The 72,089-nt window shown below is 43.3% G+C and overlaps 1 long non-coding RNA gene across 1 annotated transcript; it reads left to right on the forward strand.

Annotated features, from left to right (window-relative positions):
• The first annotated feature begins 19,058 nt into the window (after window positions 1–19,058).
• On the forward strand, window positions 19,059–51,159 carry LOC137531692 (uncharacterized). Its single transcript, XR_011023710.1, has 4 exons — window positions 19,059–19,123; window positions 28,168–28,272; window positions 37,804–37,860; window positions 51,112–51,159. It is a non-coding gene; the product is annotated as an uncharacterized lncRNA (long non-coding RNA).
• The last annotated feature ends 20,930 nt before the right edge of the window (window positions 51,160–72,089 follow it).

Below are 72,089 nucleotides of genomic sequence, written 5' to 3' on the forward strand. Positions count from 1 at the left end.
ACAGTTTTCCTTTAAAGGACCACTATCACGAAAAACTGTAAAATTTAAAATGTGTGTAAACATATACAAAAAAGAAGTATTTTTATTACAGCGTAAAATGAGCCATAAATTACTTTTCTCCTACGTTGCTGTCACTTACAGTAGGTGGTAGAAATCTGACAGCATCGACAGGTTTTGGGCTAATCCATCTCGACATAGGGGAGTCTTAGTAAGGCCTTTATTCTTTATAGAGACATTCCCTGAAAAAGATTTATACAAAGATGCTGGCCAGGCTCCCTGTTCACTGCACACTTTGTTGGCAGTTGGACAGAGCAGCTGCCACTCGCTAAATGCTGTTGAAAATGAACAAAACCCTAAGAACCCCCCCATGAGGAGATGGGCTAGTCGAAAACATGTCGGTTCTGTCCGATTTCTATTGCCTACTGTAAGTGACAGCAACATAGGATAAAAGTAATTTATGGCTCATTTTACTCTGGGAGAAACGCACTTCTTATTTGCATGTGTTTATATGTATTTTAAATGTTAAGTTTTTCATGATAATGGTCCTTTAAGAAGTAAAGGAAAGACATAATGTGTGTACCCTGGAAACTAGAAGAGAAGCTACACTGCTTGTTCTGATAACTGCCCTATATTTGACCCAAAGTCCTGCATTGAAATGGTGAACGCTTGAGAACATTTACCCTGCACTTCCCTCATTGTATAGATATTGAAGGTCCACTATCACAAAAAAATTGTAAAATTTAAAATACATGAAAGCACAAATAAAAAGTACATTTTTCCAAGAGGCACTAGAAATCTGAAAGAACTGACAGGTTTATTTTTTTTTAAAGATTCTTTAGTTATCCAAGAGTTTTTTGTGTTGTCTTTTTTGTGAAATGAAGGACACAAAGAGGACACAAGCTTAAACTTTCTTAATAGGTAAGCCAGATCTTATTTGCTTGATCATTTTTATACTTTATTGGGCGTGTCTTTTTTACATCAAGGTCACTTGATCCACTCCCCATCTCAGGGATAAGGTTATCGCCAGTCGTAATACAGGGGATGAATACACAGAAATTCCAAAGGCATTATCAATACCTAGGAGCAAAACAATGTTGGAAAGTGGAAACAAAAGTGGAAAGTGTGCTATTGGTCCTTCCCAGATCAGGCCATCTTTCTAATATATATAATATATATAAGGTGCCCATACATTAGAACGATTATGGGCAGATTCGACCAAGAGACAAATTTATCTCTAATCGAATCTGATTAGAGATAAATTTGTCTGTAATCGAATCTGCTAATACACTACAGGCTGATTCCCGTCCGATTTCAGCATGAAATCATCCAGGAATCAGCTGAGCCGCCGTTGTCCGCCCCGCCGCTGCCCCCAAAATGTATAAATGTGTGTTATGTAGGGCATTTATACATTACCTATCCTGTAGCAGCTCGCCGGGTCTATCTGCCCATCTCGCTGGGTAAGCCGCATACACGCTAGTGGCGCATAGCGTCTGACGTTACATACATTGCGGCGGTGGAGGTTTCGACGTCTTGGCTTGTCGCTCGTTCGCAAATCGGCCGCCCGTACCGCCACACACCCGACCAACCAACATCGGCCCGAAATTTCTGTCCTGAAATTGGTCACTTTGTTGGTCGGGCATGCACTTGGCAGCACCATTTTTCATCCAATTCGATTATAATAATCGAATTGGATGGTCGATTGGTTGGTTGGTTGCCTAGTGTATGGCCCCCTTTAAATTAATGAAAGAGCTAGATGCTATTCAGAGAGGCTCCCCAGAGGCATGTGACAAAGCCTGCTGATTGTTTGGGTGAAACATGCATTACTGGGTAGAGTTAGGTCCATTTCCACTAGTGCCGAATGCGGTACAAATCTGCAGCATTTCCTTGCATGCAAACTGCATGGGTAAACGCTGGCTATTTCTACTATTGCTTGCCATCCAAATTGCACTGCGAAAAACTCAGGAAAAAAACGTAATTGCATATGGGCCTTAGAGTCACTGTGGTGCTCCACTGTGAATTTATTGTATCCTTTCTTTTTTTACATCTATGTTTTTGTAATGGCTTCTTGTACTTAATATTGGCTGTCTGCATACTAATGAATTCCTTATTATGAGCCACCCATCCTTAGATTTTTGAATTATATAGATATGGATATTGTTGTTGATGCTTGCTTCTGCTAGTTATAATAAGAGTCATTTTGAATGAAAACAATGCTTTGTTAAGCTTACACTGGTATGCCAGAAGCTGTTATGTCGTATGTCACACCACTGTCCCTAAGCTGTAGCCTAGCAATGTGGCAATACAGCACTAGACTCTGAAGTGTCGCCAGAGGGACCAAGTCCCGGTGTGTGTGTGTGTGCGTGTGTGTGTGTGTGTGTGTGTATGTGTGCGTGTGTGTGTGTGTGTGTGTGTGTGTGTGTGTGTGTGTGTGTGTGTGTGTGTGTGTGTGTGTGTGCGTGTGTGTGTAGTGTGTAGTGTGTCTGTGTGTGTGTGTGTGTCTGTGTGTGTGTGTGTGTGTGTGTGTGTAGTGTGTCTGTGTGTGTGTGTCTGTGTGTGTCTGTGTGTGTCTGTGTGTGTGTGTGTGTGTGCGTACACACCTTTAGAGACTTTTAAAGTTTTAATTGTTCGGCTAAGTTCATGAACTATGATAGGGATGGTAAGAAATTCAAGTTGATTTTGTGTAATTTAGGAGAAAATAAGGTAAGGTAAGAGATATCAACTATTAACTATAGTTTCATTATGTGGTTGAAACTTTCCACCAGCTAGACACCATAAAACTTTATAAAGGAGGGAGAGGGCCACTAGACACCAGGGAACTGTATAGAGGAGGGAGGGCACCGCTGGACACTAGAAAGCTGTATAGGGGGGAGAGGAAGGAACACCAGACACCAGGGAACTGTATGGGGAAGGGGCTACTAGACACCAGGCAGGGAACTGTATAGGGTAGGGAGGAGGGGGGCATCAGACCTCAGTGAACTTTATAAGGGAGGGAGCGGGCCACTAGACATTGAGGTTGGCCTGTGACTTGGTCCCAGTATTCAATTCCGGGGAAATTTCAATTCCGGGGAAAGTCTGGCAATCGCCAGAACCCCAAATTACCTGAGCATTAGCCACGGACTATAGCATTACTGCTGTAGCGGCACCCAACTCAGGCGCTACGTGGACAGAGCTCGCCGTCAAGACCACCTGCTTTGTGCTAAATAAATAATTACATTCTACTACCAGTATGTGTAATTACAGTTCTTTAAAATGCAAAAAGACTTGTGGAGCACTGATGTCTGCATTTAGCATTTTTTGCATAAAATAAGTTCAACTCTAAATTCCTGGTAAGTGGCTTCACAGTCATACATCAGCATTACTTGAGGAAGTAAAACTGGGATGTTCCAGCAAAAAAATAAAAAAATAAAATAAAAACAGAGAAGCTCTAATTCTCGCTCAAGAAGGTTTTATGTAGGTCAGGCGCTCCTATAGACATTGGATTATCCCCAGTCCAGCAGGGGATATGATCTCATGTCTGTAGGTAATTTTACTCATCCAGCTAAAGCAAAATCACCGTCTTGGCATCTTTCTGTCCATTTTACATTAATTTCTTCTGTGGATCTGTCTCCTCTTCCTGTCTGTATTAGTAATATCTCTCTGCTAGTATGTTTAGTCATATATCTTGTTTTACCTGTGTACTTGTCTATGTACCCAGTGATTTATTTCACTAAGTAAGAGTGGCACCGCAAATGCTTCTTGTTTGTCTTGCTCTGGATAAACATAGAAAAGATCCACAGAAGGTCAGGCCGTAGTACTGTGCACCATTTCCCAGGCTTCATATCTGACAGCTAATTTTTAACCCAGTTGTGATGATAGGAGGATAAACCCTGAGAAAAAAGTTGAAAGGATCATCTATAGAATAAAGTAGAATATTACACAGCCAATATAGAGGATACTGCATCTATCTATCTATCTATCTATCTATCTATCTATCTATCTATCTATCTATCTAGCTAGCTATTTATCTACACCCTGTAATAGAACGCGGAAAAGCCGCCGCGTGTACTGACAGCAAGGCGGCTGATTCCGCATCCAGCGTGGCGGTTTGCACGCAGCAGCGTGCGGCTGGTGTGGCTGGGTCTGTTAGTTCACACTGATTGAGGAATGCGCGCGCTGAGAGGCAGAACGTTTATGACAACCAAGGAGGGATCAGCTGACCAGGTTGGTCAGCTGACCTCAGAGCAAGTGACTATTGGTTGATCATTGATGGGTGTCGCCGGAGAGCGCCGCTCTATATATAGTTGCTGCTGGTCAGTCTCAGGTTGTCTGCCGTTGCGAACACTTACGTGAAAGCATTCAGACCTTAGTCAGATCCTACAGTGTGTTAGAACCAGGAGGACCTGGGAATTCACACTGAGCCAGATTACTTCTGTGTATCATTGTGTTATACTTCAGACTAGTTCCATGGTGTCGAGACCACGGACCTCACACCTAACACTAGGGATACTGTGTACCATCATATTATACTCCAGACTAGTTCCAGGGTGTTGAGACCACGGACCTCACACCCAAGACTAGGCATTGTTTTGATATATGTTATGACCTATTGCATTTCTGACTATCCCTCTGCTTTCTGATTCGGTACCTACGCATATCTGATTATCTGTTGCCAACCCTGCCTGCCTTTGGATACCGAATCAGCCTTCTGTCTCTGTACCTTGTCTGTCCGTGTGTTGCCGACCCGGCTTGCCCGACCTTGAGAGCTATCTCTCTCCATTAGAGATAGTCTCCAGACCTGCTAGTGACATCCACCTTTTAGGTGTCACTCACTCACAGGTCCTTCCTACTTTCAGCCTGGGGCTCCACCCCTTTGGAGGTCTCAGGCTGCTGGAAAGTTTTCACACTTCCCAGAGGGCGGTATCGATCATACTGCCAAAGACCACCTGCTCCTCGGGTGGTCCAACTCAGTCATTACGGTTGCACCAAACACTCACACTATATAGGTGTCCAGAGGTTAGTTATACTTGGATTATCGGTGATTCTGCAGATCATCAATAATCAGGTATATATCTGTATTCTTGGTGATACTGCAGATCACCAATAATCAGATTCTCTCTGTGTGCTGACACCGATCGTTACACACCCCCTACCATGTGACTGCAGAGTGCCGGTAACCGTTTGTTCAGAAACATTAACATGATCCTACTATCCCCCAAACCCTCCAGCCTGCAGGTGAAGAGCGTAATGCTTCTGCAGCAAAGAAAAAAACTTTGTATAAAGATATGATACATACAAGAAAGGTGGAGCAGGTGCCTAGATCAGTCTAGATCAAGGATACTAACTGGTCACTCTGAACAGCTGATCCACCAGATTTGCTTTAAATGTCCTTGACTTGGTTTTTATAAATTTAAAATATGAGCATTTCTATTTGTGTTCCTTCCCCCAAATGTTTTTTGTTTGTTTCTTTGCCTGGGTGTGCAGCCAGATCCATAAATTGTCTCATATTCATATCTTGGCTTTCATTTTTATCACCTTAACTACTTGCTGCATCTGGTGCAGTATATCTACATCCCGCAGGACTTCATCTGAAGTCCCAGGGACATAGATATGTGTCTATTGCGGCAGATGGCTGGCGCTTGCTCCTGTGCCCACCGCCGCACAGGTACTCCTTGCCGCCAGTTAGAGAGGAGATGAATGTAAGACCCACAAAAACATTTTAAATTAACACATTGGGCTCTATTCACAAAACTTCTCAGATAAAAATAGCCTTTTAGCACATTTACAAGCAAAATAATAACACAAAGTAAGTTGTTCCTGATTAACTTAATTTCAATATTACTTTTCTTACCTTAATTATATTATATTTTTTCTCTTTTTGAGCTTAAAAATTTAACATATATAAGGTCAAAACAGGTAAAAAAAAAAGCTTTGTGAATGCCCATTACCTCCCACACTATCCTATAAACCCATTTTTTTTTGTATTAAAAAAAAAAAAATACAATAAAAATAAATAAACAAATAGTTACCTTAGGGACTGAACCTTTTTAATATGTATGTCAAGAGGGTATATTATTGTTAATTTTGAAACTATGGGCTTGTAAATAGTGACGGATGCAAAAGTGAAAAAATGCACCTTTATTTCCCAAATAAAATATTGGCAACATACATTGTACTAGGGAAATATTTCAAACACTGCAATAACCGGGACAAATGGGCAAACAAAATGTGTAGGTTTTAGGCTGGTTTCACACCAGGACGTTGCGTTTTAGGGGACGTTATGGTCGCATAACGTGCCCTAAACGCAACGCCTGGTGCTCTCTAATGTGGACGTCAGTGTGAGCCGCGTTGTGCAGCTCACTCTGGCGTCCGTGATGCCATGATGCGCACTCTTGGACGCATGCGGCATCACGTGGTCCCGCCCGGCCAATCGCCGCACAGAGCGGCCGCTCCAGGAAGTAAACACTGCACCTCACTGAGTGCAGTGAATATTAATTAGCCATGTGCTTGGCCGCTCTCCGCTCCTCCCCAACATTACTGCGCATGTGCAAGCAGTAAAGTACTGCATGCAGTACGTTCGGTTATGGCGCAGCGTTACTGAGTAACGCAACGTGGGCACTGTGAACAGCCCATTGATTTTTCATTGGTGTGCGGTGGGGTGCGTTACAGGCTGCTCTAACGTGCGACTGTAACGTCCCACTGTGAAACCAGCCTTAATTATGGTAGCATGTATTATTTTAAAACTACAGGTATAATGGCCATGGAGAAAAAATCTTATTTTTCCTGTTAAAACGCAGTTTGAATAAAATAATTCTTAGAAAAAAGTACCCCCCAAAGAAAGCCTAATTGCTGGCGGAAAAAAAAACTAAATATAGATTGTTTCATTGTGATCATTAATAATACATTTATAGGGGAATGAATAGAAGGAATAGAAGGAGCACAGACAGGTGAAAATTGCTCTGTTTTTTTAAGGGGAAAGCCCCTTGAAGGTGAAGTGGGTAAGGCCCCGTTCACATTACAAACGCGGACGGGCACGCACGCGAAACGCAACGCGTACGAACGCACGCCATCCGCGTTTGTATGCGTTGTGTGGCTGATCCCATCACTGAAAAGTGAATGGGACAGCCACGCGTTTTTGCAAAAAATGCGTGCAGCATGCGTTCCCGGACCGCACAGGTCTGGAACGCATGCAGTGTGAACATCAGACATTGCACTCTATGCAATGTCTGATGTCGTGCGTGTGGGCCACCTGCACGCGTTTCCAAAACGCGGCTGGAAACGCGTGCAGTGTGAACGGGGCCTTAAACGTTGCAATGACCGGGACAAATGGCAAATAAAATGTGTGGGTTTTATCCACAGTAGAACGTTTTATTTGAAAACTATAATGGCCGAAAACTGAGAAATAATGATTTTTTTTCCATTTTTTTCCTTATTATTCCCATTAAAATGCATTTACAATAAAATAATTCTTAGCATAATGTACCACCCAAAGAAAGCCTAATTGGTGTTGAAAAAAAGCAAGATATAGATCATTTAGTTGTGATAAGTAGTTATTAAGTTATTGAAAGGGAGGAGCGCTGAAAGGTGGAAATTGCTCTGATCCTAAAGGCAAAAAAACCCTCAGTGGTCAAGTGGTTAAACACATTATATGGGAGTTCTTTGTACACATGGCAAATGTCATGCCAAAATATGAACTCACTAGATACTAAGCCTTCCACATATGTGTATACCAATAGAGTACTGATCATCCTGGCACAACCAGTTTGGCTTTGCTCATATCATCACCAGAACTGTCAGCTGAGGGCTAGAAAACTACACTTTGTTCCACTACATTAATGGCCATGAGACTATGCTACCCATGGGACCTAACCATAACCTCATCCCTCCTAGTACCTAAACATTTAATTCCAAGTATGGCTGACCCCCCCCCCCCCCCCCCCATGGGACCTAACCCTAACCTCATCCCTCCTATTACCTAAACACTTAATTCCAAGTATGGCTGACCCAATTCTTCTTATTAAAAAAGACCTACATTTTTACAGTTTAAAATCCCCCCCACCCCCAATTCGCACTACACTACATTAAATAAACTACACTATTTACACATAGACATATGCCTATGCAAGGGATTAGATTGCGAGCCCCTCCGTGGGACAGTTAAGTGACAAAGCAATACTCTGTGCAGCGCTGCGTTAGATGTTAGCACTATAAAATTACATTTATCTTTATGTATAGAAAAACAAGCCTGCAAGCGCTGATCAGCTGCTGACAGGCTGATCTCTGCACCCCACTGTGTTTACAGACGGGAGCTCACGCTTGTGTGAGATCCCGTTTAATCTGCTTCCTCAAAAGATGACGCCATATGGCAGCGCTGAGGAACAGCAGAGCCACTCTGCAGCCGCCAATCTGCGTCACAATCAGGTGGTTGCAGAGTGGTTAAGATCCTATTGAGCCTTCCCTGTTTCCTTTTGGTCCCCTTATTCCAGCGCTGTCCCCCAGTAAAGGTTCATTGACCCCAGAAGATCTTGTGCATGCTCAGTACAGAAATGCCCATCTTTGGGAGTACTTGGAGACACTAGTGCTCCTGAACTTCTGAGGATCCCGAAGGCACATTTGACCAAGGGAGGACAGGGAATGCTCTATACCAGGGGTCTCAAACTCGCGGCCCGCGGGCCATTTGCGGCCCTTGATACAATATTTTGCGGCCCGCGCCGGCAAAAGCTTTCTTATAGTTTTCTTCAGTGCTCCCAAGTAATCCGTCGCATCCCCGCCGCTAAACGAGGTCTGCAGAGCCCACAAAACGCCCGAAGGGCAATCCGCCGGCATTTCCTGGAAGGGGCAGAGCTTTCAGCTTCAGCTCTGCCCCTCCTGACGTCAATCGCGGTGCATTACCGCCTCTGCCCGCCCCTCTCACTCTTCCTTCACAGAGAGGGGTGGGGAGAGGCGGCGATGCGCCGCGATTGATGTCAGGAGGGGCAGAGCTGAAGCTGAAAGCTCTGCCCCTTCCAGGAATGCGCGCGCTGAGAGGCAGAACGTTTATGACAACCAAGGAGGGATCAGCTGACCAGGTTGGTCAGCTGACCTCAGAGCAAGTGACTATTGGTTGATCATTGATGGGTGTCGCCGGAGAGCGCCGCTCTATATATAGTTGCTGCTGGTCAGTCTAAGGTTGTCTGCCGTTGCGAACACTTACGTGAAAGCATTCAGACCTTGGGCTCCCTGCACACTGCAAATCCGTTTTCCGATTCCGATTCCGTTTCCGATTCCGTTTCCGATTCCGTTTCCGATTTTCCCTGAATACATTCAACAGAAAAACGGATCAAAAAACGCAACATGCAGTTAAGATTAAAAATCTGAATCGGAATCGGATGTAAAAACAGATTAAAAAGCGGAATCGGAATCTGAAATGCATGCAGTGTGCAAGAGGCCTAAGTCAGATCCTACAGTGTGTTAGAACCAGGAGGACCTGGGAATTCACACTGAGCCAGATTACTTCTGTGTATCATTGTGTTATACTTCAGACTAGTTCCAGGGTGTCGAGACCACGGACCTCACACCTAACACTAGGGATACTGTGTACCATCATATTATACTCCAGACTAGTTCCAGGGTGTTGAGACCACGGACCTCACACCCAAGACTAGGCATTGTTTTGATATATGTTATGACCTATTGCATTTCTGACTATCCCTCTGCTTTCTGATTCGGTACCTACGCATATCTGATTATCTGTTGCCAACCCTGCCTGCCTTTGGATACCGAATCAGCCTTCTGTCTCTGTACCTTGTCTGTCCGTGTGTTGCCGACCCGGCTTGCCCGACCTTGAGAGCTATCTCTCTCCATTAGAGATAGTCTCCAGACCTGCTAGTGACATCCACCTTTTAGGTGTCACTCACTCACAGGTCCTTCCTACTTTCAGCCTGGGGCTCCACCCCTTTGGAGGTCTCAGGCTGCTGGAAAGTTTTCACACTTCCCAGAGGGCGGTATCGATCATACTGCCAAAGACCACCTGCTCCTCGGGTGGTCCAACTCAGTCATTACGGTTGCACCAAACACTCACACTATATAGGTGTCCAGAGGTTAGTTATACTTGGATTATCGGTGATTCTGCAGATCATCAATAATCAGGTATATATCTGTATTCTTGGTGATACTGCAGATCACCAATAATCAGATTCTCTCTGTGTGCTGACACCGATCGTTACACACCCCCTACCATGTGACTGCAGAATGCCGGTAACCGTTTGTTCAGAAACATTAACATGATCCTACTATCCCCCAAACCCTCCAGCCTGCAGGTGAAGAGCGTAATGCTTCTGCAGCAAAGAAAAAAACTTTGTATAAAGATATGATACATACAAGACAGGTGGAGCAGGTGCCTAGATCAGTCTAGATCAAGGATACTAACTGGTCACTCTGAACAGCTGATCCACCAGATTTGCTTTAAATGTCCTTGACTTGGTTTTTCTTTGTGAATGCCCATTACCTCCCACACTATCCTATAAACCCATTTTTTTTTTTTGTATTAAAAAAAAAAAATACAATAAAAATAAATAAACAAATAGTTACCTTAGGGACTGAACCTTTTTAATATGTATGTCAAGAGGGTATATTATTGTTAATTTTGAAACTATGGGCTTGTAAATAGTGACGGATGCAAAAGTGAAAAAATGCACCTTTATTTCCCAAATAAAATATTGGCAACATACATTGTACTAGGGAAATATTTCAAACACTGCAATAACCGGGACAAATGGGCAAACAAAATGTGTAGGTTTTAGGCTGGTTTCACACCAGGACGTTGCGTTTTAGGGGACGTTATGGTCGCATAACGTGCCCTAAACGCAACGCCTGGTGCTCTCTAATGTGGACGTCAGAGTGAGCCGCGTTGTGCAGCTCACTCTGGCGTCCGTGATGCCATGATGCGCACTCTTGGACGCATGCGGCATCACGTGGTCCCGCCCGGCCAATCGCCGCACAGAGCGGCCGCTCCAGGAAGTAAACACTGCACCTCACTGAGTGCAGTGAATATTAATTAGCCATGTGCTTGGCCGCTCTCCGCTCCTCCCCAACATTACTGCGCATGTGCAAGCAGTAAAGTACTGCATGCAGTACGTTCGGTTATGGCGCAGCGTTACTGAGTAACGCAACGTGGGCACTGTGAACAGCCCATTGATTTTTCATTGGTGTGCGGTGGGGTGCGTTACAGGCTGCTCTAACGTGCGCCTGTAACGTCCCACTGTGAAACCAGCCTTAATTATGGTAGCATGTATTATTTTAAAACTACAGGTATAATGGCCATGGAGAAAAAATCTTATTTTTCCTGTTAAAACGCAGTTTGAATAAAATAATTCTTAGAAAAAAGTACCCCCCCAAAGAAAGCCTAATTGCTGGCGGAAAAAAAAACTAAATATAGATTGTTTCATTGTGATCATTAATAATACATTTATAGGGGAATGAATAGAAGGAATAGAAGGAGCACAGACAGGTGAAAATTGCTCTGTTTTTTTAAGGGGAAAGCCCCTTGAAGGTGAAGTGGGTAAGGCCCCGTTCACATTACAAACGCGGACGGGCACGCACGCGAAACGCAACGCGTACGAACGCACGCCATCCGCGTTTGTATGCGTTGTGTGGCTGATCCCATCACTGAAAAGTGAATGGGACAGCCACGCGTTTTTGCAAAAAATGCGTGCAGCATGCGTTCCCGGACCGCACAGGTCTGGAACGCATGCAGTGTGAACATCAGACATTGCACTCTATGCAATGTCTGATGTCGTGCGTGTGGGCCACCTGCACGCGTTTCCAAAACGCGGCTGGAAACGCGTGCAGTGTGAACGGGGCCTTAAACGTTGCAATGACCGGGACAAATGGCAAATAAAATGTGTGGGTTTTATCCACAGTAGAACGTTTTATTTGAAAACTATAATGGCCGAAAACTGAGAAATAATGATTTTTTTTCCATTTTTTTCCTTATTATTCCCATTAAAATGCATTTACAATAAAATAATTCTTAGCATAATGTACCACCCAAAGAAAGCCTAATTGGTGTTGAAAAAAAGCAAGATATAGATCATTTAGTTGTGATAAGTAGTTATTAAGTTATTGAAAGGGAGGAGCGCTGAAAGGTGGAAATTGCTCTGATCCTAAAGGCAAAAAAACCCTCAGTGGTCAAGTGGTTAAACACATTATATGGGAGTTCTTTGTACACATGGCAAATGTCATGCCAAAATATGAACTCACTAGATACTAAGCCTTCCACATATGTGTATACCTATAGAGTACTGATCATCCTGGCACAACCAGTTTGGCTTTGCTCATATCATCACCAGAACTGTCAGCTGAGGGCTAGAAAACTACACTTTGTTCCACTACATTAATGGCCATGAGACTATGCTACCCATGGAACCTGTAATCAAAGTAATACAGCGCTAAAATCACATATAGTTTGCCAATTAGAGGTGGTGCGCGCTAATCACAGTTACCAGTCCTGTTTTCAAAGTAATAGTCCAATTTTAGCTGCGCTCATTCATACGTCCTCAGGCTACTTCGCCGTTGCGGTCACCATTTGGGCATGAACACCTCAGAGAAACGATATAAAAAAACATATGGCAGATAATAGTGCAGACTGTTTTGGCCACTGACACCCCTCTGGTGCGAACATATATACGCAGGCTTACTGACACAGTGAGGTATGGGATTTTGGGAACCGTCACCAGTTACAACCAAACACTCCCCTCCAGAAACTTATGTTCTCCCTGCTCACCGTCGTGTAGCTAGATATACACTTGTCCGATAGCCTCCTTTGCTCAGCAGTCTCCAATATGTCTCATCACCACTTGTTATCCCATTCAGTTTATGGTCCTTATGCAGTACCTCAAACAGTAACAATATCGCCAATGTGTAAAACCAATTGCTTTAATATCAATTAAAATAGTAATGCGCGTACATCATCACACTTTTCCATAAGCATATCACATAATTGTTACCGATCCCTTCATCCTGGGTTACGGCACCGCTCGTCTTTCGCCGTACTAGCGTCCTCCTCGCTGCTCTCCAGCCACGCCCTACCGGTTTCGTCACGCTAGGCGACTCATCAGGGGCTAACTGAGCATGCGCTAGAGGACATGTATATATACGCATAGGGCGCCTGGCGGCAGCGTCCTGCCGCTGCCCTTCTCAACCCACTTCCGCCCAAAGCCTGATAGAAATACTTCCGAGGTCGGCTATGGTCACATGTATAGGGTCACCATGCCGGCCAATCAAACGCTTCCCAAGACATTATTATTCCCACCCCCAAACAATACGCGATTTGTTTACCCAAGCCCCATGACAACGCTGAGCACCTGTCACACAGCATAGTCTTCCCATATTACATTACCCGTTCAGGCCGCAATCTATATCAGGTGCAGCGATCGGTTTACAGTTTACTTTTACCCGCAGGGACATTGCCACTCCACTCACATGTCAACTAGCCTACCACTAACATATTCCACTGCTATTTTACTTATGTTATAATGTTACACCATATCCATACTAACTTATATTTATCATCCATATTACCACTTCATTGTGCTCATGGGTTGGATGTTACTTAAATGTGATTTCTTGCATCATAACCCCATTTGTGCTAACAATTCTTATTGGGCAGGGTCTTATCTGCCACATCTAAGTCAGGGTCCCATATTTGGATACCCACCCATCAAGCGTTATCCCTTATTTTCCTACTAGGAGTGCCACTATTACATGTCACCATATTACTTTTATTATTCAAAAAAGACCCTACATTATTTTTCCTTTTTATGTCTGGGAGCAATCATTTCATATCACCCAGCATAATTCGTATACCCAACATAATCCATATACTCTCCTGCCTCCCTCTCTGAGGGTTATCAGTCATTAGTTAAAAAGCAGTTAATGTCCAATTCGATATTAAGTCCTGCTGGATGCATAGTTCTGAGAGTATATATCCATTTTGTTTCTGTTTGGCACAAACTGCGCAATTTGTGACATCCCCTCCAGTTCGGTTGGATCTTTTCAATTGCGCACGCTCTAAGAAATTTGGGATTGCATCCGTGCTTTTCCTTAAAGTGCCTCGACACACTATGGTTCTCATGCCCCTTTGTGATTTTATACATATGTTCACCCACCCTTTCTTGTAGTGTACGCGTGGTGCGGCCCACATATCTATATCCACACGTGCACCACAACAGGTACACCACATGATTACTTCTACATGTTATACATTGCTCAATTTGATATTCCTTAAGATCATCTTTTGCCATAAATTTATTTGTTTTTATTGTAATGCCCATTTTACATGCTTTACAATCTCTGCAGGGGAAAAACCCCTTATATTTCATATTGACTCCTTCCTTCTGGGCCGGGGGATCAACACAGCTGGGAACCAGCTGGTCTCTCAGGTTCGGCGCCCTCCGGTAAATGAACCTTGGGCTGTCTGGAAGCACTCGTTTGAGCTGTGCATCACTCATGAGTATAGGCCAATTCTTTCTAAAGATTTTTTCCACCGCCCTGTATTGTATAGAGAAATCACTCACAATTGCCAATTGGAACTCTCTCTCTCTTTGGACCATACTTCCATTTTCCAATAGTCTTTCCCGATCCATGTGGCCCACCTGGCCTACCATATTTTCTATTGCCTCTCTCTCATATCCCTTTTCAATGAACCTTTCACCAAGTGTTATTGCCTGTTGCAAATAGTCGGCAACCGTTGTACAGTTGCGTCTCACTCTGGTGAATTGTCCCTTAGGGACTCCCCTTATCCAGTTGGGATGATGACAGCTATTTGTTGGAAGAAATCCATTTCTGTCTGTTTTTTTAAAAAAGCATTTCATTTCAAGTTTGTTGTCAACTTTGGAAATGTTGAGGTCCAAGAAGTGTATATTACAAGGGTCATATTCCAAAGTCAATTTAATATTAGGAGCAATTTCATTGATGTCCTCCATAAACACTTCTAGGGAGCTACTATCTCCCTTCCATAGTAATACCAGGTCGTCAATATAGCGCCTCCAAAGGGTGACTTTGTCACCCCCTTTTTCAATAGCCTTTTCCTCCCATGCTGCCATATATATGTTAGCTAGGGAAGGGGCATACGATGCTCCTATGGCGCATCCGAACCTCTGGTTGTAGAATTCTCCCTTATACCAGAAGTAATTATGCGTGAGCGTAAATCTCAAAATCTCCAGTAGAAACTGGATTTGCCTTGTGGGTAACGTTCCATCCCTCATTAGGGCATTTTCTACCGCTTTTATACCCTCCTCATGCGGTATATTCGTGTAAAGTGATGACACGTCTGCTGTTGCCAGCAACGTGTGACACGCGTACACTACAAGAAAGGGTGGGTGAACATATGTATAAAATCACAAAGGGGCATGAGAACCATAGTGTGTCGAGGCACTTTAAGGAAAAGCACGGATGCAATCCCAAATTTCTTAGAGCGTGCGCAATTGAAAAGATCCAACCGAACTGGAGGGGATGTCACAAATTGCGCAGTTTGTGCCAAACAGAAACAAAATGGATATATACTCTCAGAACTATGCATCCAGCAGGACTTAATATCGAATTGGACATTAACTGCTTTTTAACTAATGACTAATAACCCTCAGAGAGGGAGGCAGGAGAGTATATGGATTATGTTGGGTATACGAATTATGCTGGGTGATATGAAATGATTGCTCCCAGACATAAAAAGGAAAAATAATGTAGGGTCTTTTTTGAATAATAAAAGTAATAAGGTGACATGTAATAGTGGCACTCCTAGTAGGAAAATAAGGGATAACGCTTGATGGGTGGGTATCCAAATATGGGACCCTGACTTAGATGTGGCAGATAAGACCCTGTCCCATAAGAATTGTTAGCACAAATGGGGTTATGATGCAAGAAATCACATTTAAGTAACATCCAACCCATGAGCACAATGAAGTGGTAATATGGATGATAAATATAAGTTAGTATGGATATGGTGTAACATTATAACATAAGTAAAATAGCAGTGGAATATGTTAGTGGTAGGCTAGTTGACATGTGAGTGGAGTGGCAATGTCCCTGCGGGTAAAAGTAAACTGTAAACCGATCGCTGCACCTGATATAGATTGCGGCCTGAACGGGTAATGTAATATGGGAAGACTATGCTGTGTGACAGGTGCTCAGCGTTGTCATGGGGATTGGGTAAACAAATTGCGTATTGTTTGGGGGTGGGAATAATAATGTCTTGGGAAGCGTTTGATTGGCCGGCATGGTGACCCTATACATGTGACCATAGCCGACCTCGGAAGTATTTCTATCAGGCTTTGGGCGGAAGTGGGTTGAGAAGGGCAGCGGCAGGACGCTGCCGCCAGGCGCCCTATGCGTATATATACATGTCCTCTAGCGCATGCTCAGTTAGCCCCTGATGAGTCGCCTAGCGTGACGAAACCGGTAGGGCGTGGCTGGAGAGCAGCGAGGAGGACGCTAGTACGGCGAAAGACGAGCGGTGCCGTAACCCAGGATGAAGGGATCGGTAACAATTATGTGATATGCTTATGGAAAAGTGTGATGATGTACGCGCATTACTATTTTAATTGATATTAAAGCAATTGGTTTTACACATTGGCGATATTGTTACTGTTTGAGGTACTGCATAAGGACCATAAACTGAATGGGATAACAAGTGGTGATGAGACATATTGGAGACTGCTGAGCAAAGGAGGCTATCGGACAAGTGTATATCTAGCTACACGACGGTGAGCAGGGAGAACATAAGTTTCTGGAGGGGAGTGTTTGGTTGTAACTGGTGACGGTTCCCAAAATCCCATACCTCACTGTGTCAGTATGCCTGCGTATATATGTTCGCACCAGAGGGGTGTCAGTGGCCAAAACAGTCTGCACTATTATCTGCCATATGCCATATGTTTTTTATATCGTTTCTCTGAGGTGTTCATGCCCAAATGGTGACCGCAACGGCGAAGTAGCCTGAGGACGTATGAATGAGCGCAGCTAAAATTGGACTATTACCCATGGAACCTAACCATAACCTCATCCCTCCTAGTACCTAAACATTTAATTCCAAGTATGGCTGACCCCCCCCCCCCCATGGGACCTAACCCTAACCTCATCCCTCCTAGTACCTAAACACTTAATTCCAAGTATGGCTGACCCAATTCTTCTTATTAAAAAAAGACCTACATTTTTACAGTTTAAAATCCCCCCCCCCCAATTCGCACTACACTACATTAAATAAACTACACTATTTACACATAGACATATGCCTATGCAAGGGATTAGATTGCGAGCCCCTCCGTGGGACAGTTAAGTGACAAAGCAATACTCTGTGCAGCGCTGCGTTAGATGTTAGCACTATAAAATTACATTTATCTTTATGTATAGAAAAACAAGCCTGCAAGCGCTGATCAGCTGCTGACAGGCTGATCTCTGCACCCCACTGTGTTTACAGACGGGAGCTCACGCTTGTGTGAGATCCCGTTTAATCTGCTTCCTCAAAAGATGACGCCATATGGCAGCACTGAGGAACAGCAGAGCCACTCTGCAGCCGCCAATCTGCGTCACAATCAGGTGGTTGCAGAGTGGTTAAGATCCTATTGAGCCTTCCCTGTCCCCTTTTGGTCCCCTTATACCAGCGCTGTCCCCCAGTAAAGGTTCATTGACCCCAGAAGATCTTGTGCATGCTCAGTACAGAAATGCCCATCTTTGGGAGTACTTGGAGACACTAGTGCTCCTGAACTTCTGAGGATCCCGAAGGCACATTTGACCAAGGGAGGACAGGGAATGCTCTATACCAGGGGTCTCAAACTCGCGGCCCGCGGGCCATTTGCGGCCCTTGATACAATATTTTGCGGCCCGCGCCGGCAAAAGCTTTCTTATAGTTTTCTTCAGTGCTCCCAAGTAATCCGTCGCATTCCCGCCGCTAAACGAGGTCTGCAGAGCCCACAAATCGCCCGAAGGGCAATCCGCCGGCATTTCCTGGAAGGGGCAGAGCTTTCAGCTTCAGCTCTGCCCCTCCTGACGTCAATCGCGGTGCATCACCGCCTCTGCCCGCCCCTCTCACTCTTCCTTCACAGAGAGGGGTGGGGAGAGGCGGCGATGCGCCGCGATTGATGTCAGGAGGGGCAGAGCTGAAGCTGAAAGCTCTGCCCCTTCCAGGAAATGCCGGCGGATTGCCCCCCAGGCGATTTGGCGTCTCTGCAGCCCTCGTTTTGCGGCAGGGACACGGCGGATTACTTGTAATGGGAGCACTGAAGCCAACTATAAGGTAAAATAGGCAAAATAGTTCGCTTCAGTGTGAATTTGATTTTGAAATAAAAATCAATGCAAGGGAGGGAGGGGGGGTTGTGGGTGTGGGAGCTGCTGATTGACTTTTTTTGTGAAATCCCTTATGCGGCCCAGCCTCATCCTGACTTTGCCTCCTGCGGCCCCCAGGTAAATTGAGTTTGAGACCCCTGCTCTATACGATCCAGAGTCTTCCCTCTCCATAGGTATCTGGTTTTTTTTTTATTTCACTTCAATATCACTTTAAAGGGAAGGTCCAGGCTTAAAAAAAATAACAAAATCCACTTACCTGGGGCATCCTCCAGCCCCTGGCAGCCGCCCTGTTCCCTTGCCGCAGCATCGGTGGCTCCCGGTGGCCTGCGTTGCAGAAGCCGACCTTGCTAGGTCGGCTTCCTGGTCCTCTTCTTCTGTGCTCCACCGCGCGGGTCACATGGTCTGGCCGACATCATCAGTATTGTACTCACAAGTACAGTACAATCCTGATAATGTCGGCCAGACCACGTGACCCGCACGGTGGAACGCACAAGAAGCCGACCCGAAAGCCGACCTGGCGAGGTCGGCTTCTGCAGCGCAGGACACCGGGAGCCACCGGAGCTGCGGTGAGGGCACAGGACGGCTGTCAGGGGCTGGAGGAAGCCCCAGGTAAGTGGATTTTGTTTTGTTTTATTTTAGCCTGGATGTATGCTTTAAGCTCCTTTGCTAAATGCCAGTGATCTATAGTTACCTTGTATGTGACTGACCCCAGTGATGATTTAGGTGGGTCATATTAAGGCAGCCAGAAGCCTCACATAGGAAAGATCTTTTTTTATTTGGAAAGAGTCTATTTCACTACACCGTGATCCAATATTCTATGACAACAGACAAAGTAAGTGAATACTTCCTGCAAGAGATACGTATGCTTATATATTATTTTCCTCTGCACAGCTATTTATACTTCATACACCTACATGCCGGCTTTCCACAGACAATGTAATGCACAGAAGACTTGTTTGTCGGTACAGAACACAGGCGGGATCAGAGCGTCCTTCCTTATATTTCCCAGGATCACAGCCCTACTTGGAGTGAATCAATGTTCTTTGCGAGTTCCTTCCTTCCTCTAACACCTAGGTGATTAATCATCAGAAATTATATCACTTTCTGATGAATAATACATGAAGTGCAAACGCCCCTTGCCCTGGCACTGCTCAGGCTGAGTGCCAGATGGGCATGGCAAGGAGAGGACAATGTGGATGAAACACTATATGTATAGTCAAAGACTAACAAGCATAGTTAAAAAGTTGAGAGCAATGTGAATGTGCACAAAGCAGCAACCCACAGTAAACTGGAGTGGAAATTCATGTGTTTATATTTCTTTCTCTTTTTTTAATCATTTCTTATGTTAGTTTAAGGATACAACTACCTTTTATACCAGTTCTTTTGTGTTATTAACTCTTTAGCAGCCAATTTATTTAGAGGCTTGCAAGTGCTCCAGGCCAATTTTTTTAGCACTTTTTTTATTTCTTATTTGTTACATTTACCTGCATCTAATTAGTACTGTTCTAATGTGCCACTTGCCACTAGGGAGCAGTGTGAGGCAATAAGGCTACGTTCACATCTATCTAGTGCAGATGGCCGTGCGATCCAAACGCAGCGCATACTATTGCACGCATCTGCGTCGCTGCCCGCTGCGCTGCTGATCCTATCCATTGACAGTGGTGGGATCAGCTCTGCGCTTCCGGGCAAAATGCAGGCAGCAGTATGCCAGCGCTTCCTAGTGCATCGTACTGCTGCGCAGCGCAGCGCAGTAGATGTGAACGGTAGAAGGGCTGTCTATGCCCTTCTGCCGTTCCTGCGTTTCAACACATCATACGCGCTTCCAAATGCGCACGGAAGCACGCATGATGTGAATGAAGCCTGACAGAGGACTTCTGCTTACAGATTCAATATTTTCTACTAGCAGAGAGACATCCAGGGGCATAACAATAGACCCTGCAAGGGATGCAGTCGCAGGGGGGCCCAGAAGCCACAGGAGGCCCTGTGTGGGGAGAAGTTTCTTTTCCCTGTCCCGAGAGACTGACAACTAAGGGCATGGAGAGAAAAAAAAAACTTTCTGCTCTCTGCACAATTGTTCTAATGACTGCATCTGCTCAGCCACTGATATGGAATTATACAAAGTTTTACAGACAAAGATTTGTAGACAGTCCCTATTAAATGTGCAGCAGGGTCTTGTATTCAAGCGCCCAGACCTCTTTAGCCCTCCCCGAGTTCTCTGTACTGTAGTGGTGGCTGAGGAGTCTGCAGAGACAGTTCTGCTCCATCAGAGATGGACAGAGTGAGTGTAATAAGCTAAGGTTGGGAGCAAACTCATCTGTGGGTTTTTTGGATGCGTTTTCTGCACACCTTGGGCTTGATTCACAAAGACAAATAGCATGCCTTATCAGAGATAACACGCCTTATCAAAGTTAACACGCCTTATCAGAGTAGCATAGCGAACTTATGCCTGCTAAATGGCAATGACGAGAGCTCCACTCGTCCTGCCCTGAGTCCCTGCGGGTTCGTAGTGTTTGCTATGCTACTCTGATAAGGCATGTTAACTTTAATAAGGCATGATAACTTTGATAAGGCATGATATTTGTCTTAGTGAATAAAGCTCATGTGTGTCTGTATGTGTGAAAATATGCACATTTTAGCACAGGAGCTAATGTAATTGATGAAAAAAATGTGTGCGGTGCTTCACTGCTGTCTGTTTTTGTCTGCATGTGAAAAACACATTCAAGTGTGAACTAGCCAACTGAATAACATTGAATCTGAGTTTCCTTGTGCAGAAAGTGAGGTGGTGTGTGTGTGTGGGGGGGGGGGCATCCAAAGTTATGCAGGGAAGCCCAGTGATTTCTAGTTATGCCCCTGGAGACATCAAAGCATTCTAAGAATTTACAGCACATTGAGGTCTGCTGACTGAGGTCAAAAGCAGAGCGTCTATCTCAAACAAGATAACCCTATTGAAGTTGCTAATGGGTTAAATATATTAGGTGAGCGGAACATGAAAGCTGTCATCTTGTATTACCTTTTAAAAAGTTCATTTGTCTAGATGTCATAATGACCTATTGACTTCACTAGGGTCTGAGTCACACATCTGTAGCTATCATAAGTTAGTGGAGTCTGGATGAATGCAGATCAATGGATCTGCATACTATCCGGGCCGGTGATTAAGAAAGCACAAGAGGCACATTATCAGCACAACAGTCAGGCAAGTATTGTTTTTAAATAAAGTCAGTAATGACACCTACCGTATCCAGGCTCCCCTTTAAGTAGGTAGTACAGTGACTGCTGAATAGTTAATACTTTAACCTGAAATTGCTAGTGCCAAGGTTACAACATCCATTTGGTGGCATACATATGTTCCAGGCAGTGGTCATTTGGGCGCTGGGAGAAGCCAAGAGACAGCTCTCCCTGTGCTAGGTAATCTATTGAAATATAGCAAATGTATTAGCCTACTGATTACCTAATTGAATCTTTTGGCCATGTAATTCAGAGTCCGGCTATTGCCAGCAACCGAATTTACCAAAACTGCCCCTATAGATATGAGCTAATTGGGCAAGTTATATTTCTCATGAGATCTACACTGCATATAGGGGACAAAACCATAGGATGTAGGAACACAAAAAAGTTAAAGTGAACCTGAACTCTTGCAAAGGACAGAAGGAAAACATAGACAAATGCACTGTGTATGTATCTAGAGAGTTTAACCTGTCTAATTCCCCCAATCTGTGACTAATCCCCACTATAATTTGATATCTCAGCTGTGTCAGCTCAGAAATCTCCTCTGCCACGGCAGAGCAGCTAATATGTAAAAACAGGATGTTAACTCTATGTCTGCTTCCATGAAACCAGCAATAGACACACTGCACATTTATTGCAGGATTTGTATCAGCTGTAACAAAGAAAAGTTTTTCTTTAAAAGGTGATTATGCTGTTGCGTATCTTTTCCATCAGAGAGGAAGTTCTGAGTTCAAGTCTGCTTTAATGGTGAATACATCAAGTACCACCTGGGCCCCCTCTGCACCAGGGCCCCATAGCAGCTGCTATGGCCATTGCTACGCCCTGGGTACTGACTTGTGCCTTGCAATTGAACCACCTAAATCTGGAGGGATATCTCTGTCCGCAATGTATAAAGGTTTCCTCTGACAACCATTTCCCCATTTGATTTACACAGTTCAGTTACAGAAATGAGTGTGGTGGTGCCGCTCTCCGGACTCCTCCATCACCAGAGGAGATGAAAGATCCTAAGAGCTGATATTGATGCTCAGCAGGTGCAGTTTATTCAGGCTGACCACTTGTTTCCATTATTGAACCTGTGCAAACCGTAGGTTATCTGAGGAGAGCTAGATTTGATGCTGTACACTGTGAATACAGAACATCTCACAGAGTAACAGTCTGTGCTCTGTACTTGAGCATAAAAGATCATGAACTGTATTATTTCGGTTAAAGTGACCCTGAAATAAGTATAATAAGTAAAATATAAACATGTACAAGGGAGCTTTTTTTCTTTTCTTTTTTTTTACTTGGAAATGAATAATTTTACAGGCTCTGAATACTTCTCTTTTTCAAAGTAGTCTCCTTCACATTACTCACAATATTTTAAATACAATTCAAAGGCAAGTAACAAGCAATGCAACATTTATAAATAAAATGGTTCAGTCAGAAGGCACAAGTCAGCGTAGCAATAGAGATGGCAGCTGCTATGAGGTCCTGGAGCAGAGGGGGCCCAGATGGGGTCAGAGAAAAATGGTGCATAGTGCGGATGTTTAAAAATGGCGCCGCATTGAAAACATAGTCTTACCGTTATTTAGCAATATTTAATTATGGCGCACAGATGAAAAACTAATTAAAAAGTTAAATTGTTAGGCGGCATATCGCTAATTATCATTTGACTGACTTTATCGTTAATTAACCCACCGTGAGGAGGGTTTCTTCGGCTGCTGGCTCATTCACCTACACAATTTTCTTCTATGTTGCGGCTTCTCAAGTTTCAAAATAAGCAGCAGGAGGGAAGAGAGAGGAGTGGACGGGTGGAGAGCGGACACGTTAGCCCTGCCACCTCTGCCGTCTAGGAAGAGCAGATCCCGGGGTGAGGATGGTTGGCACAGCGCAGGGATGACGCTGGCAGGAGGAGAGCGCAGCAGCAGGAGCCGGAATGCCACGCAGGCAGCAGTGTGCTGGGTCACCCACACGGGATCCGCTGCCTGACCACTTCCAGCACCACTAGACAGCGGGCACTGCCAGCCACCAGCCTGGAGCATCATGCACAGGGTAAGCAAGTACTGTATTTTTTGGACTATAAGACTCACTTTTTCTCCCCAAAAAGTGAGGCAAAAAAGTCACTGCGTCTTATAGTCCAAATGCATGGAGTCCCTGACTTGTGAACGCCTGCCAATACGAACCTCCAACCCGCGGCAAAGTCGGGGACTTACTGTACTGTGCCCATGCAGAGGAGGACACTGGGACACAAAAGGGCATAGAGGAGGGCACAAGGGGGGCACAAAGGGGCATAGAGGAGGACAGAGGCAGACACAGAGGGGACAGAGGAGGACACAAGGGAGACAGAGGAGGACACAAGAGGTACAAGGGGGCATGACTTACAAAGGGGCATAATCCACAAGATGTCCCTGCATTATGGATGCACCAGGTTTAGTATATTTTTTCCCTCATGATTCTTGTCCTGTAAACCTAGGTGCGTCTTATGGTCAGGAGCGTCTTATAGTCCGAAAAATACGGTACTTTTAGTGGCAGTAGCAGAGCCCTGGCATTTATATTTGTTGCCTCTGTCATCTGGCTGATAACGTTTTATAGCTAATCGTTAAATAATGATTAATAACATTTATAGCTTATTGTTAAATAACGATAAGCGGCAAAAAAAAAAAAAAAAAAACATCACCGTATGCCATTTTTCATATGCGCCATTTTTTACTGCACCCACTCAGGTGGTACTTGATGTATTCAACATTAAAGCAGACATGAACTCAGTACTTCCTCTCTGCTCTATAACGATATGCAAAAGGATTAACCTTTACAGAGAAAGATTTATTTGTTACAGCTGGTAAAAATCCTGCAATAAATATGCATTTTATCTACTTCCTGGTTTCATAGAAGCAGACAGAGTTTGCATATCCTGTGTTTACATATTAGCTGCTCTGCCATGGTAGAGGAGATACCTCAACTGACACATCTCAGAGATCAAATTAGAGTAGTGATTAGTCACAGATAAGAGTGGATAAGACATGCTAAACTCAATGGGATTGTCTCACAGTGATCGCAGGGTCAGGAGCCAATTAAATCGGCTCCTGAGTGACCAGCTCAGGGAGGTAAGAGCAAGGGGACTGCAGTGGTGAGAGAGTGGTGGGAGTGTGCGGCGGGGGTGATTGAAATCTACGCCCTGGCAGAAATAACAGGTCCAAACAAGGCGTAGATTTCAATCAGCGTGGTCTGGAAGTGGTTAAGTTGTTATATTCAGCAAAGTTCCTGTTTAATTATTTTAGCCTTCTGAACACTTCTGTATGCCACTTACTGGTAGTTATGTTTTCTCCTCAGACCTTAAATTCCCACTGCTGCAGCCCCCTTGCTCTGCCATCATACCTCCCTGAGCTGGTCAGGATCTGATTTCATTGGTTCCTGACCCCGTGATCACTGTGAGCCAATCCCATTACCGGGGATAGGAAGCAGATAGAAGATAGAAGCTGCGGGGATCCCGGAAGGTGAATTGTTCACCTCTACGCTCACTCTCCACCGCTGCTGCAGCAAAAAGCTTACTATTGACCGCCAGGCGCAGCGTGCTGTCTTCTCCTCCACGCGAGCTGTAACTTCATATCCCTAAGTCATGTGACATCGGGAGCCGGAGGGTAGACCGGCAATGGATAGTTAGTAACCCCCCCCCACACACACACACACACACATTCCCCACACCCCCACACCACACAGGCTGTAAGTAAAAAAATGTTGGACTACTCAAGGATAAGTCGACTCCCCCCCACTTTTATACTTTGAGTCAGTCCTACATTTTTTGACTTATTATTATTATTATTATTATTGATTTATAAAGTGCCAACATATTCTGTGGTGCTGTACAAAGTAAGAAACAAACATGGGGTACATAATAATACAGACAATGGTGTACAGTACACCAATATACAATATACATAATTAGTGACAAAATACAAAAAATGATACAAAATACCGAATACAAAATATAGAAATGATAATGACAGTGATAAAAGTAACATGATGGATAAAAGGTATAATGATTTCCAAGACACAAAAGGGGGAGAGAGCCCTGCCCTTGCGAGCTTACAATCTAAAGGGAATGGGAGGAAACAAGAGGGACTTATAGTCGAGTGTATACGGTACTATGTTAATTAACATAGTTACTATGTAGTAACTATGCACAGCAGCACCTGGCATTTAAAGGAACGTGCGTTGCTAATGTAAGCAGCGCGCATAACTAAGGAAGGCATGCTACGTTGCAGGACCACATGCAGCATGCCTCCTTGAATTTAGGTCGCACTGCTAACATAGAGCTTGTGCTGCTTTAGCTGCGCGGCTTCATAAATCAAGCCTGCAAGTATTATATTGACGCTGAATTTATTTTTTAACTTAAATTACATGGGGGACATTCATGAACGACATCAACAATTACACTAGCAGCAAAATATACATCAGGATTTGTATGCTATAGTGGTGTGAAAATTAATAAAATATCATAATTGAGCACATATATAAAAATTGATGGAGGATAGAAGACTGACAAGATAATTTATTAATTGTTCAACCACCATAATACATCATAAAGACAATGAAAAATAAATACATTCATGAATCAATCCCCCATCAAATTACCAATTATCCAATTATTTAATTGATCGATCACGCTACTCATTGAACAAGAAGTGGAAAAGACTTTGCAGGTATTTAATATCTGGTGATGTGATAGTTGGACAGTAAGATGACAACCAAAATAAATAATTTCTCAAGTATTTTCCTGACAGTATTGGATATGCAAATCAGCAGACCATGATCATTATTCGGTAATTGACTATAATTCCAGTAAGTGCTTAAAAACTGCTCAGAAGCATATTGTTAATGAAATGCAAGAGAATGGGCCTGATTCACAAAGCGATGCTAACCCAGTTAGCACGCATAAAAAGACTTTAGGCGTGATAACCATTGCACCATGCTTGTTTAGATCGCACGCAAAGTCCCGCACACAAAGCAGCACCATTAAACTCTATGCGAAGTGCACCAGACTTTGCTAGCGCAAAACTTTTGATCAGCTGTGCACTGCGGTGCTAACCCAGTTGGTGCTTAAACTTATCATGCCTAAACTTATCATACCTAAACTGAGTTTAGGCATGATAAAGGGCTTTTCACCAGCGTGCTAACTGTTAGCACCGCTTTGTGAATCAGGCCCAATAAGTATTTCTCTATACACATTAAAATTATCAGAAGTGTTTAACTCTGATGGGAATTAGTAAATGTAAAGCGCTGCAAAGGAATGCCATATAAAAGGAAAGATCCAAGTTGAAGAGATTAAAGATCGGCACTAGATGTAGCTGGCAGCCTGGGTAGGGTTCGGTGGTACACTCACTGTGCCTCCAGAACAACAGCAGTAGTTATAACATCGATAGAGAAAAAGATCCGGGCACCAGCAGTGTTGCAAATCCACCTGTTTATTTCATCCCCACCCGACCAAACATACAGCAGGGCTAGTATGTTTGGTCGGGTGGGGATGAAATAAGCAGGTGGATTTGCAACACTGCTGGTGCCCGGTCTTTTTCTCTATCGATGTTATAAAAGGAAAGATCAGTGGCATAGCCAGCGGTGTAGCTAAGGAGCTATAGGCCCTGATGCAAGTTTTACATTGGGCAACCCTATACATGACAATTAATACGGCGCACCAAAACCTGCCAAGGAAAACCACAGTGTCAGAGGTGCAAGCAGGTGACGAGGAACAGTTTGTTAATGATTACTACTATTTAAAGCATTTACAGACGTTACCAGCACAGGACCAATAAAGAGCTAATACATCAGTTGAGGGTAGGTCCCTCAGGGCAAGGGTCTCCGGTGCGGTCGCTGCCTCTGCACCCCCTATTGCTACGCCACTGGGCATAGCTAGAGATTATGGGGCCCCATAGCAAGATGTAGGCATTCTTGAGAAATGCCACCTGCCTCTACCCTATGGATATGAGTTAATTGGGCAAGTTACATTCTTATGCAATCTACACAGAATATAGTCCATAGGCACGTCATAGAGCAGAGGAACACAAGAAAAGTGGTGAATACATCAAGTACCACCTGGGACGCTCCGCTCCAGGGCCCCGTAGCAGCTGCTATGGTTATTGCTACACCATTGGGCAAGATGCTATAGTATGCAATCAGCAAGTTGACCTATTATATGGGACCATACAAAGGCATTTCATGGAGAAACCCCACTGAATGGTGGGATCATGTAGGTCTGCAAAGTACCTCAGTAAAAGCTTTCAATCATTTATACTTACATTCTGTTCAATGCTCCCCTTAGAAAAGTTTTTTCCTTGATTCCTGCAAATTATAGTGTACAGTTGCACTGCTGATAACAACTTGTATATCAGTCGCAACCTCTGGTATTTCTGCTTCGAAGATAAAAAACAGAAGTGACACAGGAGTGTCTTCCTTCTTTTTAATACCTTGGCATGTTTTTTTACCCAGCCGCGTTGCGCTCGGGCTACGCATGACACGGCTGCACGTGATGTAAACAGGAAGTAGGAGGGCAAGAGGATGGACGCTCGGCATGTAGCGGTGGAGGGGGTGGCGGCGGCTTTCCGTGAGTGGCAGTGCCGAACGGATCGCAGCAGGAGAGTGGGACAATGCCACTAATGCTTTTCTTTTCCCCCTTCACAGGAGCGGAGGACCTGGCGGCGGAGGTGGCATCCAAGAACTGCGCCTGAGGAGGTGAAGAGGATCGTGGCTGAAGCGAGGGGAAGAGGAGCATGGCGGCAGGAACAGGTGTAGTATTCATGTCATTGTAGTGCAGCTTAGTGTTAGTATAGTACAGTGTAGTGTAGTGAAGCTGTGTGTTGTGTCAGTGCATTGTAGTGTAGTATAGTGTAGTGAAGGGTATTGCAGTGGTGTGTTGTGTTAGTGTAGTGTAGCATAGTGTAGTGAAGTGTATTAATGTGTTGTGGTAGTGTAGTGTATTGTATTGCTGTGTAGCTTAGTTGTTAGGGAAGCAGGGATAGTGTAGTGTAGATAGAGTAGCATAGAGGCAGTTTTAGGGGGTAAAAGGTCCATAAGACGCCCCTGCAGTGTAGACGCACCTAGGTTTAGTTTATTTTTTTCCCCTTATTTTTGCCCTCTAAACCAAGGTGCGTCTTATATGCCGGAGCGTCTTATATGCCGAAAAATATGGTACGTACATTAAACAATGTTTTTCTGTAACGATTGTGGAATTCTCTCCGTGATCAGCGCACAGGACGTGCGCTGACACTGCGGAAATCCTCCACAAGCGTATAATTTGAGGGAACCCAGCAAAAGCTGCAATGCACCTGTAGAGGGAAATTCCAGTTGGCAGGTGGAGCTGTGGAGTGCAGAGGAACAGCTCCTCTGCCCTGCCACAGACGCCAGACAGGAATTGCACGAAGGGAAGAAACGCAGGGCAAGATAGCCCTGAAAGAGAGAGATCAAAGCGACAGAGGGTATGTGTGTCCACCAATCTAGTCGCCACCCTGCAACGATGAACACATAACCAGGAAGATAAGGTGAGAAGGCAATAGCTAGAGATGGCGGTTGCTAACAGCGACACAAGACCGAATAAGCACAGATGAGGAATGTATGTATGTCCACCAATCTAGCCGCCAACTGGCGACGGCGGACACACAACAGAGGAAACCAAGTGAGAACGCAATCGCAAGAGAAGCGATTGCAAAAGAGAAAGAGCACAGGGATAGAATGTATGTATGTGCCCCAATCTAGTCGCCAACCCGCGATGGTGCACACACAACAGCAGATATGAAGTAGGAACACAATCGCGAGAGAGGCGATTGCCAGAGGTGACACAAGGCTACAGCAAGGCAGAGCACGAGAGTAGCAAAGGCACAGCAAATCATACAATGAGAAGATAAGGAAAATAACAAACGCTAACTAAACGCAAACACCACACTCATTCGCAACAGCGAACGCGTTTTCTGCACGGTCTCCGCGTGTTAAGCACAACAGAGACAAGCACACCTAACTAACCACCGACAGACAAACATGAAACAGAGGACGCGAGCGCTTGCTTAACGGTTACCTCACCGAGCCTCCAGCAAGCGTTCGTGTCAGACAAGACAGATACACGAAAACCGGAATAAGTGAGAGATACGATCCACTATATAGAGCAAGCCTACAAAGGATGTGGCTAGGCAATTTGCATGACAAACGTATGCAAATTCCTCAGCTGCAGCAAGCTGCAAAACTGACAAAAGGTCTCTCTTCCAGAGACCTGCAGAATGCAGACCTGAACAGTGGTCAAAAAGCTGCCTGCCTGCGCAGGCAGCTGAGCGGATCATTACATCTTCTTATTAGATGAAGAGTCAGGTCCCTGTAACATGGAATTTTCCAGGGCATGCGCAGTAAAGAGTGTTTGTCATGATATCACGGGTTCTTATCAGCCAATAGCAGGCGATGAGTTAGGGCCCTTTTCCACTAGCGCGAATTCGCATGCAGACAACGCATGTGGATTCGCATAGGCAATACAAGTGGATGGGACTGTTTACACTTGTCAGTTTTCATTTGCGTTTTTATGTGCAGGATTTTTCTGCACGGTAGACCCTGCAGAATTCGCCTGCGTGTGGAATGCAGGCGAATCGCAGGCAATGTATTTAATAGGGAAATCGCATGCGTTTTTTGCATGCGTTTTTTGCCGCGATTTCGCGTGCGATTTCGCATTGAAAGTAATGTAAATTGACACAGGCAGTGACATGGTTAAAATCGCATATACCCTGCCTATGCGAAATCGCGGCAAAAAACGCATGCGGAATCGCATCCGCATGCGATTTTGTCAGCGGTGATATGCGGCGATTCCGCACCGCACTAGTGGAAACGGGCCCTTAGTGATCCGTCCCTGCTCAGATGATGTCACATTTAACTCTTTAGTGTTTAGTACAAGAAGAGCTAATGAGCTCCTGGGGGGCTACTGCTACTTCTGACTTCTGGCTGATGACTTCCACTTTCTACTCTTTTTGTAATGTCTTGTCATCTTATCTAACTGTATGCTTTATATAGGCCTAAGTGCAACGTAGTATAGATGTAACATAAGAGAAAGCCTGGTTGCCATTCAAAAGAAATGAACCAAGAGCGTGTAACGCAAAGAGGACTTACTACAGACCAATTGCTTCACTGAGGTGTAACGAACATGTAGATAAGCATCTGTATATCTGTTTACTGAATAAACTCCTGAAACTTTGACGACGTCTAAAGAAGTTCTATCTCCTATGCTGCTGCTGTGATAAGCGTCGAGATATCACACTTCCTGTGATATGGTGCCGGACAAAGGTGTAGTGTTGTTGCCCATAGCAACCAACAAAGATTTATTACAGTCCCTGAAGCTCTAGACAGAGAAGTGTATCTTTGCTTTGCAGAGTGCTAAGGTCAAAATGGCTCTCATGACCCCATCTCATTGTCCTTCCCTATCTGCCACTAAATTGGAGGAATTGAGTATATCACCAAAGCTTTTGTCGGACATACCAAGTGACTACACATGGTATAAATTTTGAGCTACAATGTGAGATGGCATAAGAGATCAAACATTGCTAAAATGTTTTAAGTTAATAATACAATAGGAACTACTGTAGAGGGAATTTGAGATTACACCATTGAGCTAGGACTAAAGGCCCATACACACACTCAATGAATGTCGCCCAAGGGGAATCGGGATCTGATCCTGAGTGGAGGAGATTAATGCTATCGGTTCTCCCTCGGCCCGAAGTGATCCACCAAGACGTATTGCTAGTTGAGCATTTGGGGGGCATCAGAGGCTGCTGTACACACGCCGGTTTCTCGGCAGCAGAGCTGGTTGCCCCGGGGCCCCCAGGGCAAAAGTAGTTTGAGTTGTTACAAGGCAGCTCAGGCACCTACGGAACATGCATGGCCGGGCGCCATGGGAGCAGTGAGTCAGTGGGAGATCACCTGGGAGTCTAGTGGTGCAGAGGCCCCTGGAGTGGTGGAGGCCCTGGGGCAGTTGCCCCCTCAATGGAAGAACCAGCCCTGCTCGGCGTTATTAGCCGCCTCTGCTGAGTTCCATCTGGCATGTGTACGGGCCTTAAGAATGGACATTGCAACAGTGGTTATTGAGGTTCATGAAAAAGACTTAGAGACTGTATAGGCTGAACTAGCAGCAGCAAATTTAAAACTGGATGCGTTTGAAAAGAGATTCAGGAGGGGAACTTGAGGCTTAGGGGGTTTCAGAGTTTTTAAATCCTACTGTCACAGCTATCTTTCAGAGATTAGATCTGACAATACCGATAGAGAGATTGAAATTTGACAGGATACATAGAGCACTAGTGCGGATGCCCCCCTAGAGAGATGTCACTGTGAAACTCACATTATACAGAACAAAAAAAAATGCAGCCCTTTAGGCTGCCTGAACAAAAAAAAAGAAACTTAATTTTCAAGTGCATCAGTTTAAACTGTTTGCAGATCTGGCACCACTTACTATTCAGAAGTGTCAAGTGATGCAGCCATATGTGCACATTCTGTTCTCACACAATGACATATCATCAGGGTTATGAAGTGTGACAGCCTCTACCTTGCCTTGTAAACTGCTTTGTCTGCTATTTCAGCAGAGGAGACCTAAACAGAAAAGTAGGCAGTAGGACTTGTCTTCTTATTTCCTATTCATCAAGAGGACTGGAGAGTGTACAAGCTCATATTCATTTATCTTTTCTCCTGAGTTTTCTCCCAGGAGATACAGATTAACTGAGTAGTGATCAGGGTATGTCTCTCCATGGAGAAGACTTGCCTGTTTGCTTATTCATCAAGAGGAGAGCAATTTAGAAAAGCAAACAATTCTGATCCACTTGACTGTTTATCAAGAAGAATAAAGAGCATTAAAGGTGCGTACACACGCACTACAGCCGCCAACGACGGGTCCGTCAGACCCTCCCGCTGGGCGGACTTTCAGGCGACAGTAGCACATGTGTACACGCTGTGGGCGGACTGATAAGGCTGTTTCCAATCTGTCGTTGGCGGCCGTAGTGCGTGTGTACGCACCTTAAGTTGGCCAGTGTGTTTTGTGCATGATGCTGACAGCATCTGGGAGCCCTATTTTCAGACTCCGTTTTGGAGTGTAAGCCTCTAGCCTACTGATGCCGAAAAAGTTTCAGGTTGAAACGTCTGACTGCTGATCCTGTTACCCAAGGGCATTGCTAGGATCCTGGTAGATCTGGGGCACTAGGCTAGAGACAATTAGCAGCGCGCTGTGTAAGCCAAGGCAAAAAAATGGGCATGGCCATTTTGAAAGTGACTGTTTGTAATGTTGAAAGTGACTGTGGTTATAAGTGAAGTCAAATGCAATCCAAACACATAAGGCAGTGTTTTCCCCACCCCTCAAAAAAACTGACATAATACAGTAAAGAGAAAGTTATTACCATCAACAGGAATTCTTCAGTTTTTTTTCAGCTGCCCTGTTTGTCAGCATGGCAGGGACATGTAGAGGCACACAGCAGGCACAGACAGCCAGGAATAGGCAGGCACATAGAGAATTACAGATTACCCAGCAAGCTCATGGTGAACCAGTACTCCTAGGAGTGTGTAAGGGGCCACCGAAAAGCCCTCTTACTAAAATGCTATGCAAAACAAAAGTCTGACATAAAACAGAAGGTATTTGCAATAATTCACATTGAAGTGAACATATAATGTCTCCCATGATGCAACACTGCTGAATATGCAAATCATTCTTTTTTGTCTTTGATAGCTAAACACACCTCCTGAAATGCTGGAATGCAATGATGTGTCAGCTTGTTAATTGTATAGAGCCACATTTAATCCAATAGGCATACAGACTGTTTCGGATTGGTTGATCCTCATCAGTGAATGGCATGGATTAATATGGCTCTCTGGGGTTGGACTTAAAGCACCCAAGTTGCAGATTACCCAGCAATCTCATGGTGAACCATTACTTTCATTGATTTTCATCTCACCGTACATATTTCTAAGCAGGGTCGTAACTACAAAATCATGCCCCACCCCCAGCAAAACATTGGCCTCCGAGGTATACACCCTTTTGCTTGCCTAACCCAGTGACCCTCACAGCCTGGGGACCTATCTAGCACAGGTCAAGTGTGGACATCATAATCTTCACAACCAAAACAAGTGTAGACACAAAACACCTGATATGAAGGATAAACCCCCTTTATCGGAGTGGTAGTTGGGCCCCCTTACAGCTCGGCCCCCTGTGGTGGCAGAGGCTGCTCCCCTATAGTTACACCCAAGGCTTCCAAGCCTTCTTTTGGTGTTGGCAGCAGTACATCGTTCATTGATCAAGAACTCAATGATTACCCCTTCTTTCTGATTTATTTCCATGCTCCTGCAATGCGTAGAATTACAGAACTAATGTCAGTTGTGCAGTTACTCTATGTTTCTGATAGCATCACATTTGGGTTAATAGTTAAAGGGAAAATGCCAAATCGACATAACTTACAGTTCCACCCTTGTATATCAAGTCCATAACAGGAGCGACTTTATTGAAAGTCTATACAGCTGAACTTCACCTTAGAAAACATTTTCCCAGTGACATTAAGTAAATGTCATATTTATTCTATACACATAGCAGCACAGTCCTCAATTGTATTCTTCAGAGACATATGACTAGAGTTTCTCATACCAGACAATAAATAGCCTCATGATCGACTTTATACACGAGTGCTATTCTATGTAACGGGCATTATCTCTTTCTCTTTGTGTATGGAATACAATATCTATATAGCAGATTTCCATAACAAGGACATATCACAAAGGAACTTTATCATGCTAATAACTTGCCAAAGAGCTCAGCACTGCTCTTAGGCCCCATTCACACTTGCAAAACGCTAACGCTAGCGCTTTGCTAGCGTTTTGCTCAGGCGATTTTTGGCGATTAAAAAATTTTTGCCGATGAAAAAAAAATTGCCATTCACACTTGACGATTTTTTCGCGATCACGATTAGCGCTTCTATAGCACTAAACGCGAATGCCAGAAAATCCCCTGAAAATGGTGCAGGCTACACGTTTGCGTTTTGCGATTTGCGTTAGTCACCGGCGATTAACGCAAATCTCCCAAGTGAGAACGGGCCCATAGGGTATTATTTCATTATGGCTTTAAAAAGTGCTAGCGCTTGAGCATTTTGCCAAAATCGCCGGCAAAACGCTCTAGTGTGAATGGGCCCTAAGGCAAACCACACCATTGGCTATGTATGGGTTTCCCTTCTCTCCCCTGCTAATGCGCACTACACAGGGGTGTAACTACAAATCATAAGGTCCCCAGCAAAACTTTGATTAGGCCCCCCCAATGTTTCCACCCTTTCCCTTGCCTACCACTTGTAACCCTCACAGTCTGGGGGCACACCTTGCAAGGGTCATAAAACAAAATTGGAAATTATAATCTTCACACCCTTAAAGGGATACTTAAGTCAAAAATAAAAAAATTTTTTTACTCACCTGGGGCATCCCTCAGCCCCCTGAAGCTGTATGGTGCCCTCGCAGCCCCGCTCCGATACTCCTTTCCCCGCCGGCGGCTACTTCCGGGTTCGGCGACAGCCGCCGACAGGCTGGGAATGCGAGTGATTCTCCGCATTCCCAGCCGCTATATCACCCTCTATGCTGCTATAGCGTATATGTTATACGCTATAGCAGCATAGAGGGTGATATAGCGGCTGGGAACGCAGAGAATCTCTCGCGTTCCCAGCCTGTCGGCAGCTGTCGCTGAACCCGGAAGTAGCAGCCGGCGGGGAGAGGAGGATCGGAGCGAGGCTGCGAGGGCACCATACAGCTTCAGGGGGCTGAGGGATGCCCCAGGTGAGTAAAAATCATTTTTTATTTTTGACTTAAGCATCCCTTTAACAAGTGTAGTCACACAAACACCGTGACCAAGAATTGAACTTCATCCCGATCAGTAGCTGATACCCCCTTTTACATGAGAAATCTATTCCTTTTCACAAACGGATCATCAGGGGGCTCTGTATGGCTGATATTGTGGTGAAACCCCTCCCACAAGAAACTCTGAGGACCATGGTACTCCTGGCAGTTTACCGTCTGTGAATCTTGTTGCATTCTGGGAAATAGCTGTTTACAGCTGTTTCCAACTGGCAAAACAGCAAGCAGCAGCTACATCACCTGCCAGCAGTAAAAATGTCACCATGTGATAAATGTCAGAATGTAAATCAGGGATTTAAAAGATTTTACAATGGGCAAACACTGACTAAATCATTTATACATAATTATTGTAAAAATGAAGCACTTTTTTATTACATTATTTTCACTGGAGTTCCTCTTTAAGCATGAAGTGTTTTCTTTGATTCTTTCCTCTTTAGGTGATATGGTGGACTGTTAATGGATATCTCTAACAGTATTGTTTGAATCATGCCTTTGGTATCGTGTAATACAGATGAAACATTTTATGGACTTGAATCTGCAACACGATCTGGGAGATGCTATCCTCAGTGATTTGCTGGGGTAGACACCTAAGGGTGTAGTTCCCCAGAATGATGCAGTTGAGATATATATTTTTTGCATATGTTTGTATATTTTTTTGCATTTTGTGATTTAATTTCTGTTTAATCATGTGATGTTCATGTGGGTGGGTATAAAAATGTGTGATTTTCTTCTGTGCTCCTGACTTAGTGCCTGCTACTAGTAACAGCTCCTTATTTGCTTTGTGATTGCTACTAATGCTATCCAATGCTATTACTTACAACTACATCATCCAAGTCAGGGATATTCAATTGCTGTCCTTGAAGGCCATATCCATGCCAGTATTTAGAATGGACTGAGAAACTGAGAAATGTGTTCTGTTTGATGAACCTCACCTTTCCTGATCCAGTCCCATCAATTAATTTGAGCCGTGCCAAAAATGTGTGAAGATCTCGGCCCTCCAGGACTGGAGTTGGACATCCCTGATCTAAGTCTCAGATCTGCACATAGGCTTCTTTTGTCCATCTCTGGAATCTCCTCCTCGCATTCACATATACAAGACTTTCTCACATGCTTCACCCCTCCTCTGGAATGCCCTTCCACATACAGTATATCCATCACCTTCGCTCCCACAAAACTCAATTTTTCCTACCAAGCAAGCTAACTTAGGCCATTCCCCCTTTCAATCTCTGGCTAAGTTGTACTCCTTACTAGATAAATTAGAAACACACTGCCTATATGAATACTGCATACTTCCCCACCTCTTATTTTCCTCCCCATGCCTTTAGATTGTAAGCTCACAAGGACAGGGCTCTCTGACCCTTTTGTGTCTTGGAATGTATTAATTTCATAGTTTGCACTCTATAAGGCAGCCTTTCTCAACCTTTCTACCCTGAAGGAACCCTGCAAATAACTTTTTGATCCCAAGGAACCCCTGCAAACAATGTTTTGATCTCAAGGAACCCCTGCAGTTATTTTGCAGGAGACATGGTCTTTAAAAGTACTGTATGTGTGGCTGTTTATTTCACTACCCCCTGTTACACTGCCACTTATTATACTGTCTCCTGAGCCCCCAAATTAGTGCTTCTTGTTACAGTACCACCTATTATAGTGTGCTCTATATACTTCCACCACGATGGGGGAAAATGCAGAGTACTCAAGGAACCCTGGGGTTCCAGGGAACCCTGGTTGAGAAAGCCTGCTATAAGGGCTTGTTCACACCTAGGGTGTTTTCGCCTTTGTTTAATCACTGGCGATTTTCAAAATCGCCCTAAAAGCGTGTGTGCAAATTTTTACCTATGAGAGTGTTCACATCGGAGCGGTTCGATTCCGATCTACTCACCAAATGCTGCCTGTACCATTTTTGGGGCGATTTGCCTCAATGGAAGCTATAGGTAAATCGCAAAGCGCTTGAAAAAATGCTTTGTATAGCGATTTCCCCAGTGCTTTCATGAATAAATACATTGTATTTATTCATTACCGGGTGAAAGAAATCACTTCCTGACTGACGCAAAAAAAAAATTGCTAAAAAAAACAAAACGCGGGCGGCAGCAATTTCGATTTTAGATGTGAACAAAAGCCTTATACATTTTACTCACCATACTTTGTACAACGCCACATAATTTGTTGGCATTTATAAATCAATAATAATAAGTGACCCAGCAAACTTTGACTGGATTTATTAGAAAATGTCTGCTTTTAGATGGTATAAGTATATAACATTTGTTTCGGTCACACCATAAGATAGTGAGGATTGCTGTAAGGAGAATGAATCGGTTTTTATGCTATTGCAGTAGCAGGCACACACTTGCAATCTAATCTCTTTTGTATTAGATCCAGGACAACCTGCCTTGTACAAACAAACAAGTGATGAGATTCTGTTTCTGTCTACAGTTAACCGTTTCAGCAGACAGGCTGCTGTGGCTCACATCTATGACAGCTTCCATGCAGGTAAAAATGAAAATACAGCAGAAATCATACAGTGGAAAGAAGTAACAGCAAAAAAAATGCTGTGGTAATCACGACTGTCACTTACATGTGCCTGAACTCTGATGGCTATTGTAAATGAAAGGCATTTGTATGTTTACCTCTGAATCAGAGTTATATACATACTATTATTTTGGGTCTAAGATGTGTCACAAATTACGAAATGTAGCTCCCTGTATTCTCCACTGCAGCTCAGTAAAGAGCACCTGTCAGCTCCCTGCACTGCTCCCCTCCTTCCAATGAAAACTGGGTTATCTCAAAACCAATTACATGGAGCAATTAAAGGGTCATTGTGACAACATATAGTAGAATGCAGTAAATTATTCAGGATGCCCACTTTTACATTCATTTTCCTGGTTCCAGCAACATAAACACTTCCTATCTCTATTTATTACTGTGTATTGAATATAGCCCCGCCCTCCCAGTGATGCTTAGCCTAGGCTGATTAGCTATGCGGGATTCTCCCCCATGCATTCTGGGAGACCAAGTACATATTCTACTGGCATTAGAACTCTCAGTAAATAAGCATTCTGCAGAGATGACCCAACAGGACTAAAGATGTTGCAACCTGTGAAGAATTTCAGAATGTAAATCAGGAAATATTTTATAAAGGGCAAAAAAAGCCCTTCATTACCTTATTTTCCTCTTGAACTGTTCACAGCTCCTTTGATATACTATAAGGGCAAATTTAAGAAAAAAACGTTCTGCATAATTTTACAGAGAACACTCAATTTAGGTCAAGGCCATAAGCTTGAAATGCATGTACAGTAATTGTGACATAATTTAAAAGAAGAAAAAACATAGGCGTGGAGTCAATGGAGAGGTTGGCTCCTGGGGAGCCCTGCAGCCAGTGTTGGGGGCTGACTTCTGAACTTCCCAGGGCCCACCTCTTTAGAACAGGTTTTGCTGTGGCAATATATGGGGGTGGGACCAGGGTGGCTACACAGTTATAGGTGGAAGTCAATGGAGAGGTTGGGTCCTGGGGGAGCGCCTGCAGTCATAGTGGGGGCCGTGTTGGCGTGGCTGACTTCTTAACTTCTCAGGGCCAACCTCTCCAGAACAGGTTGCAGCCACACGTGATATGGGGGTGGGGGCCATGGTGGGGCCCTGGTGTCTACACAGTTATGGGTGGTAGTCAATGGAGAGGGAGGCTCTGGGGGGACAAGAACTTGCAACCACAGTGGTGGTGGAGGTGGCTGAATTCTTACTATGTCATACTGAAAGTATTCATCTACCTTCTGACAGGCTGCAACTTGTTTCTCCTTATTGCCAGGAGAGTAAGAGTTCTATTCCCAAGCTCAAAGAAGATCACCTGACCCAGCACATTTCTCAGTACTAAGATTTGTGGCCAGCACTATAACTTTATAACAGTGATTCGTATCTCTCATCACTCTGCCCTGCCTGTCATTTTACAATGCTCTTTCATTTTACCTTTTAGATGCACACTGGGAGGAAATGGGGAAGTTAAATGTTTTATTACACACTGAGTAGAGAGGAGCTAGCCAGGAATGGATCTAGATAGGACATTGGACCCCTAATTCCTATTAAATTCACATTAATATGTGTTAGTTTAGCAATGGGGGTCCAGTGTACTGACCTGACCAACAGGTATTCTCAGCAGTAAATGCATTGCTTGTTATGCTGGAGATATGTGTAAAGCTACAATGGTGATGGGTAGATACAGTATTTGTTATTTTACTGCATTTAATAAACATTTTATTCCTATCGTAATTTAAAATCAATTTTCTCAAACACATTTGAAAAAATTGTTTCCCTTGTTTCCACTTTTTTCCCTAACAGCACATTTGGCGATTATAGCATGTATGTGAGCTTTGCTATTGACCACTAAAGTTGGCACCATTGACTTTAATGGTATTCATATTTCATTGTGGAAAAAAAAAGTTTGTGATAATTTTTGTGAAACACCTCGTTCTCACTCATCCCTAATCATGAAGTCTTGCCAAACAAGCTGCAAGAGTACTGTGTCATATATATGGCTTAGTTCTCCAGTGGTTCTGGCTGGCAGAACAACAAGGGTACCCTTGGGTTATTTCCTGTCCAACCCTGTATAAACAAAATATGGTATGTAGCAGAACTCAATACTATCCTCTTCTGATCACAAAAACATGCTGCCATTTGGAAAAAATCTGCCAAAAACATGGTCTGCATTGTAATAACTGCTATGCTGATGACACGCAGCTTTTTATCATTCAAACCTGGCGCGACAGATCCTACTCCACACAAAAACTCTGGCTTTTCAGAATATCCATTTTTTTCACATTGAAAAAAGCATCTCATACCTCCAACTGATCTTCCAACCCTTATTCATGCCTTCATCACATCACGTCTTGACTTTTGCAATGCTCTTTTTGCAGGCCTTCCCAATAAAGACTTGCACTGCCTGTAATTTGTGCAGAATGCCACCCCGAGGCTGTTAACAAACCAACCTCGCCATTGCCCTATAACACCGATCCTAGCTCACTCCGCTGGCTATGCATAAAATTAAGAATCCTCTTTAAGATTGGCCAACTAACATTCAAATCTCTACACAATTTAGGCCCTGGATACCTGAAGGATTGCAACTGTATTTAACTCCCCCACAACCACAGATCAACAATATCTAATAAGTCAACCTCAAAACCTTTGGAACCAGAGCCTTCTATCATGCTGCCCCTACCCTAAGAAACTCCTTGTCACACTCAATCAGGACATCTCAATCCTAAATATATAGAAAAACTGTAACAAAAAAACCCACTGCCCCTGGATTACCTAGAGAGGAGGAAGTCTCTTGATCATAATGAGACTTCCTCATCCTCTTGTGCATCCCCGATCCAGCACTGTTACCCCCCCAAAAAAATCTGCTGACGAGCATGTTGGTGAATGCAAGCAGGTACAGTAACAGCTGCAGCACGTGGCAATACTTACCTCCAAGATCCAGCCCAGATGCAGTACCAGCTTCCTCCTCATGCTCTGGTGGAAATAGACGAGCTCTACTGCACAGATGCAAGACACCGTCTGCTGCTGTCCAGGGGTCCCATCGCTGGGTTTGTGCTGCACAGGAGGACGGAGGAAGCCTCATTAGGATCCAGTGGCTTCCCCCTCCCAAGGCAAGTACACCCCAAGGGGCACTGTCAAAGCTTAAAAGTTGATCCTGCAACTATGTATCGATCTGAGACATACAGTATCTATGCGCTTTGAGTCCTATGTGAGAAAAGTGCCTTACAAATATGATTCTATGTTATAAGATTCTTATATCATACACACTTTTTAATTAGTGTCAGGCTTGAGCTCAAGAGGTAAACTGTGTCATAACTCACAATATTTTCATATTTGAAGCAGCACCTTTATTCCCTAGTTATTAGCGTTTTAGAGGTAATTACCATTTTTTCTGTGTTATTACAGTTTACATTACTCATGAAAGACATTGTTGAGCATGTACTCCCTATTGTGGTTAAGAATATCTCAAGTGCCCCTTGACACATATACATTTGTTAGGAGCTCTCCATTATTGTGTATACATGCTTTCTTAACATACCTTCAAGCTTTTAATTAAGTAAAAGTACCTGTTTAGATTGTTTACATATAATTAATCATATTTAGCAAATTTGAAAAGGTACTAAAACAAATTAACTGCAATAAGTTCAACTATACCCTGAGTACAACATACAGTAAGTATTCCTGGGGAACGCAGACTGCATGCTGAGAACCTAGATTGTACAGTAGATAGTCATGGCCAAATGACAAAGAATTGGCAGTGCTCTTAAAGCAGGATTGTCAGCCACAAAATCAAATTTCATTTAAACACTGCACTATAATGGTATTTCTAATGCTGCCCGGAATCTCACCCTGCAGTGCAAGCTCTACAAACTATTCAGAAATGGGTCTGCTGTAATTATCTTATCTCAGTATACCAAGCTCTATTCTCTTGTCGATGCCGAAGACAGAGAGAGAGGGAAGCTTTCATCTCCCCTCCCACATTCTTGATCCTCTCTGATTGGGCTGAGCACACTACAGTGTGACAGGCTTGGCTGAAATCTGATCCTGTGCTCACAGGTGGTTAGAAAGCAAGCCAGAATGACACAGACAGCAGATTGGAGGAGAACAAAGGGAATAAATGACATCAGGATTTAGCTTCATACTGTGGGAAAAAGACATGGAGCCTGCCAGGAACAGAATTCTCTTCATTTACTATATACAATTCACTAAAATCAAAACGTGGACGTGGACATCTGTTATGTAAGTAGATCAAGTATTTATCTACTTATATATGTGTTTTTATTTCCTGGCATAGTATGGCTGATCCTCCTGCTTTAAACCAGGCCAAATCTAAAATGACTACCAACAGAGGTGTGCAGAGCCCAGTAGAGGCAAATACACACTTTGTATTTAAAACAGATGCTAAACTAAGCACTAAATCCCTAAACTCAAAATAAAAACAGAATGCAAACTTAAAATAGCAAATGGGTGCAGCTAACAATAAAGTATACTTACATTTTTTTATATTTTTTACTACATGATGATCCAGCGTTGCCCGGGTATATATTTGGCTGATGTTGGCTCTGCCCTCTTTTTCTAACCCTAACACACAAACAGTCAATGACCAAGTTTGTGAGCTTTGGAGTCCTTGGCATCTATAATGCAAACATTTTACTACTGAAATGAAACAAATCTGGCTGTTTGTGGCCGCACGCCCCTTTTTCAGAATTTGAACCAGATTTCAGGCCTCTGCCATTAACAGTGTAAGAATGGCAGCAATGTAAATATTATCCTTGAAAATCAATAGGTACATTTTTATTGGCTGTTGTAAGTACCATCCACTTTCCTGAATATTAATTCCAGTCACCCTGTGACCAACTGTATGAAGTTTGAGAACCCTGCCATTAACAGAGTAAGAAAGGCTGCAGTTTATATTTTCCCATGTAAAAAATGTAGTTGTTGGCTCCACCCACTCTTTCTAACCTTGACATATGAGCTTTGTGGTCCTTGGTATCAATCATTTATATATTCCCATAGAAATTAAACAAATCTGATTGGCTGTTTGTGGCTCCAGAATTTAAACCCCAGTCACCCAGTGACCGACTGTATCAGGTTTGAGGCATCTGCTATTAACCGTGTAAAATGGCAGCAATTTAATTAAACATTCCCCTTGAAAATCAACAGGTGAATTTTGATTGGCTATTGTAGGCTCCACCCACTTCCCTGAATATTAATCCCAGTCACCCAGTGCCTAATTGTGCAAAGATTGAGAACCCTGCCATTAACAGTGGAAGAATGGCTGCAGTCTATATTTTCCAAGCAAAATTTGGTTTTGGCTCTGCCCACTTTTTGTAACCTTGACACACAGTCACTCAGTGACCAAGTTTGTGAGCTTTCGGGTTACTGGCATCAAAAATGTGTGAATGGAAGCAGTTTATCCACCAAAGAAATATGATTGGCTGTTTGTGGTTCAACCCCCTTTAGTGAATTTAAACCCCAGTCACCCAATGACTGACTGTAGCAAGTTTGAGGCCTCTGCCATTAACAGTGTAAGAATGGCAGCAGTATAAATATTCCCTTTGAAAATCAATAGGTAAATTTTGAATGCTGTTGCAGGCTCCACCCACTTTCCTGATTATTATTCCCAGTCACCCAATGACTAAGTGTGCCAAGTTTGAAAACCCTGCTATTAACAGTCTAAGAATGGCTGCAGTTTACATTTTACCATTAAAAATGAATGGCTCACATTTGATTGGCTGTTTTATGCTCTGCCAACTTTTCCTGAAATTGTAACCTCGGTCACCATGTGACCAACTGTGAGAGTGGCAGCCTTTTACATTTTTTCCATTGACATGAATAGGTGAAATCTGATTGGCTGTCTGTGACTCTGCCCAGGTGTGCAGGGGGGACCCAAGACTCCCAGAACATATCATCCCCGGTAGTAAGGGATCTTTATATCAAGTTTTGTTGAAATCGGTCAAGGTGTTTGAGTGATCGCGGCACATACATACATACATACACACATCCGAATATATATACATACATATATATATATATATATATATATATAATTATTTTATATTATATTTTATTATTAGCGAGGACCAAATGTGGCGAGTTATTTTTACAAAACAAGTTATGGCAAAAAGTATGTACACATGAGAAAACTAATTGTAATTAAATGATTGACATCTTTAGGCTTGAGAAAACACATTTTCACTAAATACATTAACCTTTTAACTGCATGAGTTGTCTCGTTTGAGATAACATGTGCCAGGGCAGCGGGGGCTGTCTAAACTCAACTGCCTAGCGCAGCCATGCAGGGAGCTGCTATAGTTACCTGTCCGAACGGCTAGATCGGCTTCTCCTCCACCCATGGCAGCTGGACTGAACTTCCGACATGTCTTCTGGGTCCCGATCAAATCTTATCACATGGCATGACGTGGTCGATATCCAGGGGACGGTGTCAGCATTACAACACCACGCAGTGGTGGAAGAGGGCTGGTGAAGGAGACTCTTCTATCACCCTCTTCCACCACTGAGTGGCGCTGTAATGTAGATATCATCCCTTGGATGCCGATCACATGTCATATCATGTGATCAGATGTGATCGGGATCCAGTCGGGTTTACATTGCCGCCAAGGTGGAGGAGAGAAGAAGCCGATACAGACATCTGGACAGGTAGCTATAACAGTTCCCAACCGCCTGCTCTGCATAGCTCACATAGTCTTCTAGGAAAGGGACACTTCCCCAGCGTCAGGAAAAATGCAGCCCTGCAGTCATAGAAAGTTTTACTTTCTGTGGCTGCTAAAAGCTTAATGTCTATTGGCATGAGAAACACATCCTACCTAATAATCCTCAAGTGTCCCTGCGTCCTGTCCGTGTGTCAGTGCTTTTGCGCTACTGCGCATGTCAAGCACTGACAGCCGTTGGGACAGGACTCAGGGCCGGCTGGCCGGTGGAGCGGGCGGGCTGAGCAGGTGTGCGGGTGTGCGCGCACGCAACAGGTGGGTGCACGCGCATGCAATGCGGTGGTAACAGACCTAGAGCCCGTTTTCAAACGGGCTTAGGTCACTAGTTTTCAATAAATGCATCAATATCTATGAGCATAAGAAAACACATTTTGTCAAGTGCATTGAAATCAATGGCCCTTATTAATTCACTTTTTCTCCTAAATCTTTTCCTACATTATATTTTTATACCTTAAAGTGGACCCAAATCAAACATTTTTTTTTATTAAAAATATTTAGTTGCACCACTCTAACACACACAAAGATAAATAAACACTCCTTCAAACCTATGAGCATTTCATTGCATGCTTTTCACCCTTCTCCTTTCATAACTAGGGTTATACTGGGGGCAGCCATTAGCAATTCCTCCTTTGCTGGACACCAACTACTCCACCAGTTTGCCGGATTATTTGCCGGCAATATGAAAGGAAGGGAGGGGTTTCTCCAATAAATGTAAAATATTTTATATTTGTCATCATGCAGCTGAAAAAAGGCTGCTATTTATTATTATAATTTAGAAAATAGATTTTATTTCTGAAATACTGTATTTTTAATTTGGGTCCACTTTAACCAGCAAGCAAGAAAATTCTCAGAGTAAGGTTTGTGCTTTTTCAATTTCAAATTGCTACAAAGATATTTTAAAAATATGAAAAATATCTCTAAGGAGAAAACTTAGAAGAAAAAGTAAATTGAGTAAGGCTCAAGGGCCTAAAAAACACTAATGTCAATAAACATGATAAAAAATTATCTTGTGAAAAAAAGATCTTGTGAAAAAGATCTTGTGAAAAAATGAAAATGTACTATAATGTGCTATAATGTCACAAAAATTGTGTAAATTTCAATACAAAAATGACTTTGGCAAAAATAAAAGCTCATATCTAACTCTGGGGCATGTAGGGCCCAATCCAATTCGAGTTTTCTCCTACGAGATGATTTTCATCTTTTGTTTAAAATAACTGTTCAGCACAGAGCAGTGTTATGGTTAAGGGCTCTGCCTCTAACGTAGGAGACCTGGGTTTAAATTTGCTCATTTTCCATTTAGTTTTTAACTAATTTGCTTGCTAGCATACCCATAAAGTTGACTAAACATTGGTGAGAGATTTTTTTGTTTGATCATTATACGGTTGTAATTGAGTTCTGAGATCTAATTGAACGAGATATAGATTATGCATTATTACCATGTGTAGTCTACTCTTCACACAATAGACTACACGGTTGGATCTTTGAACTCTACATCAGTCAATATACCAGTCAAAAATTCAATCTTTTGTCTAGTTGGTCTACTAGTGTATGGACAGTTTTAGCTCTGTTTTTTTATAAAGTCCATATAAGGTTTGCTGAGATCCCTTCTGGAGATGTTAGAGATCTCTAGAAATCCTATATACAAAGGTTGCGAATATGCACGGACCTGGATGTACCTGCGGGAAGCAGTTTAGTGTGGGCATTGACTTAGGACCCTTTCACATAGACAGTTGATAGTCAGTGAAAAGCCCATCGACCTCTCACAACTGCTTGATGCTCACTGCTGCTGGATAACTGTTTGCCACTGCCTGGAAACAGCTTGCTGAGCACACAGTTCAACTGCCCATGTGAAAGGGCCCTTGGTGTGGATGGTGGCGTAGTATGGACTCAAAGTTGTAGGTGGGAGCTTAGTGTTGGCGGCGGCTTTGTGAGGCAGTTGTGTGTAAAAGCGCAGCTGGACTTGCTTCTGTGCATACTTAATTATGCACAGAGGCACCTGTGGGTGTTGGCATAGTGTGGGCGGCTTAGCAGCAGCAGTTGTGGTGTGCATGCTGCACGCGCAATTCTTTTGAGAATCAGTGTTTCCTGGTAATATTATAAATCAGAATCGCTGTGTTGTGGTGCCCTGTGACTTTTTTTTTAGTAGGTATAGTACTATATGTACCTATGTTTACCTCATAAGTCATATCAGGGATCCTTTTAGTATTAAAATGTTTAAGGATTTGTGACAGCTCCAGTTAAAGATAAGAACAAATCAGCCAATCATTTGGCACTCTGAAACAGAGATACACAGCTCAGACACTGTCCCATATTGACCTGAGGAAGCGGGCTGGTCCCGTAAAACACATTGTCATTTTATTGATGTCTAATAATAAAAATCTTAGCTTCTTATCACAAGGTAAGATTGTTCCTATTACTTACCTCCACTCAAACAATTGTGATCGCATTTCATAGTGGAAAAGAGCCGTGACCCACATTGATCAACCTAGTCATCATAACCAAGTGGAGACCTGCCCGACATTGTGGTTGCCTATATCAACCCACGTTTGTGAGTAGTTAGTTATTGGTGTTGATCCAAAATTTGTGTAATTTCGTGTTTCCGTAATTACGGACACAAATTTTGCCACTACGTTGTAAAATTTGTGAATTCATAATTGCTATACAGTAATTTGGAATTCCGTAAGCGAAGTTTCCGTCACGTAATTTTGTGTTTTCGGCACAAAATTTGTGTTTAATACGAAATTTCGTAATTTAGTGTTTTCTATAGATTTTTTTTTAAATGGACGTACCGTAATTTCTTTTTTTATAGTAATTATGCAAATGTAAGTAATTACTAAACTCAGGGAAGTCAGTGATTGATTGCAATTACTGATTACAATTACTGATAATCCAAAGGCCCCTGCACATGCTGTCGCTTTAAATGTATTAGGAGGCTCTACCTGCAGCTACTTCTAAGACAGGTGCTCTTTTTAAGACTTTGTTGATGTCTAAAATCGAAATCGCTTATGCCAGCGGGTTTTAATTTTTGCGCAGTTTTTGGCCAGATTCAAAGAACACCTTACCTAAACACATCACATTTAAATAGTCATGGAACAAAAAGCGGGAACGCAATCGCCATATAAATCGATTTTGTGAGCGTTTTGCACTTTTCCTATACCTTCCATAATAGCAAAAATGGTGCAGGCAGCGCCTTCATCAGCGGAAAGCAGACGAAACGCGCTAATATGAACAGTCCCATAAGGAATCATTGCAAAAGCACTTTTACATCAATTTTGAAAATTGCTGGCGCTTAAAAAAAAACACAAAACGGTGAGACACTTGGTTTTGGGCCTTGCAATATCTGATAATGCAAAGGTCCCTGCGTGTGTTGTCACTTTAAATTTATCAGGAGGCACTGGACTGGAACAAAATTTCGAGAAGGGCCGTATTTCCACGTTAAACATGAAACTCCGTTTCGTTTTCATTACAAAAATGATTATAGATACGAAAAATGATAGTAATTACGAAATTCCGCATAAACGTGAAACTTTGCGTAATTTCGTGAAATTATGAATTTTTGAATATGACCATAATCGTAATTTTGCTAATTACATGAAATTTTGTGTAATCGTAATTAGGTCATTACGCTCATCACTAGTAGTTATTTCTTTACATTTCCATTTCCCAGAAATACTACATTATTGGCGGTTCTGGTGCTCTTTTTGTCTCCTTTTCTTACTGCTACCTGAGTTTTAAAACCTTAAATTCATCTACCAAAACTCCCAGAAGAAGAAACCAGTGTCAGTTTAGTTTTTTTATAGAAACAAGCCACATTTTTTCTTCCAAATGATGTCCTTTTGCGGATTTAGACTCAAATAGTGCGTAGTATAATTATTCTGCATAGCTGATTTGCTGCATGACCTTTTTTTCAGGAAATAGTCTCAATTTCCATCTCCCTACAGTGATAATGTAGAAATAGAACAAACAACATATTTAACATTCACTATATCTATTACATTTATAAAAGTGTTGAAACCAAAAAGTGTCTTTTCTTATCCTTCTCTATTGATATATGAGTGACTCTATCATCTCTTCTCTGCATGATTTGTAAGGACACATTCAAAAAAAAATAATAACATCGTGCTGCATAATGCTACAGTAATATACAACGAATGAACAAAACAAAGGAATATAAATTCAAAGTTGAAGTAACTAAATCCACATTAGCGAAACAATTATAAAGGTGAGTCATACCAGGTTGATTGCCAATTAGCAGTAGCTATAAAAGAAGTTTGTCAATTAGCTCTTCAATATATGAATTTTCAGCAAAACATAAAGCAACACTTAGGAGGCACAAACTGCAAGTGCACGAGTCAGGAAAAAAATGCAAACTTAAGTCAAATCTCAAGGGCAACACCATAAGTAATAAAAATGATATCACATGCTAAAAATCAACAGTCGGCATTGGCAAAAAGGAACTCTTGTTGAAGTTCAAGCTCATTGGTAAAGATTGGTATTGATGCGGTTGTCCATGCAAACAACAATATTTGCAAAGTGCTTTTCTCCTATGGGAATTAAACCATGTGGTTATTCATGGTGATGGTTAATTATCCCAATGCCTTCATCTGCGCATATTAGGGATTCCGGGGCCCCTATGCAATTCATTTTTTCTCCTGAGTTTTCACTTAGCTGAACCAGATGCATTTTAAACCACCAGCAAGCAAGAGAATACTGAAAATAATTTTGATAGTACTTTTTCTCCAACTTTTAGGTACTTATAGGTGCATTATAGGTGCATTATATACAGCCCTGTCAGTCAGTCGGAACTGGCCTTTGGCCCCTTGGTGGTAATTACTACAGGTGCAGATTTGTAATACCCATCACTGCATATACCTACCTGTTGTTCACAGTGCACCCACCTACCTACGTGAGCGCACGTAGTGTCACTGTGCCTGTCCGGTACCTGTCTGTGTGTGACAGGTGCACATTGTAATACCCATAACTGCATATACCTACCTGTTGTTAACTTCAGTGCAACCACCTACCCACGTGAGTGCACACAGTGTCACTGTGTCTGTCCGGTACCTGTCTGTGTGTGACAGGTGCACATTTGTAATACCTGTCATTGCATAATTGTTCACAGTACCTGTGTGACCGCACGCCGTGTTATATACCCCTCCGAGCATACCTGTTAACTGCACCTGTATGACAGCTGCACATTGTATTGTAATACCAGTCACTGCATACCTTTCACTGCATCTGTGACTGCACATTGTATTATACCTGGCAGTCAGTGCATACCTTTCACTTGAATGGATGGCAGACTCGACCTCCATAACAGATTCTCGTGAAAGGATTTGAAATTGATTCGTCTCATATACAGCAGGGCCTCGAAAGTCCTTCTGTATCGTTATTTTTTGTCACTACCTCGGGACTTGCATGCCATGCCTGCTGCCTTCCTTGGATGTGTCGTGGTAGCCGTTTCTCAGGCTCCAACTCCGGACCAAAAAAAACGTTTAGAAAAACGCTTTAGTCATTTATTTAGGAAAGGGTTCTTTACAGTAAGAGTGATTAAGATGTGGAATGCATTGCGGTGCGTTACACAGTGAGTTTGGTGTGTCAGTGTGAAGCAGTACTCTAATTACTCTCCCTGATTATTGTATACATATGCAAGATGTTTTAAAGCACTTTAGGCCTGCAATTTAGCATTCAATGTGATTTCTGCCTTTAAAACGCTGCTGTGCGTCAAATCTAGATTTTTCCCCGGGACTTTTGGCGTCCATCCCACTCATCCATGCAAAAACTCAGATGTTAGACCCCTTGAAACGTCTTCTCCATCACTTTTGTGGCCAGCATAAGTGTTTCTAGTTTTCAAAGTTCGCCTCCCCATTGAAGTCTATTGCGGTTCGCGAACGTTCGCAAGTTCGCAAACGTTTGCGGAGGTTTGCAAACCCGGTTCACGAACCTAAAATCGGAGGTTCGGGCCATCTCTATTTACAATTGAAAACATACCCAAAAGTTGCTGAAAAAGTACTATCAAAACTATGTTGAGTACTTTCTTGCTTGCTGGTGGTTCAAAAAGCATTTTATGACAGTGTGTAAAATTATCACCTGGGAAAAAAACTCAGGAGGAAAAGTGAATTGCGTATGGACCACTGCCTTTAGGTATAATTATTGAATACTACCTCACCTCTTGCCCCCCCCCCCCCTTCCCCATTTCCCCCATTCCTTTAGATTCTAAGCTCACAAGGGCAGGGCTCTCTCACCCTTTTGTGTCTTGGAATTTATTACACATGTATTCATATTAATATTGTCACTGTAATTACCAATTGTGTATTTTTGTACTGACTCTGTATCTTGTATCAACTCTGTATTTCGTATATTGGTGTATATCATTGTCTGTATTATTTTGCAGCCCATGTTTGTTTCTTACTTTGTACAGCGCCAAAAAATATGTTGGTGCTTTATAAAACAATAATAATACGGTTCTGTATCTCTTCCTGCTTAGCTTAGTCTGTTGTGCATGCAGCTACATTTGGATTGTAGTGCCCTGACCTCCAGCTTTCCCTAATAATTCCAGGCAAATGCTGGAAGATCTATGAACAGGTAAGGTTGAGCATGAACCCACTCTGCTGGTTGAAAGCAAGCTTTCTAATTGGTGTAAATTCACATAATCAAGTAGCCCAGTTTACTCTGTGGTTGCTTGTTGTGGCATCTGTTTGCTAGAGAATGGACATGTACAGTTGTTTGTCTTATCTTTTTGGTGGTTTGTCTTGACTTCAATGGAACTGCATAAGCCATAACACTAATTATTGTCTGACCTTGATCTGTTTCATATCTGTTGACAAATTCGATCTGCTTGATACTAGGGATGATCAAAGAGATGCAAATATTTCTGAGTTTATGCAAATTTGTATACATTTTTTATGCAAATATATACAGCTTTAAGACAGACCAATCAAGTCCCACCCAGGGTTAAACTGATTGGTCCATTTTCAAGCTGCATATATTTGCATAACAAAATTGACATAAATTTGCATAAACCTGGAAACATTGATCAACCCTACTTGATGCCTGCTGTCGATCTCAACTTGTCTAATCAATATTTGTTTTAGCCACAATCTATCTGATGTTTGTTGCTGACCTGACTGGCTTGCCTGACCTTTATTCAACCAAATTCCAACTACTCCCGTCCTGTACCTTTAAGAGCCTGAGTGACAAGCCTGGTGGTACAAAGCAGCAAAATGATTTGAAGGACTACTAGCGTGAAAAATTGTAACGTTTTAAATACATACATATAAATATACATTTCTCCCACAGTAAAATGCACTATACATTTCTTTTTTTCTTATGTTGCTGTCACTTGCAGTAGGTAATAAAAAATGTAGCAGAACTGTTGGATTATGGACTAGTCCATCTCCTCATGGGGGATTATCAGTTATTTATTTTCTTACAAAAGCACTTACTGAACTCATATAGTACAGAAGTACCTAAAGAGATTAGATGTGGATGTTTTGTGTAGCATTACGCCTCAACCATCCTGGGGATTAAATCAAATATATGGAAAGAAAAATAACAATAATTATATTACATCTTTACTAAAAATCTCATCATTTTTGTTTTATTTCCTTGACGCTCTTTAACTTAAAAATATAGATACCACATTACAATGATCAGAAAAATGTATGGCTCACAGTCCTTGAGGCCTTGTTCGATTATAAATCGCCAGCGCCGAGCGATTTATAGGGCTATTTTTTAAGCTCTTTTCTAAGCACTTTCTGAGCGATTTTCGCTTAGAAAAGCGCTTTTCTAAGCACTTTTGTGCAGCGATGATTTTTTTTCACTTCCTGAAGTCAGTCAGGAAGTGAACTCTTTGAGGCCTTGTTCACATTATAGGCGTTTTTGTAAACATTTAAGCGCAAGTGATTTTCAAAATCGCCCTGAAAACACTTGTGCTGTACAATTGATTTGGCCATTTTAAAAATTGTTTACAGCCTGCCAGCTCCGATTGCGAGCACATGCGAGCGCTTGTTCCCTGCTAATCTCGCACCAGTGTGTCCTGGAGGAACGAGGAAGTCACTCTGGGGCCGCCATCCTGCATTAGGCGGTCGCAGAGTGGTTTATGCAGGCTGACTTGTGAAGCATTGCTACCGCGATCCTTTACTAACATGTTAATTGACATGAAGATTCGCGTTAGTGATAGTTCACAGTGCTCCTCTTCTGGCACCTGCGTGAGCATGGCCACTCCTGCACATACAGCAGAAATCAAAGTTTTATCACATCTAGAGATTGTTCTCACCTTATTGACCAGAACAGCTTATCAATGTTCTAATCCATTTACTGATTCTGCAACAACTTTATGACTTAACTTTACCACTATTATGACACCCAAGTGATATATATCTCACTAATATTATAAATGCGAAAGTTTGGATGTTTGTTACCCAATCACGCAACAATGGCTGAACGGATTTGAATGAAATTTGGCACACACACAGTACATTACCTGGAATAACATTTAGAATACTTTTTATCCCCATAACCAAAAAGTGGGCGGAGACAAATACAAATTTCACTGGAAGAATGTAAACTGCAGCCATTCTTAAAGAGAAATCGTAACCAAGAACTAAACTTCATCCCAATCAGTAGCTGATACCCCCTTTTACAAGAGAAATCTTTACCTTTTCACAAACAAATCATCAGACGGCTCTGTATGGTTGATATTGTGGTTAAAACTCTTCCCACAGGAAACTGTGAGGACCATCGCAGGGCCGGGCCGAGGCATAGGCTGGAGAGGCTCCAGCCTCAGGGCGCAGTGTAGGAGGGGGCGCAGAATTCATTCAGCTGTCATTCCTAATTGTGTTTGAAGCAGAAATAAATAAGAAAAGGGGATACATGGCAGTGACTGCGAGCCAGATAACTAGATATTAAGGTGTTGGGGAGGTTGTGGGCCCTGTGGCACCTCTTAGTCTAATAGCAATCAGTGTGTGATGGCTGGGGAGGCAGGGATGGAGGGGCGCACTTTGGTGTCTCAGCCTTGGGTGCTGGAGGACCTTGTCCCAGCTCAGGGACCATGGCCCTGGCAGTTTCCTGTCATGCATTGTGGGAAATAGCTATTGACAGCTGTTTCCAACTGCCCAAAAAGTAAGCAGCAGCTACTTCCAGTGACATCACCTGCCTGCAGTAAAAATGTCACCATGTGATAAATGTCAGAATGTAAATCAGGGAGAGGAAAGATTTTACAATGGGCAAACACTGACTAAATCATTTATACATAATTATTGTAAAAATTAAGCACTTTTTTTATTACATTATTTTCACTGGAGTTTCTCTTTAAGGTAGCCACACACGATACAATAAAATGATCCAATCTTATGACAATTTGATAAATATGATCGGATCTCAAAAAAATCAAACGCTTTTTTTTTCATTCGACTGAAAAATCGGATTACCCGGTTTTTTCTATTTTTATTGATCTGGAATGTTGGAAATTTTTCTTCAATGCTTCTAAAGATTGTATGGTGTGTGTTAGATTGTCAATTTATTAATATACACACTCTAGCAATTTTCTCAGAGTTTCCAATCATTTTTATCATAATTGGGGAAAAATTGAACCTATGTGTGTGGTACATTGGTCATATTTTTTAAATGTTACAATCAGTCAGAAAAATTGATTGCAATTCTTAAATTGAACAGACATTTAAAAAAGTGTATGGTGTGTGGCCAATGGTAGGTTTCTCAAACTTTGCACAGTTGGACACTGGGTGACGTGGAGCCTACAAAAGCCAATCAAAATTCACCTTTTGGTTTTCAAGGGGAATATTTAATTGCTCCCATTTTTGCATTGTTTATGGCACACGTCTCAAACCTGGTACAGTTGGTCATTGGGTGACTGGGGTTCAAATCCAGAAAAGAGGATGGCGCCAGAAAGAGTCAATCAGATTTGCAAATTATTGATGCCAAAGACGGCAAAGCTTACAAACTTAGTCATCAGGGGGCTCTGTATGACTGATATTGTGGTGAAACCCCTCCCACAATGTGATGTCAGGACCATAGTTCTGACATCACACTGTGGGAGCCTTGTAGCATTGTGGGAAATAACAGATGTTTACAGCTGTTTCCAACTGGCAAAAATGCAAGCAGCATCTCCTTCCTTAAGCTGCCAGCAGCAAAAATGTCACCATGTGATGAATGTTGGAATGTAAATCAGGGAAAGGAAAGATTTTACAATTAGCAAGCACTGACTAAAACTCATACATAATTATTGTAAAAATGAAGCACTTTTTTATTACATTATTTTCACTGGAGTTCCTCTTTAAGTGGCATTGATAATGCTATTTTTTTAAAATTAATTTGGTTTAAATGCATTTTATATGATATGAACCTCTGATTTAAAACAGCACAAAATGTAGTCTAATAGACCACATTCACAATGGGATGTTACATTGCGATCCCTATATAGAAACAGTACAAAAAAGTTGTACCTCATGTTACGGCCGCATTGCGTCAGGTACAGTGAAGCATGCATTCAGTGAAAAGTACACTTCCCTTCCACTGTTAAGGCGCACGTTTACTGGTAATGCACTCCCATTTTGATTTGTAATTGATGTTCAGCATTTCAGCACGTTGAAAAGTGCCAATGAAAATACCCTAACAGTACTACAATATCTATGTCCTGTACGTCTAAGAACATATGTAATAAACTTACCTGCCTTTTTTAGTCTTTTAACTGTTTGAAGCCCCTCCAGTTACCTCTAAAAAAAATCTGTTCTAGATGTTCTTCATGTTCTTTATTTATTTTACTGTCCCCGCAGGCTTCCTGTTCCGGGGGACACAGCGCACCTTGGCTGAATCGCAGCTGTAATGTGTTTTGGAAGGGAAGAAAATGGGAGGCAGAGAGCTTAAAGAAAACCTGAACTGAAAATTAAAAGTCAAAATAAGCATACACAAGTCATACTTACCTTCCATGTAGTCTACTCCTCAGTGTCTTTCTCCTCTCCCACGCCCTGTTTGTTCACTGTGATCAAGGGAATTTTCCGTCCTCCATTTTGAAAATGGCCATTACCCATAACAGCTTTCTAGTCAGCACACAGTTAAACTGTAACATCGCCCACTTGAGCCAAAGGGAAACATGGACATTACCTGGTACATCAGTTTTCCTCTCAGCTATAACTGTCAGCAACTGATATTTTACTGACAGCAACTGATATATTTCAGATCTGACAAAATATTGTCAGAACTGGATGGGATTATTATCAGAAGAAAATGGTGAGCTTCTGAGAGGAACTAATGGCAAGGTAACTCTGTAATGTTCATTTGAAGTTACCTCATGTGTTTATTTTAAATATTTTTACTCAGTACAGGTTCTCTTTAACACGGGGCAGGGCGAGTGTATGGGCGTAACCAATTGTACGTGGCTAGGCATAAATGCTACCCAGGGCTACTGCTCAGGGTCCCTTTAAAGTTGTTTCAGATGGTTGTTGCATTAGTAATCTGCTCATCAGCCTTTTGAAACAGGATAATTTTACTGAAATCTGGTTATACAATTCTTTTGTTTATATTTTGATTTCAGAAAGGTAAATTTTAATAATACAAAATGCCTTTGTCAGATAGTGAGTTTGATATTTTCAATCTTCATCGTCAAAATTGTATTGGCATAGCTGTGTAGATTGGAGAGATGTCTGGTGTTATTTTGTAGATCTAAGCTGTTGGAGTACTAAATGTGCATCTTTTCTACTTGTAATCTTAATCACTGAGCAAAGTTTATTATTATACCATAGAAAAGTTAAACTTACATTTTTCTATACAGTAGGGAGAAATGGCAGGCCTTCCTATTGGAGGGGACCCTAACCTCTATGTTAAACAATTAGAAAAGGACAATAGAGGTTAGGGTCCCTTCCAATAGGATGACCTCACTGTGGTGCAAGGGTCTACTACAACAAGCAAACTGTTTTGCAAGCTAACATCCTCCAAATAAATTGTAGCAGGTGTTACAGATGCCATTTGGTGCATTTATGCCTTTAAAGTGTACCAGAGCTCCTGTAAATAAGAAGTTTTTTATACATACCTGGGGCTTCCTCCAGCCCCATAAGCTCGGATCTTTCCCACGCCGCCGTCCTCTGCTGTCTGCATCTCCGGTACCGGGTCCCATCACTTCTGTCAGTCGCGGCTAGTCTGACGTAAGAGAAGTGCACTCTTTGCGTATCTTGTAAAGGACACACTTTTCCTACGTAGACTGGCCCCGACTGTGTGAAGTGCAGGGACCCCCGGTACCGGACCTGCAGACAGCGGAGGATGGAAGCGCGGGAATGATCCGAGCTTATGGGGCTGGAGGGAAGCCCCAGGTATGTATAAAACGTTTTATTACAGAAGTTCTGGTTTCCTTTAAGAGGCTCTGCACACCTCTTGCTGTTAAGTCATTCAGATGCAGCCTTGTTTTGGATGTGCTGCCATTTCTCTCCACTATGTACAAAAAAAGTTTATTATTAGATATGTTTAAGTCAAGTGGATATGTGAACATAGGGTTATTTTTCCTAACTACCAATAAAGGTATTGGGACTATTTTATTGACAAAAAAAGACTGGGAGGGTGCCTCATTTAAGTTAATTTAATAGGCATTTTTTTCTGGTAGTTTGGTTTCTGGATGCTGCCTGCACTTCCTTGCCCAGGGGACAAGTATCATTAGGAAGTTTCTCCATGGTCTCATTGCAGCCTTGAAAGCCCTCTCAATGTATCTATGTTTAGTTTGGCTCAGGCTGTTGCATGCTGTATCTTGTTTCCTAAGGCTGTTGCTGGTCAAGCGATCGGTGGCTTAGCCTATTAAACAAAAGGTCCTACTTGGATAGCTTAAGGAGTTTATAAAAATTCTGGATGTTGCTGGGAAAATTACTTCCCCTCAGGCAGTTATGAGAGCCTCCCACCTTCCACGAAAATATTATTAGCAGCTATGGACATTGTTTTGACTTTCCTTTGCTGCCAATTTATTACAATAACAACAACCATAATAAAAATAACTAGTATTACTAAAGATCATCAATAATGGGTTATTTATTTTACCTCTTTCATTTGGAAACCTGATCAGTTTTTATTCAGCTGTTTTGTTTCTGTTATCAAAAAAAAACAAAACCTTTTTTGAGAATTGCTGATTTCTGATTCCATTGAAATTCTAATTTCCGCTAATGCCAATTACCGATTCAGCGGATTTCCGTTTTTCCAATTCCGATTTCAGAAAAGTTTTTTTTTTTTTGGGAGGGGGGGGGGGGGTGCATTTTTTGCATCCTCTGATTGGCCAAGGACTTCCGAGTTGACTCTGCATTCTCTGATTTGTCCAATGCTTCCAGGTTCTGCGATTGGGCTAAAATTACCGAGATGTGGTAATGTGGTATTTTTCACAGAAATCCATTTCCAAGTTCCTATCAGAAAAGCCGATTTGAGTGTCCCTAAATTTATGTAGCTCTGCAGATTATGTGTAAATTCAAACAAATACACATGCTAAAATGTGCAAATAGTTGCACCCTGAGATGAGATTATTATTATTTAGTATTTATATCAGGGATGCTCAAAAATGACCCGGGAGATAGCCAGATAGTTGCTATTCTTCTAGGTATGTCCCTTGGCGCCTCCCACGATGCGCTCCACGCGCGTCACGTGATAACAAACACTTCCTCCTTAAACCCGGAAGGAGAAAGTGTTTGTACTCACGTGACCGCTGCGTGGAGCGCATCGTTGGAGGCGACGAGGGACATACCTAGAAGACATCAGACAGGTAAGATTGACCCCCCCTGCCCCCCCCCCCCCCCCCCCGCACAGCCGTCCTGGGAGATATCCAGATAGCAACTATCCGGCTATCGTGGGAGGCGCCGAGGGACATACCTATAAGACGTCAGACAGGTAAGATTGACCCCCCCCCCCCCCCCCCGCACAGCCATCCTGGGAGATATCCAGATAGCAACTATCCGGCTATCTCCCGGGTCGTTTTTGAGCATCCCTGATTTATATAGCGCTTCTGCAGCGCTGTACAGAGTATATATGTTACCTTGTCACTAACTGTCCCTCAGAGGGGCTCTCAATCTAATCCCTACCATAGCATCCGTATCATACTCTAGGGCCAATTTTTAGAGGGAAGCCAATTAACTTACCTGTATATTTTTGGGACACAGGAGGAAACCAGAATGCCCGGAGGAACCCACACAAACATAGGGAGAACATGCAAACTTCATGCAGGTAGTAGGGGTAGCTGCGATTTGAAACAGGAACCCAGTGCTGCAAGGCGGGAGTGCTAACCACTACGCCACCGTGCTGCCCATGGAAGTGCCCATGGAAGTTACCATGGAAATTAATTACTGAATGCATCAGAATTTTATTGTTCAAGTTGGATGCACATGTGGGAAATGTAACAAGAGGTATTTCGCTGTTTGCTTGACTGAAAAATAAATGCTGTAAAATAATAATTGTGTACATGCCAAATACATATGGGTGGTTGAGTTCATTAGATGAAAATAATTCCAAGTTGATGCAAGATCATGCAAAATTTGCACCCAAATGTATGCAGCTTGAAAATGGATCAATTGAATTTTTACTTGGAGGAATTTGTTTGGTCCATTTTCAAGCTGCATTAATTTGCATATAAAAACAGTATAATCCTACAATAACTCAACTTATTTGCAGCTTACTGCCAACTGGTTTACACACAATTCATAGTTAGAGGGTGACTGGTGTTTGTCTTACTATTTTGGCCATGGCACCGTGTAAATGCTCTACTGCCTTCATCTCCACCAACCTCCTATAATTCCACACACACAGGAGCAGTATATGACAGGCAATGAAACTACTGTTTGCCAAATGTTTATGTGAACTACATGCATAGAACGAAATGCAAACAAAGGGAGGGTTTTATTATTTTTTAGGCCCGGTTCACACTTGCGTTTTTTGCAAATACTGACCGGTGGCACGGATCCGTTCTGGTCCGGTCCGTTCTGAGAACATCCGTTTGCCATCCGGATCCGGTCAGTTCACTTTCAGTTTGCATCCGGAATTACTTCCGTACTGCATGCGGATTTGGATCCGTTTCCGTTTTCAAAGAGGGGTCTGGAAGGTCTGGAAAAGCGCTGGGGTCATTTTTGGAGAGAGCCTGCTGTGTGGACATCACCCTTGGAGAGAGAGACTGCTGTGTGGACCATGGATCCAGTGGTCTGCGTGCCCCTTGTCCCGCGGGGCTGCGCCTGGACGGTCGGGGTACTCTGGGAGAGGCTGGGGGCTGTCCGGCGCTGGGCACATGTGTTTCGCTGTCCAGATGGCCGCCTGTACCATAGAAACCCCACAGGAATTGGGGTAGGACGACCGGCTTTCATCCTGAAGTATGCTGTGCACTTTCGTTTCTCATTGGTTCCTGTTGTGCTGGGTTTTTTGTCCGGATCCGTTCCGGCGGCTGTGGACAGAGGTACCAGTCAGGAAAAAAGGCGCAGGTTGCAAAATTCCGGACCGCAGGCCAGACCGCAAAACACATCCAGATCCGGTGGAACCTTTCTCGTCCGTTGTATGTGGTCTGGCTGCGGTCCGCAAAATAACGCCAATGAGAACCGGGCCTTAATTTTTTTTGGGGGGGAGGGGCCCACTTGGTGCACTCCACGGGTAAAAATAGGCATATAAATCAAGTTGACATAACATAATTTACATTGATTGGTGTATCTATGCAAAGCTTCAGTTCTGTTGCATAAGACACCTTGCTTAAATATTATGCAAAATGCATGCATGTTTATGCAAAGTTCATTCAGACAAGTTTTGGGTTTTGCCTTCCCCAAAAATCCCTTGACTGGTTTTATGAAACAGGAATCACTTCCTCTGGTGGAACTTTTAACTCATTTAGTTTTGTTGATCTTGGCAGAGGGTGAATATCGACCTTTAAAACTGAACATTTAAAAATTAAAAACACAGGTTAATAAAATAAAATGTAAGAAAAAGGATGGGTAGGGGTCAAAGACAAACGTTGAGAGGGAGACGAGTTGGTGAACTTGATAAGGAGGGAGATGAGACGAAGAGGGAAAGGAAGGGAAGGTGGTAGAAGGGAAGAAGAAAAAAAGGGGAGGAGGAGAGAAGTGTGGGGGTAAGAGGAAGAAGGGGAGGGAGGGAGGAAGGTAAAAAGGGGAGAGGCTGTGGAGGGAAAGGTGAAAAAATATAGCGAGAGAAAGGGAGAAGGAAGTGGAAAGAGGAAGGAGGGACAGGGGAAAGAGAGGGAAAAAAGGAAAAAGTGATAGGAAACCATGGGAGGGAGAATGGGGTAGAGGAAAGAGAAGAGAGAGGGGGTGGAATGGGGAGGAGGGAGAGGAAAAGGGCTTCTAATCGGCGGTCAGCACTCTGCCGTCATAGAGACAGTAGAGAGAGGAGGCTATGGCGATGGGGCAGCGTCGTGACTGGCGGGAGCGTCAAATTATTGCAGCGATTCGTCGGGAAGTGGCATTTTACTGTACCAGCAGTCTCTGGTCCTTAAGGGGGCAGAGACTGCTGGTACAGAAGTGGTTAAAGATGACCAAAACAGATAATTAAGTTGACCATATTGCACCCACAGCATTATAAATAGAAAATACAACATTACCAAGATACTCCTCCACCATTGTTAAAAAAAAAAAAATTGAATAAGTGGGTCGCTGCATCAAAATCCACCTACCGCAATCCGTAAAATCGCAAATCACACCAAAAGTCCATGAAAAATGCAAATCACAGTAAAAATGCATGAAAACACACACGCTCAACTTGCATTAAAAAAAAACACTAACATATTACAAAAATGCAAAACGCATGTGATTTTTCTGAAATTTTGGTTTACATTTGAGATTCTGGGAGCCTGTGTGGTAGTTGTCCCAGCATGCAATACAATCCTGCCTCGACAGAACGCCCTGGCGGGGAGAGGCTTCCGCCTGCAATAAGTTAAATCAATGTGTATACTTGGGGAAAAAATAGGGTTTGAAGGGACCCTAAGCTCAAGCTAAAAACAGAATTTGCACCTACCTGGGGCTTCCTCCAGCCTCTGTAGCCCGCAAGGTCCCCCAGCGTCCTCCTGGCTCCTCTGCCGGTCCCGCTAGTGGCTCCACTAATCTGCAACTTAAGTCTGAAGTCGCCCATGCGCATCCCCACCGCACACACCGGCCGCTGTGAGAGTCCTGCGCATGCACCATTCTCTAAGACTGAACCAGCATGGCGAGCGCGGCAGGGACTCGCAACAGGCGAATTCAGGCTGAAGTTGACAATTAACCACTTGAGGACCACAGTCTTTTCGCCCCTTAAGGACCAGAGCCTTTTTTTCCATTCAGACCACTGCAGCTTTCACGGTTTATTGCTCGCTCATACAACCTACCACCTAAATGAATTTTACCTCCTTTTCTTGTCACTAATACAGCTTTCTTTTGGTGCTATTTGATTGCTGCTGCGAGTTTTACTTTTTATTATATTCATCAAAAAAGACATGAATTTTGTCAAAAAAATGACTTTTTTAACTTTCTGTGCTGACATTTTTCAAATAAATTTAAATTTCCTATACATTTCAGCGCGAAGGTTATTCTGCTACATGTCTTTGATTAAAAAAAACCATTCAGTGTATGCATATTGGATTGGGTAAAAGTTATAGCGTTTACAAACTATGGTGCCAAAAGTGAATTTTCCCATTTTGAAGCATCTCTGCCTTTTCTAACCACCTGTCATGTTTCATGAGGTGCTAAAATTCCAGGGTACTATAAATACCCCCCAAATGACCCCATTTTGGAAAGAAGACATCCCAAAGTATTCAGTGAGAGGCATGGTGAGTTCATAGAATATTTTATTTTTTGTCACAAGTTAGCGGAAAATGACACTTTGTGACAAAAAAAAAAAGTTTCCATTTCTTCTAACTTGCGACAAAAAAAAATGAAATCTGCCACGGACTCACTATGCTCCTCTCTGAATACCTTGAAGTGTCTACTTTCCAAAATGGAGTCATTTGTGGGGTATGTTCACTGTCCTGGCATTTTGGGGGTGCCTAATTGTAAGCACCCCTGTAAAGCCTAAAGATGCTCATTGGACTTTAGGCCCCTTAGCGCAGTTAGGCTGCAAAAAAAGTGCCACACATGTGGTATTGCCGTACTCAGGAGAAGTAGTATAATGTGTTTTGGGGTGTATTTTTACACATACCCATGCTGGGTGGGAGAAATATCTCTGTAAATGACAATTTTTTGATTATTTTTACACACAATTGTCCATTTACAGAGAGATTTCTCCAACCCAGCATGGGTATGTATAAAAATACACCCCAAAACACATTATACTACTTCTTCTGAGTACGGCAATACCACATGTGTGACACTTTTTTGCAACCTAGGTGCGCTAAGGGGCAGAGCCGGGACAAGGTCCTCCTGCACCCAAGGCTGAGACACCAAAGTGCGCCCCTCCATCCCTCCACCCCAGCTGTCACACACTGATTGCTCTTAGATTAAGAGGCACCCCAGGGCCCCCAACACCTTAATCACTAGTTATCTGGCTTGTAGTCACTTCCATGTATCTCCTTTTCTTATTTCTTTCTGCTTCAAACACAATTAGGAATGACAGCTGAATGAATTGTGCGCCCCCTCCTACACTGCGCCCTGAGGCTGGAGCCTCTCCAGCCTATGCCTCGGCCCGGCCCTGCTAAGTGGCATCGCCGTACTCAGGAGAAGTAGTATAATGTGTTTTGTGGTGTATTTTTACATATCACCATGCTGGGTGGGAGAAATATCTCTGTAAATGACACATTTTTGATTTTCTTTACACACAATTGTCCATTTACAGAGAGACTTCTCCCACTCAGCATGGGTATGTGTAAAAATACACCACAAAACACATTATACTACTTCTCCTGAGTACGGCGATACCACATGTGTGACACTTTTTTGCAGCCTAGGTGCGCTAAGGGGCCCAACGTCCTATTCACAGGTCATTTTGAGGCATTTCTTTTCTAGACTACTCCTCACGGTTTAGGGCCCCTAAAATGCCAGGGCAGTATAGGAACCCCACAAGTGACCCCATTTTAGAAAGAAGACACCCCAAGGTATTCCGTTAGGTGTATGGTGAGTTCATAGAAGATTTTATTTTTTGTCACAAGTTAGTGAAAAATGACACTTTGTGAAAAAAACAATACAAATCAATTTCCGCTAACTTTTGACAAAAAATTAAAGTCTTCTATGAACTCGTCATACACCTAACAGAATACCTTGGGGTGTCTTTTTTCTAAAAAGGGGTCACTTGTGGGGTTCCTATACTGCCCTGGCATTTTACGGGCCCAAAACTGTGAGTAGTCTGGAAACCAAATTTCTCAAAATGACTGTTCAGGGGTATAAGCATCTGCAAATTTTGATGACAGGTGGTCTATGAGGGGGCAAATTTTGTGGAACCGGTCATAAGCACGGTGGCCTCTTAGATGACAGGTTGTATTGGGCCTGATCTGATGGATAGGAGTGCTAGGGGGGTGACAGGAGGTGATTGATGGGTGTCTCAGGGGGTGGTTAGAGGGGAAAATAGATGCAATCAATGCACTTGGGAGGTGATCGGAAGGGGGTCTGAGGGGGATCTGAGGGTTTGGCCGAGTGATTAGGAGCCCACACGGGGCAAATTAGGGCCTGATCTGATAGGTAGGTGTGCTAGGGGGTGACAGGTGGTGACAGGAGGTGATTGATGGGTGTCTCAAGGTGTGATTAGAGGGGGGAAATAGATGCAAGCAATGCACTGGCGAGGTGATCAGGGCTGGGGTCTGGGGCGTTCTGAGGGTGTGGGCGGGTGATTGGGTGCCCTAGGGGCAGATAGGGGTCTAATCTGATGGGTATCAGTGACAGGGGCTGATTGATGGGTGATCAGTGGGTGATTAGATGGCAGAACAGATGTAAACAATGCACTTTGGAGGTGATCTGAGGGTAGGTCTGGGGCAATCTGATGGTGTGGGTGGGTGATCAGATTGCCCGCAAGGGGCAGGTTAGGGGCTGATTGATGGGTGGCAGTGACAGGGGCTGATTGATGGGTGGCAGTGACAGGGGGTGATTGATGGGTGATTGATAGGTGATTGACAGGTGATCAGTGGGTTATTACAGGGAAGAACAGATGTAAATAATGCACTGGCGAATTGATAAGGGGGGTCTGAGGGCAATCTGAGCGTGTGGGCGGGTGATTGGGTGCCCGCAAGGGGCAGATTAGGGTCTAATCTAATGGGTAACAGTGACAGATGGTGATAGGGGGTGATTGATGGGTAATTAGTGGGTGTTTAGGGTAGAGAACACATGTAAACACTGCACTTGGGAGGTGATCTGATGTCGGATCTGCGGGCGATCTATTGGTGTGGGTGGGTGATCAGATTGCCCGCAAGGGGCAGGTTAGGGGCTGATTTATGGGTGGCAGTGACAGGGGGTGATTGATGGGTGATTGACAGGTGATTGGCAGGTGATCAGGGGGGATAGATGCATACAGTACACGGGGGGGGGGGGCGTCTGTGGGGAAACTGAGGGGTAGGGGGGTTATCAGGAGGGAGCAGGGGCAGTTTAGGGTTAAAAAAAATAGCGTTGACAGAAAGTGACAGGGAGTGATTGATGGGTGATTAGGGGGGTGATTGGGTGCTAACAGTGGTCTGGGGGGTGGGCAGGGGGGGGTCTGAGGGGTGCTGTGGGCGATCAGGGGGCAGGGGGGGGGAAATCAGTGTGCTTGGGTGCAGACTAGGGTGGCTGCAGCCTGCCCTGGTGGTCCCTCGGACACTGGGACCACCAGGGCAGGAGGCAGCCAGTATAATAGGCTTTGTATACATTACAAAGCCTATTATACTATTTACATGCGGTGATCCGGGTGCTAGTAACCCGCCGGCGCTTTTCGAACGGCCGGCGGGTTACAGCGTGAGGAGGGCGGAGCCAGTCGCCGGCGGCTGATCGCGTCACGAATGACACGATCGCCGCATAACCACGCCTGCCGCAGCCTCCGCCGATGGGCGTATTGGGGTCGTTTAGGCCCAGTCTTTGCCGCCGCCCATCGGCTGGGGGCGGTCGGCAAGTGGTTAACAGCCGCCAGTGAGACCAGGAAAGGAGCCAGGAGGATCCTGGGGGACCAAGCATGCTGCGGGGGCTGGAGGAAGCCCCAGGTAAATGTAAATTCTGTTTTTAGTGTGAGCTCAGGGTCCCTCTCATATTAAAATGTAATGTCTAATTTAATTATCTTGCAAGCATGATCAGTTTTAGTCCGCTTTAACTGGAAACCTGCCAAAGTTGTGCAGAAACCAATTTCGTCTGAAGTTAAACTGAAGTTAACCTTTAAAGAGGAACTGTAACAAAAGATTGAACTTCATCCCAATCAGTAGTTGATACCCCTTTTCCCATTAGAAATCTTTACCTTTTCTTGAATAGATAATCGGGAGGAGGCCTGTATATTGTGGTGAAACCCCTCCCACAGTGTGATGTCAGGACCATGGTCCTGGCAGTCTCCTGTCTGTGAGTCACGTTGCATTGTGGTCTGCAAAGGACAAGTGGTGGGAAAGAAAATAGTGCACTCAGACAGCTAGAAGGCTGCTGTTGCATTGTGGAGGGATTTAGAAGACGATTCGTCTCAGCAGAAGGATGTAAAGTGAAGGATGATGTTTCAACTTATTGGCATCTGCTCATGACTGATCTGCACCTTAACTGAGGCCGCATCATGATACCACTACACAAGTTGCAGTGATAGTCTAAAATTAGCCTGCTTGTTACCATTTGATTATCTGTTAATGGGGCTATTCCCTAGTTCCCTCCCTCATTTCTGCAACTGAGATAGATGTCGCCAAATATTTTTACATCGTTACATGAATTTGCATTTCAAATCACGTCAATTAAGCTAATGAGTATTTCTGCATTTATCTGATTAACATAATTTTGAAAGTGAGCCTGGAGGGGGTTGGGAGGGGGATTCTTGATACGAATTTGCTGCAGAAAAGCCTCGCAGTTTCCGGTGGGTTAGAAGGCCAGCTACAGACTAGATGCTTCTGCGTTAACTGTGTGCAGCTCGCTGCATCTCCACCTGCCATCTGTGCTGCTGCCACAGAATTAATTAGGGAGATGTGTAGTACATGTGTTTCGTTTGCATATAAACCTTTCTGCCTGCCTGCGTTCGTGGTCTGATCTATATACGAGCTTGTCTGTGTTTACACTGTATCTGTCAGCAATCGTGTCGATGTTCATAGGCACAAGAATAAGGCCCTACCCATCGCAAACATGCAATGTGCTGTGACATCGAGCTTAATATTTGGAAGCTGTTTGGCCAAATCCAGCTACTGTCCTTTGCCTTTGAAAGGATCTTTAGTGTTCAAAATCAAAATTCCTTTATATAGATTCTTCATCTTCCGAACTGTCCTAAATCTGCAAAATCAATTAACCCCTTGCACACTGTACAAATACTCCCTGCAGATCAGCCATTCAGGAACCACTACTATCCTGATAGCTATTTTAAAGGACAACTGAAGTGAGAGAAACACAAAAGGGGACACAGAGAGACCAACATAGTGTAGTATGTGATGATACCAAAGTGAGTTGTGTAAATACAAGTGTGTGTATATATATATATATATATATATATATATATATATATATATATATATATATATATATATATATATATACATATATATATATATATATATATATATACACAGTGGGATGCGAAAGTTTGGGCAACGTTGTTAATTGTCATGATTTTCCTGTATAAATTGTTGGTTGTTCCGATAAAAAATGTCAGTTAAACATATCATATAGGAGACACACACAGTGATATTTGAGAAGTGAAATGAAGTTTATTGCATTTACAGAAAGTGCGCAATAATTGTTTAAATAAGATTAGGCAGGTGCATAAATTTGGGCACTGTTGTCATTTTATTGATTCCAAAACCTTTAGAACTAATTATTGGAACTCAAATTGGCTCAGTAAGCTCAGTGACCTCTGACCTACATACATAGGCGAATCCAGTTATAAGAAAGAGTATTTAAGGGAGTCAATTGTAAGTTTGCCTCCTCTTTTAACCACCCTGGCGTTCTGATTAAATCGCCAGGGTGGCTGCGGGAGGGTTTTTTTTAAATAAAAAAAAAACTATTTCATGCAGCCAACTGAAAGTTGGCTGCATGAAAGCCCACTAGAGGGCGCTCCGGAGGCGATCTTCCGATCGCCTCCGGCGCCCAGAATAAACAAGGAAGGCCGCAATGAGCGGCCTTCCTTGTTTTGCTTATATCGTCGCCATAGCGACGAGCGGAGTGACGTCATCGACGTCAGCCGACGTCCTGACGTCAGCCGCCTCCGATCCAGCCCTTAGCGCTGGCCGGAACTTTTTGTTCCGGCTGCGCAGGGCTCAGGCGGCTAGGGGGGCCCTCTTTCGCCGCTGCTCGCGGCGAATCGCCGCAGAGCGGCGGCGATCAGGCAGCACACGCGGCTGGCAAAGTGCCGGCTGCGTGTGCTGCTTTTTATTTGACAAAAATCGGCCCAGCAGGGCCTGAGCGGCAGCCTCTGGCGGTGTTGGACGAGCTGAGCTCGTCCAGACCGCTCAGCAGGTTAAATTTCTCTGAAGAGTAGCAACATGCGGGTCTCAAAACAACTCTCAAATGACCAACAAAGATTGTTCACCATCATGGTTTAGGGTAAGGATACAGAAAGCTGTCTCAGAGACTTCAGCTGTCTGTTTCCACAGTTAGGAACATATTGAGGAAATGGAGGACCAAAGGCTCAGTTCAAGTTAAGGCTCAAAGTGGCAGACCAAGAAAAATCTTGGATAAACAGATGGTGAGAACAGTCAGAGTCAACCCACAGACCAGCACCAAAGACCTACAACATCATCTTGCTGCAGATGGAGTCACTGTGCATCGTTCAACCATTTAGCAGACTTTACACAAGGAGAATCTGTATGCAGAGGAAGCCTTTTCTCTGCCCACAGCACAAACAGAGCTGCTTGAGGTATGCTAAAGCACACTTGGACAAGCCAGCTTCATTTTGGAATAAGGTGCAGTGGACTGCTGAAACTAAAATTTGAGTTATTTGGGCATAGCAAGGGGCGTTATGCATGGAGGAAAAACAATACAAACATCTGCTAACTACAATAAAATATGGTGGTTGTTCCATCATGCTGTGGGGCTGTGTGGCCAGTGCAGGGACTGGGAATCTTGTCAAAGTTGAGGGATGCATGGATTCAATTCAGCATCAGCAGATTCTGGAGACCAATGCCCGGGAATCAGTGACAAAGCTAAAGCTGCGCCGGGGCTGGATCTTTCAACAAGACAACGACCCTAAACACTGCTCAAAATCCACTAAGGCATTTATGCAGAGGAACAAGTGCAATGTTCTGGAATGGCCATCTCAGTCCCCAGACCTGAATATAATTAAGAATCTGTGGTGTGAGTTAAAGAGAACTGTCCATGCTCAGAAGCCATCAAACCTGAATGAACTACAGATGTTTTTTTTAAAGAGGAATGGTCCAAAATACCTTCAACCAGAATCCAGACTCTCATTGGAACCTACAGGAAGCGTTTAGAGGCTGTAATTTCTGCAAAAGGAGGATCTACTAAATATTGATTTCATTTCTTTTTGTGGTGCCCAATTTTATGCACCTGCCTAATTTTGTTTAAACAACTATTGCACATTTTCTGTAAATCTAATAAACTTCTAGAGATGTCTGGCACCTCCGATTTTCGGTTCGTGAACCTTGAACTCGATCTTCTGAAAATGTTTGCAAATCTGCGAACTTTTCGAACCGCAATAGACTTCAATGGGCAGGCGAACTTGAAAAACTACAAACACTGTTTCTGGCCACAAAAGTAATGGAAAAGATGTTTCAAGGGGTCTAACACCTGGAGGGGGGCATGGAAGAGTGGGATACATGCCAAAAGTCCCGGGGAAAATTACGGATTTGACGCACAGCAGGGTTATAATCCCTAAAAGGCAGAAATCACATTGCATTGCTAAATTGAAGGCCTAAAGTGCTTGAAAACATCTTGCGTGTGTATACATGGATCAGCAGTTAGTGTAAGTAGTGTACTGCTTCACACTTACAGACCAAACTTACTGTGTAACGCACCGCAAACAGCTGTTTGTGTAGTGATGGCCATGCTGGACTGGTGCGCACGATGGCGAGAGTGCAGGCGATGGCGGTTTTCAAGCCCATATGGCTGGGCTGAGGTAGCTCAATGACAGAACAACAGTGACTGTCAAGCTGATTGAATTTCGTCTGTCCACAATGAAGCAACATCCTTATTATTGTGGGTGTACCCCCCCCCCCCCCCCCAACACACTCATATAGGTCATTGCTTCATTGTTATACACAAGCCCCTTCACCGTGGCAAGGTAACGATCACAAAGTGAAATTGACACATGGACATGCCTTTTGTTTTGTTGTTGCAGCTGCAGTGCAGCCAGAAAAATTAGGCATGTACACGCACCAGAAAAAATATTATTATGTTTGGTAGCAGCCGCTGCTAGCAGCAGCAGCAGCCATAAAAATTCAGGAATCCACCTGGAGTCCTGGACTCTGTTGGTGGTGGCATAGAAGGCAGAGATGCTGTGTGGGGACTGACTTAGTCTTGGGGCAGGCAGCAGCGGCCGGCAGGCAGAGATGCTGTGTGGGGACTGACTTAGTCTTGGGGCAGGCAGTAGCCCTCCGGGATCCATGCCTCATTCATTTTGATAGAGGTGAGGTACTGAACCCTTTTTTGACCTGACTGCTAGTGGTATAATACAATGTGCAGTTACACAGGTGCAGTGAAAAGGTATGCAGTGACTGCTGCTATAATACAATTGTGCAGTCACACAGGTGCAGGGAAAAGGTATGCACTGACTGCTGCTATAATACAATTGTGCAGTCACACAGGTGCAGGGAAAACATATGCAGTGACTGCTGCTATAATACAATTGTGCAGTCACACAGGTGCAGGGAAAGGGTATGCACTGACTGGTGGTGGTATTGTATAATACAAAGTGCAGTCACACAGAGGCAGTGAAAGGTATGCACTGAATGTGCTGGGCCTGGCAAAGTACAGCAATTAGCAAGGGCCAACTGCAACAGACAGGGCTGTATATACAGTGTCAGTGACACACACACATAAAAAAACACATCAGAAGAACATTAGCTCTCAAAAGAGCTGTTTTGGGGTGCTTTTCATCAACAAGTATCAGCAAGGAGCAAGCTAACAGACTTCCTAACTATCGTCTTCCCTATCTCTCCAATGTCTCTCCCTTCTCTCACTAATACAGCAGCACACAGAGTGAGAACATGGCTGACGCTGCTGCCTTTTATAAGGGGGGGGGGGCTCCAGGAGGGAGTGCAGCCTGATTGCCTGCCATGTGTCTGTGGACTGTGATGTAGAGGGTCAAATCTTAGTCCAATGATGTAGTATAGGGGGCGGGTCGAACTCACTAAGTGTTCGCAGCGAACCGTTCTGGCCATCTCTATAAACTTAATTTCACCTCTCAAATATCACTGTATGTGTCTCCTATATGATATATTTAACTGACATTTTTTATTGTAACAACCAACTATTTATATAAGAAAATCATGACGATTAACAACGTTGCCCAAACTTTTGCATCTCACTGTACACTCACAAACATGGGTTACCACATAGGCAACCAATGTACAGGCAGGTGGGGAGGATTAGAGCTGACCCCATTCAGTTTAAGAAGTCGTTCTCTGTAGATCAGAAAGAAAGGGGTAACACCCCTCCACCAAGAGTGGACTTAGCAATAAACTCAATGTTGGAACAGAGGTGCCAATAATAGGATAAAATGTTAAAAACCATTTAAAAGAGGAGGTAGTGGTGGACTTATTTCCCCAAAGTAGACGCAAATTTTGTTGATTTATGGTCAACAATAAATTTTATTCAATTACTCCAAAGTGCAACGCATTTCGCAGGTTCAATCCTTTCTTCACCAGGCAATAATCAGAGCAAAAACTAATACAAGTCTGTGCAAAAGGGGTGCTTGGCTTTTGCACAGTCCTGTATTTGTTTTTGATCCGATTATTGCTTGATGAAGCAGGATAGAACCTGCGAAATGCATTGCACTATGGAGTAATTGAATAAAATGTATTGTTGACCACAAATCAACAGCATGCAAGCATACAGCGCAGCTGCCTTAAATCTGAGTCTGCAAAAATAAAGCTTAGCACAGAACAGAAGTTAGATGAGCGCTACCCCTTATCTTACCAGCAGGTAGGTGCTGTCTAATCCCTAAGTGCAAAAATTGGGCCTGCTGCACCTCTGAATAGTGTTACATATACACCTGTTATAGTAAGACAGAGTGGTCAATAGACAGGGCTTCCCAGTCCACTCATATAAAGTTGGTTGAAATAAACCGCCCAGGTCCTGCATGTTTCTTCCTCTTTTTATTCAGTTTTGTTATGTTCTCAGAAATACCTCCAAATCAGAAAAGAAAAACAGAAAGATAGACCATAGTACCTGTAAGGATCCCTCCTGCCGGTTGCAGCGGTTGCTATGTTATGCTCCTACCTGT

The sequence above is a fragment of the Hyperolius riggenbachi genome, chromosome 9 (assembly GCF_040937935.1).
Source record: "Hyperolius riggenbachi isolate aHypRig1 chromosome 9, aHypRig1.pri, whole genome shotgun sequence".
Taxonomy (NCBI): domain Eukaryota; kingdom Metazoa; phylum Chordata; class Amphibia; order Anura; family Hyperoliidae; genus Hyperolius; species Hyperolius riggenbachi.